The 61,838-nt window shown below is 47.2% G+C and overlaps 1 protein-coding gene across 1 annotated transcript; it reads right to left on the bottom strand.

Moving 5' to 3' along the window:
* Nucleotides 1-30,359: 30,359 nt before the first annotated feature.
* Nucleotides 30,360-58,309, bottom strand: CSF2RB (colony stimulating factor 2 receptor subunit beta). Its single transcript, XM_066358300.1, has 14 exons — nucleotides 58,055-58,309; nucleotides 50,065-50,308; nucleotides 49,098-49,221; nucleotides 46,068-46,258; nucleotides 43,902-44,053; nucleotides 43,648-43,816; nucleotides 42,974-43,109; nucleotides 42,649-42,806; nucleotides 41,230-41,372; nucleotides 38,656-38,815; nucleotides 35,403-35,493; nucleotides 35,162-35,219; nucleotides 34,183-34,286; nucleotides 30,360-33,493 (listed from the first exon to the last, which is right to left on the bottom strand). Exons 2-14 carry the CDS (start codon nucleotides 50,138-50,140, stop codon nucleotides 32,374-32,376), a joined length of 2,682 nt encoding a protein of 893 aa, XP_066214397.1. The 5' UTR covers nucleotides 50,141-50,308; nucleotides 58,055-58,309; the 3' UTR covers nucleotides 30,360-32,373.
* Nucleotides 58,310-61,838: the final 3,529 nt, after the last annotated feature.

Here is a 61,838-nt window from a genome sequence, read left to right as displayed (position 1 = left end):
CAGCAGAGTTCCTTTCTTCCTTTCAATAAAGCCTGTTACTCTGGTCTTTCGGACTCCCATGGATTCCAACGTTTATAAATTTTGGTTATTAACCTCTTACCAGATGTATTGTCGAATATGTTCTCCCATTGTGTAGTTTGTTTTTTATTCTGTTCTTATTGTCTTTAGCTGTGCAAAAACTTTTTAGTTTGATATAGTCCCATTTGTATATCCTGTCTTTTATTTCACTTGCCTGTGGAGATAAATCAGCAAATATATTATTGCTGCAAGAGATGTCAGAGAGCCTACTGTCTATGTTTTCTTCTAAGATGCTTATGGTTTCATGGCTTACATTTAAGTCTTTTATCCATTTTGAGTTTATTTTTGTGAATGGTGTAAGTTAGTGGTCTAGTTTCATTTTTTTGCAGGTAGCTGTCCAATTTTCCCAACACCATTTGTTGAAGAGGCTGTCTTTACTCCAATGTATGCTTTTACCTCCTTTGTCAAATATCAGTGTAAAGCCAGTAGCCACGGCCACCATCACAGCGCCTGGCCCATGCAGGTTTGCATTAGATTCGGACAGATGGTAATGAAACAATGGAGCCAAGAACTGGTGGGTCATTTGACCTTTAATCCTAGCTTGCACCCGGCGGGCAAGTGAAAATACACACTGGACTCCAAAACCCACTCATTCAGTGCTCACAAAACTACCGACTTATCCAAGTTTTCCTAGAATCAAAGGTTTCTAGCTCACCAGCCTTATTCACCTCTGTTTCCCATCTCCTTCTCTCTGCACAAACTCTGCACAAACTGGCTTCTCCTTTAGCATTCCGCCATCTTGGCTGCCTCTCCTCCCTGCTCTCTGCCCTCCTCCTAGAATGCAATCACTCTTCTCCCAGAACAACGTGATCTCTCTTCCTTTTAAAACCTTTTGGAGCGAAAGCCCTCCCCTAATACATATTAACATAATCACACCCATCCCAAACAATCACCTGGGCAGCACCATCTTTAACAAAGTGAGCATAATATATTTTATCTGCCCAACAATCAGTTGTCCATAGAGCTGTGGGTTTATTTCTGGGTTCTCTGTTCTGTTCCGTTGATCTATATGCCTGTTCTTATGCCAGTGCCAAGCTGTTTTGAGTACAATGGCCTTATAGTATAACTTGATATCAGGAAGTGTGATACCTCCCACTTTATTCTTCCTTTTCAAGATTACTGAGGCTATTCATGTTCTTTTTTGGTTCCATATAAATTTTTGGAATATGTGTTCTATATTTTTAAAGTATGTCATTGGTATTTTCATTGGTATTGCATTGAATTTACAAATTGCTTTGGGTAATATATACATTTTAATGATGTTTATTCTTCCTAACCATGAGCACGGTATATGCTTCCACTTGTTTGTATCTTCCTTGATTTCTTTTATCAATGTTTTATAATTTTCCAAGTACAAGTTTTTATCTCCTTGGTTAAATTTACTCCTAGGTACTGAGGAGCCCTGAGGAGCCACTGCGTCACCTCACCCACAGGTGTTATAAAGTACCAAAAGCTACAGAATCAATATTAATATTTTAAAAGGCTTGAAGAACATTTTATTAATTTGGGTTAAGGTGTGCAGAGAAATTTTGTGAATAATCTCTGTACTGTGTGATTGGCATAAAACCAGGATGGCCCTTGGCATTGTATTGTAAATGCAAAGGGAAGGAAAACATGGATTCCCTGACATTCCACCACACCTGTGGGGAAAGGGGTGAATGGCTAGCCAGGTACAGGAAGAGAAAAAGCCAAAATAAACCTTTTCTTATAGTAATGAGCCATTTGCGGGCATTTGTCCCCATGGAAACTACCTCTCCCATGTGAATGCATGTAGTTAATGTGTGTGACTCTGGACAAAGAGATGGCGGATAAACATTAGAAAATATAGGAATGCCTTTTAATAAGTAAAGAGACATCTTTCTACCATTGTGTTGACTTGTAAATTTTGTTTTCTCCAAAATGATGTATGGCTTACAAATTGAACATGGTCCTATCATGTTAAAGGGCATATGACTATAACCAATAGTGGTAAAGGACACCTAATTACAATTTTTGCTTCTGTACTTTCCACTTGCAAAACTATAAAAACTAGGTAAAACAAAGGGCCAGCACGCTCTCCCTCAGATTTCTGTCGGAGTTGCCGCCGCTTGGCCAAGATAGACAATAAAGCTTTGGCGTGGAATCCACGGATTTTGTTCGTGTCTTCAATGTTTCGAGTCCCTCCAGATTAGGCTTAACAAGTACTTTATATATAACAATTTGTTATGAGTTTATTTGAGCCAAACTGTCAACAGTTGCCGGAAGCAAAGTCTCAACGGATTGAGAAAGCACTCTGAAAAATGGCTTTTTCACTACTTATTTTATAATCAGAATCAAAGGGAAAGAGGTAAGGGGATCCGATGAAATTGACTGGTGACAGATCAGGAGGAGAGAGAAAGTAATGCGGGAGTGGGGTGAGGATCTCTGGGATTGGGTAAAAAAGTAAAAATGTATATGTTGAAACTTCTTGTACTTAGGCAGGAAGGAACAAGTCAGTTAACAGTTAATGATTCATATGGTAATAACAATGAGGGGGTTTGTTGGTTCCTGCTCTGGCGGCATGCCTTCCCTAAGGGGGCAGGAAAAGATGATTACACATTTTAAAGGCATGTTATCAGGTATGCTATCCTAGGTGCAAAATACAACAGACAGGCTTGAGTAAAAGTAAGCACTGGCATTTGTTTAGAGAGAAAATACTTCTGTAGGACAGCGTAAAGCCAGTAGGCAGAGCTACCATCACAGCCGCCTGGCCCATGCAGGTTCGCATTGGATTCGGACAGTCGGTAAAGAAACAACGGAGCCAAAAACTGATGAGCCATCTTCCTTAATCCTAGCTTGCACCGGCGGGCAAGTAAAAACACACACTGGGCTCCAAAACCCACTCACATTCAGTGCTCACAAAGCTACTGACTTCTCCGAGTTTCCTAGAATCAAAGGTTTCTAGCTCACCAGACTTATTCACCTCTGTTCCCCATCTCCTTCCTTCTCCCTGCACAAACTGCACAAACTGGCTTCTCACTCAACACTCCGCCATCTTGGCTGCTTCTCCTGGCCTCCTCCACATGGCCTTTCTCTGCTCTCTGCTCTCTAATGCTAATCTCAGGAACCAAGAGGGCAAGCTCTCATTCTGCCCCCATTTTATAGTGTAGATTCAAAACCTTTAATCCAATATACAAAATAGGGAAGTCTCTAATACAAAGTCACTTCTCTGAGGCATGATTGGATTGTACCATCCCACATCAAAAAGGGTGGGAAAGGCTTAATCCCAAAACCAAGCCCCAGGCTACAAACCCACACATTAATACCACCTGGGCAACGGCCTCCCCATGGGCAGCATCATCTTTAACAAAGTGAGCATAATACATTTTATCCGCCCAACAGACAGACATGATTACCCACCATGAACTGCTTTTAGTTAGAAAGGTTTTAATTTTAGATCATCCTGTGTGGTCACTTTAGGTCCCTGAGTTTGTAAGGCTACCATGCAGTCTTTCTCTGAGCTTATCAGGTTTAGTTTGCGGCCCCATCTTCTGTGTTTTATGGCCCACAGCTTTTATAGAGTTAGTGAGCAAGCCTTAACCAGGAGGTTAGTTTTGGCACAAAATTTTGGGGCAGGGTGGGAGGGTTGGCTCAAGGGGAGGTTGGATGGAGCATCACTTACTGAGGAAGTTGCCCCAGCGGGAGGTTGGGTGAGGGGATGCAGGATATCAGTCAGGTTTGCTCAGGTGGGGAGTTAGGGAACTGCCTGTCACTTAAAGTTTAACCTGGCTTAGTAGTTTTTTGGTAAGGGGACCTGGACCTGAGCTTAAAGACAGGGTTGTAGTCAGTCCTTGAGTTTAAAGGGCTACCAGGCTCAGGTGTGATAAGGGGGCAGATAGACAAGCATAATACAAGGGGGTGAGAGGGTCAGGAAAGGAGGGAAAGAGAGGCAGTGTGTGGGTGTGAGGATTTAGAAGCTGTGAAGCACCATCCCAGGCCACAGGGGATTCGGGTGAACAATGCTGGAGCCCTGGGGCAGGTCAGGGCCCTGGTGTGGACCAATGGAGTAGAACATTCCATACCCTAGGAAGGACATTGGTGAGGACTGCCATTTGGAGGCCTTCTGGTAATGAGTTCCACTTTACCCTGACATTGGCTCCCATGGCACTTGCCCTCAAGCCCTCATGGTTATAGGTTCTTCCTTGGATTTATCTTAACCTGTGACTCCTAAGGGAGTTCTTGTCGGTTTTCTTTTGCCTTCCATCAGGTCTGTTTACCCCTTTGCCCAGGTGCAGTAGCCGTGGCCGTCGGGCTGCCATTCACTTGTAGGTTCCTATTAGATTCGGACAGATGGTAATGAAACTGCGGAGCCAAAAACTGGTGGGATATACCTTTATTCTAGCCTTGCAGCCGGCCGGTGAGTAAAAACACACAGAAGGCAACAAAACCCACTCACATATTCTCTGGTTCTACAACCAGGAAGATCTTTTCCAGTTTTTCCCAGAATCAGAGGCCCCTACTTGTCTAAGTCACCTCTGGTTCCCCATCTGCCAACATGGCTTCTTACTCTCTGCACAGACTGGCTCCTTTCTCCTTCCCCTCCATCTTGGCTTCTTCCTCTTCTCCTTTTTTCTTCTTCACAAACTTTATTTGGCGTGAAAATCCCTCCTCTAGCACACATTAGCATAACAAAGCCCCTTCCCAAGCAGGAGGCAATTAGCAGTTTCACCTGGCAGCATACTTACCTGGACAGTGGCCATTTTTAACAATAAAAGTGAGCAAACATAATAATCACATTTTACAAACTTATTTGCCCAACACCAGGGTAACTCCCCACTCTCCAGGTTCCTTGTAAATGTTTGCCACAGAAAAGTTGAATCACTGTATAGTCTGTATTTCCTCAGACTGAAGCAATTTGGAACACAGGGAGAGCCTATTAAGAATAATAACTAGCAGTGATCAGAGCTGTACATGCATTAACTCAAACACAACACCTCTGAGAGATAAGTACCTGTATTGTCCTTATTTTACAGATCCAGACAAGGAAGCACAGAGATGTCCAGTAACTTGCCCAAGGTCACACAGCCAATAAGTGCCAGAGCTGAGATTTAAACTTCATAGTCTAACTCTGAAGTCCATGCTTTTAACCAGTGGGTTACATTGCTTTGAAGAAGTACAAACTATGATATTCTCAAGAATTAGTGTGGGGAGGGGGCAAGGCTTCTAGAATGTTTGTAATGAGGAAGGAAGGGCGGGCCCCCTCTTCCTTGAGAAAGAAGAAACAAAAAGAATACAAGGAAAAGAAGCCAGCAAGGACAACTGAATCAGCCAGTGATAAATGAACTACATCCCATAGTTCTCTAAACAGTTGCTTTGAGTTGCTTACAACACAAAGCAATAGAAGCAGGATCTGTATGTAGCTATGACCAGTGATCTGGAAAACACTTCCTCCTTGCTAACCCCACTGAAACTCCCCCTCCCCTCTCCTTGAGTCCTGGGAAACCTTAAACAAAGAAATCATGTGCCCATTGCTTAGATACTGTAAAGGTATATAACCTGTGAGACAATCTAATTTGGGTAGCACGTGTCTTTGGAGCTACTATCCTTACATGCTCTGCGGCTTTTAATAAATTCTCTTTCCTCTGATCAACTTATCTGAGTGTCTTATCCTCCACTAGGTCACTTCCTGCTACAATATTGTCCAGAGATGGATGTTCACACAGATATTTTTTGTTTACTGCTACTTCTTAAATTCTTCCTGGTAACAAAATACCAGTGGTCTTTTAAAGCTCATGAAGGAGGAGAACAGGCAGCAGAGCATCTAATCTGAGTAAGAGCAAGGCAGTGTCTGCAGGGAAAATTAACTCAGGTAATGTGTACAGGTGACCACATGTGGAGGGCATCTGGGACTGTGGACTCAAGGTCATTAGACCACATGCTACCTCCCTAAATAGGAAGACAAGGGCAAAAGCTGGAAGCTCTTTAGAGACCCCGAGTCCCCTTATTAACAAATGGGTAGAGGGTCGATGTTGGACATGGCCCTTCTACCTCCCCAGCCACATAGCATCATGGTCACAGATCCTGACCAGAGGCCATGAGATAAAGGGTAGTAAAACTGTAACTGTTTTACTAAGAACAGTGAAACCGAGTCACCAGATATGTATCAAGATGGAACAATACAAAACAGTGTGTGCCCTTCCCTCTATCCCCTGCTCACCTGCTTGCTTGCATGTAGACAAAAAGTTTCATTTGAGTAAATTTTCAGGGCTTAGTTATTTAAACCACTACCCTACCCAGCAGGGCATGAAACTTTCATTGACCAGCTGTCATTGGTGCTGCCCCTGTATGTAAATAATAAAGGCTATGTCCACTCCATCTGGTCCTCCTTGTGGTTTCTTTGGGATCTCACAACAACACCAGGTCCATTTTCTGGGTCTGGACCTCCTATGTTACAATGGGGAAACTGAGTCACACAATGGCAAGTGAAGTGGTGCCGCTCAGCAACTAACTCAGTTTGCAGGGGCAGAATTGAGTTGAACTCAGGTCTCAGGATTTTCCCTGTGGATGCTGCTCAGCTGCCAATCACCTGTCAGATCCCAGTGGGGGCGGGGGTTCCTGAGAGGAGAGATGGAAGACATCCATAGGATCAGAAATCAGACCCCAGGGTGACCCCTCCTGGAGGCTGGGCAAGGCTGTGCCTTCTGGAGACAGGTAAACACATCACCCACTCCCCAGCTGCCTTGTCCACGGTCAGCTGGCTGAGCAGAGAGAAATTTAAAAACAGTACCTCAAGTCAGTCCCTGAGGGCAGAGCACTGATGACTGGTTCTGAACCTTAGGGGCAGCCTGGGGGTTTGGCTTTCCTAGAAGCAGACCTGGGCAAGGATCTCAGGCAAGGATTTAGTAGATGACAGTTGGGGAAGGGAAAAGTGAGAGAGAAGAAAGGGAGCAAGTAAAATGCACATTGTTAGGTAAATTACCACTTAGACAACTGGAAGGAACTTAATTCCCCCAAGGAATGCTGGGAATCAATGTGGGCCCTGGGCCCCAGGATTGTCCCACCCAAGGGGGCTGGGGTGAGGGCTGCTCCCGCGGTGCCCACTCCCTGGTAACTGCAGCCTTTGGCAAGCTCTGTTCCAGCAGCTGGCGGGTGTCCCTGCCAGGGAGGTCGTGCAGGCGTTGGCCAGCAGACGCCAGGTTCAAAGCCCTGGAACCTTAAAGGTGGCAGGGGTGTGGTGTCAAAGGTAACAAAGCCAGATACAGTTAAAGTGGTGAAAACAGATTTCATTAGGTAACTTCTGAGAGCAGGAGTAGGAGCCAAGTTCATTTCACCTGGGCAGAGGTGACTAGATGTTTTAAAGGGAGAATGAGGGGCCCTGGCCATGTGGCTCAGTGAACAGAGCGTTGTCCCAACACACTGAGGTCGCAGGTTTGATCCCTGGTCAGGGCAAGTACAAGAAGCAATCATTGAGTGCTCAACTAAGTGGAACAATGAGTCAATGCCACTCTCTCTCTCTCTCTCCCTTTCTCTCTCAAAGTCAATGGGAGAAAAATAAAAGATACAATATTGGGCTTCTTCCATTTTTAATATTTGTTAAAATAATTAAGTAAAAAATAAAGGAAGAATGAGGGTGTGAGGAGAAGGAAGTGGGGCTGTAGTGAACACTTCCCAAGCTTTTTGGTCAGTGTGGCTGTGATGAGGACAGCGGTGTTCACTGGCACAGAGCCCTGTCCCTCCTGATGGTGGCATTTCAAAGGAATGGCTTTTATTCAGGTCCTTGAGAAAAATACTCTGTTTTCAGAGGACATTCTGAGAAAGGGAGGGCACAGATCTGTCACCATGTGGTGGCTAGGACAAACGGGAAACTGTCCTGGCAGTTCAAGCATTCTCAGCCCTGCATTCCAGCGGGGGCCTGGGGCGTCCTAGGGACGCAGTCTTATGCCAGAGAGGCTGTGAGTTTGGTCAAGTCTCTGAGGGTGGGGGTTTGGACAGAGTCCTTATGTGCTGAGAACTAGCAGTTTCAGTGGGCAGGGCCTGACAGCACCTGGTGCAGGGCGTGTTGGCAAAGCCTACTGCTCTGCTATTACCCCGGGGCCTCCGTCAGAGACCTGGGGCTCACCTGTCCTGGAACATAGAAACCTGCTCTCTCTCTCTCTTTCACACACACACACACACACACACACACACACACACACACACACACACTCACGCACGCACACAAATACACTGTAGATGGACATACACATAGTCACCTAAGCAAACGTGTATTCACGTCGGCACAGCAGGTGCACAGCCACACTGCATACTCACAGACATACATGTTAGCACGTGCACACACACAAACACGATATACAGAAGCATCGCTAACATGCACACATCCAAATACAAGTACGCAGGGTCCTGGATGTGCAGCCCACACAGCTGCACAGGCTCACACGTGGAAAGCCCCACGCTTGGTTTAATGCTCTACTGTCATGGTTTTGAAATGCTTAATAATTTTTGACCCAATGCACACACACAGTTTTTCTCTATCTCATTAGGTCGTGATCCTGTCTTGTCTTCATACCAGATGTTCCCACGAAACTCTGCCCTTTGCCCTGAAAGGTGAAAACTGAAAATGAAAACTGCAAACGGCAGCTGGAGGGGATGTCTCAACAGAGGGGATGAGGTAATGTAGGTAATGTCTGCTTCCGACCTCTAGGTGGCAGCACCAAGCCGAGCCATGCCTCAGCAGGGGACCGGAAGGGGGACCGGAAGGGGTGGCGGGTGGAGGGAAGGGGTGTCACCAAGTCATCCCTGGAATCTACCTTTTTCCAGAAGGCATGGAGATTTCCCAAAGCAACAGCCTCCAAGGGATTATCTAGTCCATTCTTCTGTGTGTATATTTTCATCCAATTCAGTTTTTCCATTTTTTGTTAATATTTTTCTTTTTCCAGTTCTTAAATTTTTCTGATTACAAATGCAACACGTTTGATTATGGAAAATAGAACACACAAAAAAGTAAAAATCATTCATAACCTGACACTTTTTGGTTATTATTTTTTTTAAGGCTGTAAAAGGAAGTGACAGTATCTCCTCTCTCCTCCAAGGACTTTGCATGTACCTATTAGACATCTTTCTCTGCTTAAGCACCTACACATTGATTAATTGATTCATTGATTGATTGATTGACTGATTTTAGAGAAAGACATGGGAGAGAAAGAAACAGAAACATCGATCTGTTTCTGTATGTGCCCTGATCAGGGACCGAACTGGCAACGTTTTTATATCAGTACGATGTTCTACCAACCAAGCTATCCAGCCAGAGTGACATTTCTTCTGCACATATAAATACACATATGAGTATTTTATTTTCTCCCTAAATAGAGTCATAGTCTACACACATTCTACAACTTACTTTTTCACTTAATACGCCCTAGTTTTGTTTTCAAGTTGGTGTGTATAGATCTGCCTCAGCTTTTCAATATTCTGGGTCTAATTTTCCAAAGCAGGCTTTAGCATAACCTTGGTAGTCAGCTTACCAAACAGTCTGGACTCAGTGGGCGCAAACATGAGGTAGTTTTATTTTCTGCCACTGTGGCATTTTCACGGGGCTATGTGAACTCTCCCCATTCACCTCCCTAATGACATCTTGGGCAAGTTTCCTAGTTTGCTGACCACTGTCAGTATGTTAAAAGTTCATCCCATTCAGTCCATTCTTCCTGCCCCTATGACTTGATCCGTAGCTGAGGGAACCAGAGCGGGGACTCTTGGGCGCTTGGTCCTTCTCACCCCTTTCTCATGATGTGTTCGGATGGGAGAGCTGGAGAAGGTGTACCTCTTTGCAGGGGCCTTTGTGGTCAGCCTACATATTGTTGTTGCTTCTCTGGCCGGCTCTGACTGGGGTCTTCTCTTGGAGAAGGGGCGCATGCTCCTGGGGACAGCTCTGCTGCACAGTGCCCTGATGAGGGCGATGCGAGGAGCTCAGCTGCTCCCATCCCTCCTCCGGTCCTGCCCCTCCTCATGCAACATCCCATTGCCTCTGCCTGGTGGGGTGTCCTCAACCCCACGGCCTGCCCTCTTGCATGGGCTCCTGCGGCCATTCAAGCTTTGTTACCTTCCCCAGGTCCAGTGGAACTTTGGGAAGCTCCCTGTGCTTGTGCCATCAGGTGGGAGGAGTACAGGCAGCCCTACTTCCCTCACCTCTCCACCCATCATCTCTCTCCAATTCTCTTCCTCCCTGATCAGAGGTTTGGAAGGCAAAGCAGGTGGAGCAGCAAGTCCCCTGCAGGCAGTCACCAAACCAGGGAATGAAGTGTCAGTCTTCCTTTCCTGCAGCCACCACTGGCCTCCACTAGAGGTTCTCCTGAAGGCACAAGACCTGGCCTGGGGGCGGGGGTGCAGCCACCCAGACTCAGGGGAGGGAGGAGAGGAGCACAGCTTTTCCTACCTGGCCACGCACTCACCTCTCTGACAGTCCTTTTTTTTAATCCTTTTAAATTTTTCAATTACAGTTGACATGCAATATTATATTAGTGTACAGCCCAGTGATTGTCATTATATAACTTACTTAGTGATCATCCCAATAAATCTAGTACCTATCTGACACCGTACATAGTTACTACAAAAGTATCGACGATATTCCCTATGCTGTACCTTACAGCCCCATGACTATTTTGTTCCTATCAATTTGTACTTAATCCCTGCACCTTTTTTACACATCTCTCCATCTTCTGAAATTCCCAGCCCCAACCCTCTTCCACTCTGGCAACCATCAGTTCTCTGTCTATGAGTCTGTTTCAATTGTATTTATTTATTTTGTTAATTAGATTCCACATATAACTGAAATTATAGGGCATTTGCTTTTCTCTGACTGACTTATTTCACTGAGCACAATGCCCTCTAGTTTGGCAGTCTTTTGTCTCCCACGCTTCAGGACTGGAGGAAGAGGGTGGGGCAGAGTGTGTTACAGGTGATTCGGGGTTGCCAGGCCCAGAGACGGCATCTGACCCCCCGTGCTTGTGATTCTTTTCAGATGTGGCATCCTTGATTCCTCTTTGTCTAAATTTGGAAGAAATTGGATCCTTATCATATACCATACACAACAATTAATTAACTTGGAATGATTTAAGGACTTAAACGTAAGACTTGAAGTTGTACAACTTTAGAAGAAAATGTAAAGAAAAAGCACCTTGACATTTTTCTTGGCAAAGATTTCTTGAATACGACACCAAAGCACAAGAAACAAACAAATAGCCTGACTGAAAAGTGGGTAAAGGACCTGAATAGACATTTTTTTCCAAAAAAGACAAACAGAAGGCCAACTAATACCTGAAAAAATGCTCAACATTGCTAATCTCCAGGGAAATGAAAATCAAAACCACAATGATAACCGCATACCTGTTAGAATGGCTATTATTAAAGAGATAAGAGCTAGCAAATGTTGGCAAGGGTGAGGAGAAAAGGGAACCTTTGTGCACTCTTGGTAGGAATATAAATTGGTCCAGCCACTATGGAAATCTGTATAAAGCTTCCTCAAAAAAATAAAAAATAGAACTATTATATGATTCAACAATCCCACTTCTGAGTATACATCTAAAGGAAATAAAATAAGTATCTCAAAGAGATAATTACATTCCCATATTCATTGCAGCATTATTCACAATAGCAAAGACATGGAAACAACCTAAGTGTTCATAAGTGAAAGAATGGATAATGAAAATGATATAATAGCCTGACCTGTGGTGGCACAATGGATAAGGTGTCCACCTGGAATGCTGAGGTCTCCAGTTTGAAACCCTGGGTTTCCTGGTCAAGGCACATATGGGAGTTCATGCCTCCTGCTCCTCTCCCTTCTCTCTTCTCTCTCTGCCCCTCCTCTCTAAAATGAATAAATAAAATCTTAAAAAAAAAAGAAAATTATATACTATATACTTCTGTATATATATAGACATATGCATCAACGTGTGTGTATATATGTGAATTATATATAACAAAATATTATCTAGCCATATAAAAAAGGAAATCCTGACATTTGTGACAACATGGACGGACCTGGAGGATGATGCTAAGTGAAATAAGCCAGACACCTAAAATCCATTTTGCATCTTAATTCCACGTTAACATACTAACATTTGCCGTATTCCTCTAATTCTGCCCTGCTTGACATTTTCACTTGAATTTTAATGAACCTGAAGTTTAATAATTTGCAGAGTACATATACCATTAAAGTTGTAATTTGAATGGAGATATTTAGATATCTATATATATATTTGGTACTGCATTCTGGACACTGTATTAAATACTTTACAAAGATGATATACAATAATGGGTAAAAGTATCAACTTAATACCAGCCAACAGATTTAAATCCCAGCTTGGACACTTTATTAGCTTTGTAATTTAGGCAAATTAATATTTAATAGACCTTTCATTTTCTACTTATAAAGTAGAAATACTGCTGGTAACTACTCCAGGACTATTTTGAGAATAAAATGAGATATTGCATGTAAAACTCTTACTGACAATCTGGCACTTAATAAACAAGAAGTTCAGCACGAAAAAAATAAATAAAACAAACTGGTGGTGGCGCAGTGGATAAAGCGTTGACCTGGAACACTGAGGTCACCAGTTAGAAATCCTGGGCTTACCTGCTCAAGGCACATACAGGAGACAACTACTATGAGTTGATGCTTCCTGATTCTCCCCCGTCTTTCTCTCTTTTCCTCTCATTCTCTCTCTCCTTTCTCTAAAAATCAATAAGTAAAATCTAAAAATAAAAATAAAATAAACTGTTAAAAAAAAGAAAAAGAAATAAGCCAGACCCAGAAGACAAATGTTGAATGATGTCACTTATATATGGAATCTAAAAAATTCAGATTCACAGAAACAGAGTAGAATGGTGGTTGTTACAAGCTGGGGCGGGAGAAATGGGGCAATGCTGGTCAAAGCGTATGAACTTTCATTGTAAGATGAGTAAGTTCTGGGAATCTAATGTGTAGTATGGGGACCAATACTCTATTGCATACTTGAAATGTGCTAAGAGAGTAGGCCTCAAGTGATCTCAGCACACAAAGAGAGTAACCATGTGAGGTGAGGATATGTTACTTAACTGGATAGTGGTGATCATTTCACAATGTGTACTTACATGAAATTACAATGTAGCATACCTTAAAAAGTCACATTATACAACCTAAATATATGGCATTTTAATTTGTCAATCGTCCCTCAATAAAGCTGGAGAAAAATACAAATGATTTGGTGTGAGGAGACAAGGAGCCACACCACAGTGCAGATGGAGGCAGGAATCTTACCCAGCAAACAGGCAGCGTGTCTGCTCAGAGTGAATCATTGTCAGAACCAGTTCCTAAGAGGATGTGATCTGGGATGATGGGCAAGCCCACGGTGGCTGACAAAGCTGGTTGGGTCTTCCAGGGGTCCTCTCCCTGCTCCTGCAGCCTCAGCAGGAACACGCGGGGAAGGTGTCATTTACTGTCAGAAGAGAAGAAAAGAGAAGCAAAAACGCTTGACTGAGGAGCCATCGCTGTAACTCTTTATTCTCTTTGGTTTATATGTATCATTTGATTATATGTATCATTTTCTAGCAAATATGCCACAGAAACCTTTGGAAGGGTGGTAATTCCTGCTTCAGTGGCTAGAGCAGCTCCAGCCTCCTTGGAAGGCTCTGTAGAGTTTTTTCTTTTTTTTCTTTTTTTTTTTTTTTGTATTTTTCTGAAGCTGGAAACGGGGAGAGACAGTCAGACAGACTCCCGCATGCGCCCGACCGGGATCCACCCGGCACGCCCACCAGGAGCGATGCTCTGCCCACCAAGGGGCGATGCTCTGCCCCTCCGGGGCATCGCTCTGCAGCGACCAGAGCCACTCTAGCGCCTGGGGCAGAGGCCAAGGAGCCATCCCCAGTGCCCGGGCCATCTTTGCTCCAATGGAGCCTTGGCTGCGGGAGGGGAAGAGAGAGACAGAGAGGAGGGGGGGGGGTGGAGAAGCAAATGGGCGCGTCTCCTATGTGCCCTGGCCGGGAATCGAACCCAGGTCCCCCGCACGCCAGGCCGACACTCTACCGCTGAGCCAACCGGCCAGGGCCTGTAGAGTTTTTTCTTTGCAGACTAGGGACAATTGGATACCACCTTTGGAATGGGCTCCCTCAGTTCAGTGAGGGCGTGATGGGATCCAGGTAGAGCGGAGGCCAAATGAAAGAACTGCAAAGGTGGGTGTGGTTAGCCTAATGGGAAGCAGAGGCGGAACAGGCAGAGTACAGTCTAATCCAGGGGTCCCCAAACTACGGCCCATGAGCTGCATGCGGCCCCCTGAGGCCATTTATCCGGCCCCCGCCGCACTTCCGGAAGGGGCACCTCTTTTATTGGTGGTCAGTGAGAGGAGCATAGTTCCCATTGAAATACTGGTCAGTTTGTTGATTTAAATTTACTTGTTCTTTATTTTAAATATTGTATTTGTTCCCGTTTTGTTTTTTTTACTTTAAAATAAGATATGTGCAGTGTGCATAGGGATTTGTTCATAGTTTTTTTATAGTCCAGCCCTCCAACGGTCTGAAGGACAGTGAACTGACCCCCTATGTAAAAAGTTTGGGGACCCCTGGTCTAATCCAAGAGGTGTTCAACAAAAGTGGATTGGTCAGACAGGGTTGGACAGCCTATTCAAGTTTTCATCTATACAAGTGAAAAAACTCTCAGTGAGCAGAGATATGATGTGAGTCACCTCACTATGGATTAGGGTCCCCTTGTTTAATTCCTAGAACCAAGACAGCTCAGCTACCCAGAGGCCCTTGAGCCCATGGTCCCAAGAAGGTACTATGCTATACTGCCGAGAATGTATATGGTGTTTCTTCTCTCTTTCTCCAAAGAGACTGTGCACTGGATAAAAAGAAGTGCTCAGACTTTTTGAAGATTACTGCCCAGGAACAAGGCTAGAACTGAGACTGGCCTTTCTTTTTCTTTTTTTTTTTTTTAATTATTTTTTATTTATTTATTTATTTTAGAGGGACAGAGAGAGAGTCAGATAGAGGGATAGAGAGGGGCAGACAGACAGGAACGGAGAGAGATGAGAAGCATCAATCATCAGTTTTTTGTTGCGAAACCATAGTTGTTCATTGATTGCTTTCTCATATGTGCCTTGACCGCGTCCCTTCAGCAGACTGAGTAACCCCCCGCTCGAGCCCGTGACCTTGGGTCCAAGCTGGTGAGCTTTTTTGCTCAAGCCAGATGAGCCCATGCTCAAGCTAGTTATCCTGGGGTCTCGAACCTGGGTCCTTCCGCATCCCAGTTCGACACTCTATCCACTGCGCCACCGCCTGGTCAGGCATGAGACTGGCCTTTCTTAATGGCCCACTAGCAAAAATATTGTTCCATTCTACCTCTGGTTCTCTTAGGCCACCTAAAATCAGTCATAGTGGGCTCTCCCCCTCCTCCCACTCTTCCTGTCAGTATCGTCTGTTAGGACTTTTGGGTTTCATTCCTTCAGTCATTATTCAACAACTCGTGTTTAAACACCTACAACATGCCAGATACAGTTCCTAGCTATGGGACTTCAACAATAACAAAGCCGGACAGAGTCCCTTCTCTCCTGAACTAGTACCTTATCATGTTTAGAAAGACAGTCCCATCTGAAGATTACAAAAACAATTGCCTGTCTTTTTTTTCTAGTACATTCATGGCATTATATCATTTTATTTTTAGATTTTAACCAATTTGGAAATTATTTTTGTAAATGGTGTGAGGTAGAGATCCTCATTTCCACATGGAAGCTAATTACTGCAACAGTTTTTGTGTGTATGTGTGATCCATCCTTTCACCTTGGTTTGAAATGATATCCTTGTCTTACAAAAAATTCCCATGTGTACCTGGTTTTATTTTAGACTCTTGGGGTAGGTGGCCTTCTAAAATGGTTCCCAGTGACACTTGCCTCCTGGTATCCATGACCTTGTGTAATGCTCTGCCCCGGAGAGTGGGCTAGACTTAGCGACTCGCCAACCAACAGAATAGTGCATGAGTGATAGGATGTGACCTCGAGATGAGGTCATAAAAGGGTGTGACTTACTCCTATGGCACTCTCTGTTCCCTCCCACTTGCTGACTTTGGTGACGCCAGCTGCCATGTTGTGAACCGCCTGACAGAATGGCTCACTTATTGAGAAACTGAGGGTGGTCGGGCTCTGGCTAAGTGTTCCGGAAGGAACGGAGGTTCTGAGTCCAGCAGTCCATGAGGAACTGAATCCCACCAACACTGACAGAGTGAGCTTACAAGCAAATTGTGGCTTTGAGATGACTGTGGCCCTTGGCTGTGGCCTTACCAGAGACCTTGAGCTGGAAGATACAGCTGAGCACATCTGGCCTGAGCCAGAGACCAGATAATTAGTGCTGTTTCAAATGAGGCACAACCTAGCACTGTTTCCACTCCTCTGCTTGAAGGTGGGGTTCCGCAACCGCTGGGCCATCTTGGAGTCTGACTTTGTAGCTAATTCTCCTGTGGATGTGGCAACACCAGTGGGATTGGCCCCGGGCCCAAGAGACTCCCTGTGACAGCCAGATAGAGAAGTTGCCAGACTCCATATGACATCCGAGCACAAGTTTATCTCACATGGGATAATGAAGCAAACACTTTCATTTTTAGAGACGCACATACACATATAAACAGCAAGCAAGCAGAATTACAACCACAGAGGTTCGGTTTTTTTATAAATATAGTTTTGAGAAGGGAACTTAGAACAAAGAATTTGCAGACATGTGCAATTCCTTTTTGTTAGGGATAAGCAAGCTTTCCTCGAAAGGGACATGAAGCCCTTGGCATAGCTCCTTAAGAAAACCAGACAGCAGTTTACAAGAAAGAAAGGAGGACTAATTTCCCTCTTCGCACCCAAAGAAGCAAGTGCCGGTGCTGTGCTGTCCGTGAGGTCCGAGGCTCCGTGCGGAGGGTGTTCCCAGGAGAACCCCAGAAGGACTTACCAGGTAGAATGTTGGTGCCAGTGAAGTTACAACTAGGACTGCTTCCAGATTAGAAAACATTTTGCGTTGAGGGTATTAACGATTTTATCTATTCTACATATATTATATTCTATATATATTATATCAGCAATTTTATCCTGAGTGTTATAGAAGCCTTCATGCTGCCCTTGCCTTCATCAAATTTTAAAAAAGAAAACAAAAATGTTTGATGTACAAATGAAAATGTAGATACTGTCATAGACATAGAAAAAATTAATAGATTATAAGGAACACTACATGCAAGTTTATGCCAATAATGTGGAAAATCTAGACGAAACGCACAATCATTATGTAAACACAATGTTCCAAAATAACCTGAAAAAGAAGTAGAAATGCCAATGTAAAAGAACTAAGATGAGAATCTTTTTGATCTTGGCTTTAATCTGATGTTCAATTTAATAATATGCCACAGCATATAAAATTAATAATGTGTCACCGAAGACCCGCTCAGCTCCAGGGAGGGGCTTTTGTTTGGACACAGACCCTTGAGAGGTGAGAGTTAGCTGTCATGCAAAAAAAGAGTATTTCTCAGAAACCAACAAGTCTCCTTTTAAATGGTAAAATACTAAAAAACAGGATACTCATAGAAAACAGTGGGAAATCATATTTAATAATTACCACTTATAACTGCATCAGGCCCAGACAGTTTCACGGGCGAGTGCTTTCAAGTTTTTAAAATATTTTTATTTATTGATTTTAGTGAGAGAGGAAGAGGGAGAGAGGGAGAGAGGGAGAGAGGGAGAGAGAGAGAGAGAGAGAGAGAGAGAGGAACATTGAGCTGTTCCTGTATGCGCCCTGACCAGGGAATGCACCGACAACCTCTGTGCTCCGGAAGGATGCTCTAACCAACCGAGCTATCCAGCTTGGGCTCATTTAAGTTTTTAGGTTCTTTTAAGGCAAATTACTTTTAAGCAACAGATAATTGCCATGTTACTTGAATGCTCCCAGAGGAAAGGTAATGATGGAAGGCAAGCTTCCCAATTAGTTCAGTGCTGTTATCCCATTCTTCAAACGTGGGCGAGCTCACAGAAGCCCCTCTTTAGAAAGAAAACCAAAGATCAGAAAGATGAAGATCTTTTTTTTTTTTTCTGAATGGGCTTGCAGGCTGGAGTTTAAAACTTAAGGAAAAAGCCTCAAAGACAAATACATTTTTGCTTTACCTGAACTCAAGCTGCTGTCTCCTAGAAAAAAATGAGTTCTTCTGATGCTGACAAACGTGTTCATTTTCTCTTTATTACACCTGTGGAGACTCAGAATAATTTGGTTGTTTCAAATGCTTGTGAAGTATTGCCCAAGCTAAATTATGTAATTCATGAAAATTGATGATGGCTCAGAAAACGATGTCAGTTTACATAAATGATTAGAGAGCAAGCTTAGCAAATTTCCTAAAGAAGTGTGATGTTGAGAGAGGATGAAGCCTCAGTGGCTGATTGCGCACAAAGAGAGACATTCCTCTCTTTCTACTGTAAGAGAATTTCTAGATATGTGATAACTGACAGCTTTTCAATCAGGAAATACAAATGTACAGCAATGGGTTTTTAATGATCTATTTTTAACTGTTTCTTCCATGTTCCCCAAATCTGATAAAGCTAGCACAAAAAGAGCTCTATAAAGTAAACTTACTTATACGTGCAGACACAAAATCGTAAATAAAATATTGGCACATCAAATCCAGCAGTGCTTTAAAAGAACATCTTTCTGAGTAGAATTTATTCCAACAATGCACTCACAGTGTTGGCTTAGGAAATCACTCAGCACTATTAATTAAAGGAGAGACCCTTTCAAGTAAACCCTATGATGTTAGAAGTCTCCCCATAACCCTGAACAGTTATTTCCCTGGTGGGTTTGGGGTTCCAAGGGAGTGTTCCACCAGTGTGGCTTCCATGTTGCCAAGCTGGGAATTACCAGAGCAAAACTTGTACCAGGAAAAGTTAGAAAGACTAGAAAGACTTTATTCAAGATTATTGCAAGGGGGGTGAGAGACTAGAACCAAGTCTGAGCTCAACTCTGTTGGAACAAACATGTGGACGGGTTTACAAGTGCTGGTGTGAGAGGGAGATCATGGGCCATATGTGTTTGGTAATTGGCTTTACCCAAAGGAAAAGGAAACTTGCCCTTGTCTATGACAGAAGGGAACTTTGCAGCTTGGAGCAGGCACCCACTGAAGTTAGGCTCCTTCCCGGCGACAGAGACCGGGAGACAGACACACTATCTTCCTTGGTAATTACACTGCAAAGGGATGGCTCCCAGGGTTTCGAGAAAAACAGTTATGGATTGTAAAGCTGGAAATAGGCTTTAATAAAAGATCTTTATATATCTCAAAGAGGCAGAGAAAGAATTTACAAATTGGCTAAAGAAAAGGGGAATAGAGCCTAAAGTAAAAAAGAAGACAGTAAGGTTTAGTTGAGAATGTTAAAGGTATCTTGGTCACTCTCTATCACCTGCCTGGTATCCCAACAGGAGCCTTCTGGTGTAGTCTTAATCTGACACTCTTTTTATTAAAATGTTTCACATGGCTATTTGGTAATGGGGACAGGGACATCTCCTTGGACACAGCTCTCGAGACACAAACGCCCACATTCATGTGTGAAATATTTTTAGGGCCTCCTTCACAAACAGAATGAAGAGTATACTTCAGAAGCAATATTAGCCACTTGTTGAAGCGTGAATCATCCCTGACCTCACTGATGATGGGCACAGGCACTAGTCATCATTGTTTTGAGCTTTCTAGCTAATACAACCAGACAGGAACTGTAAGTAAAACAGTATTAAAAATGAGATTGACTATTATAATTTGAGGAAGTTATGATTGTATGTGTAGAAAATCTGTAAGATTTCAAAAAGAATTAGTCAACAAATAAGACTCAAGAAGGGACTGGGTATAAACTCATACAAATATCAATAGTTTTTCTTTGTATTAATAATAATCAATCAAAATAAAATGAGTTGGGGAGATATTAGCCACAAAATAGAAAAGAAAAAAGAGAGAGAGAAAGAAAGATAGAAAGAAAGAAAGAAAGAAAGAAAGAAAGAAAGAAAGAAAGAAAGAAAGAAAGAAGAAAGAAGAGAAAGAAAGAAGGAAAGGAAGAAGAAAAAAGAGAGAAAGGGAGGAAGGAAGGAAAGCTGACCCTGAAATAACTTAAAAAGCTGGAGATGACTCTAACAAGAACAAAGGAAGAAAACTTAGAATTTGCTGAAGTAAAATTCCCAAATAAATGAAGCTCCATAGACCCCAGATAGAAAGATCCAATATTACAAAGTTGTCAAAAGCTCTCAGGGCTTTCCAAATTTAGAATTAAATTGAATGCAATTCCAATAAAAATTTCCAAAGTGCATTTTTTATGGTTTGATTATAAAGATAATCTGGAAGAATAGAAGCATGATAATATCCAAGAATATATCCAGTGTTCAAAAGAAAGAGTAATGGGTGAGGATACCAAGTATCAAAGCACACCACCACTAGTTCAGTGGGGTAGAAGAAAATTGTCTCAGTTATCTATGGCTACACATGGAACTAAGACATCATGATACCAAAGCATCAGTCAGGACTTTCTTCTTCTGGTGGGAAGAAAGGAATTCTTTTGTCTTGTTTTCCTTCCTTCCTCCTTTCCTTTCTTCCTTCCTTCCTCCTTTCCTTTCTTCCTTCCTCCCTCCCTCCCTCCCTCCCTCCCTCCCTCCCTCCCTTCCTCTCTCTTTCTCTTTCTTTTTTTCCTTCTTTCTTTCTCTCCTTGTTTTCCGCTGTTTTTCTAAAGCAGGTCATGCCCAGGGCTCCATGTCACTTCCAGGAAAGCTAGCTTATCTCTAACATGAAGGAATTATACTTGTCTACAACTTTTTTGTTTAAAGTTGCCTTCTCAAGTTTTTGTGTGTGTGTGTTTTTTTAAACCCTCTGGAGTTGTGATTCTGCTTGCTTGCTTGCTTGCTTGCAGTTATATGTGTACACTCTTCTCTTAAAAATTAAAGTGATTGCATTGTTATCCCAGGTGAAATAAAAGGAACTTGTGTTTGGATGTTTCACGAGCCCTGGCAACTTCTCTACCTGGCTGTCACAGGGGGTCTTTTGGGCCCGGGGCAAATCCACTGGTGTTGCCACGCCCACAGGAGAACTGGTACAAAGCCAGAATCTAAGGTGGCCCAGAGGTTGCGCAACCCCACCTTCAAGCAGAAGACTGGCAATAGTGGGCTGTGCCTGGCAGTGCAACAAATAGGGAATAAAGAGGGATATTCTTTGACTCATCTCAGTCTCTTTGTGTTGGGTAACTGCTGTCATTTCATGGGGATCAAAAAGAATCAGATTCCAGAGAGGGCAGGTGTGTATGTCTGCCCAGCCTCGGCCAGCTCTCGGCTCGCAGGCAGCAGAGGCTGTCTCCCTTGGTCTCTAGCCCTTTCTGGGAAACGACGTCCTGGCCCACAGGTGTGCTCCGCCTGCCTCTGGTGACAGTGTAACTGGCCCGTGTCTCCATCAGAGGCTGATGCCATGTCACACCTGGCTGTCCAGCCCCTCCCTTGGAGGTGGCGGCATCCGGCGGTTCTCACGGGCCTGCCCGGCAGGGTTCCCCGCAGACTGCATGTGTGCCAGACAGGCCGGCTCAGCTCTCTGTCCAGTTCACCGGCTGGATTGCTCATGACAAACGATCACGTATCTGTGGGGTTTGTAAATTTGATCTGGGGACTAGTCAGCTCTGGGATCCTGGAAACAGATGTTCTGGGCCTGGGCAGCTAGAGGCCAGATGTGGATCATGCCTGGGAAGTCACCCAGATAAATGCCTCCCTGTAAAATCTCTTGGTAACAACACTAACTGCTTCTATTTGTCACTGGCTTAATCTGGTCAGCCCAGAAGACAGAACATTGTGGCCAACGCAGGTCCCCAAAGTCACTGTGGAGACTAGAATTGGTTCAGAATGACCTCTGTTTTCATTGTCCTTTGGTGGAATAAGAGACCCAGAGAAAATGGGGGAAACAAAAGTGGCCCCCTGCCTTCTTTTGAAAGGGAGCATCCTGTCATCTAAAAGTAGAATTCTTTCTACTTCCTTTGTATTAAAATATCCTTTTTAAAAATACAAAATAATGTTGACAGTAAATGTAGTTTCTTTTAAATTACTCTTGATTTAAAAAGAAAAAGCTGGTATTCTCCTTTTCCTGTTTTTCTTTTTTCTTTTTTTAAATCTTATCAGTATCAATAAGAACCCAAAGTCTGGAAACCACACATGCAAGGGTTGGAAGCGAGAGGAAGGCAGCAATAATATAGGAAAAATATGTCCCCAATCTTTAATCGGAGGTGCTGAGAGGGGTGTCCAGTAGCAAGGGGGTCTCTCTCTTGAGTCTTTTAGGACAGAGACTCTGGCATGGGGCAGAAGGCAGGAATTCAGGCGTCAGAGGCTGGCACAAGGGGGCCACAGCTCTCAGGAATAAGGTCAAGGATGAGAGCAGAGGCTCATGGAGGTTGGGAACTACTCAGGCTTTGAGCACCCACCCCACCTTGGCTCAGGGCTGCTCCTAAGGCTGAGAATGGATCTCAGTCTCCAGCTAGGCAGTGGAGGAGGGGCACAAGTGCAGTGAAGGGGAGAGGAGGATCCAGGAGCAGGAGGTAGACAGGTCACCATTGAGCACAAGAGTCCGGGACAGACAAATTCTGTGAGTGGCTCAAGGCATGGAGCTGCCTCTAAGGGAGGGTCAATGGGCAGAGTTGCCAGTGCAGCAGCTAAAAGGGGTGGGTGTGGGGGCTGGGCTCAGAGAGGGGCCCTGTGGAGCCATGGGAGCCTGTGATATTGGCCTTGGTTGAGGAGCTGGCAGAGAGGTGGGAGGGAGCTCAGGCCAGCAAAGTCTCCTTCTCCAACCTGGGAACCCTCCCGATCACCGCCACTGGCAAGGACCTGCCCCGTTCCATGGGGTGCCAGGCTGTACGCACTAGGTTCCTAGCTTCAAACACACAGACTTCGGGGCCAGTGTGAGAGCCCACCTTTCCCTGGACTGTAATTAGTCCAGAACTTTTGATTTCTCCCTCTTCCTTGCATAATTTGATTCTTTTGAATTAATAGTGCCACACGAGGCAGAGGAGGAGTCAAGCACGTGCCTTGAGAGATTAAGATAGAAGTTACTTAAATACGGGGCTGACCACACCCGAAGGGGCCCAAGGACATAGGGGTTAGGGTTTCGTAGGAACGTGGATGGGTGAATAGATCCAGGCTGCAGGGGACCACCAGGTCCTAAGGTCCCACATTGACAGGGCTGACCCATCACCACAATCAAGGTAATGAACATACCCCTCACCCCATTTGTTTCTTTCTTGTTGGAAGAGCCGTAAGTAACTGACTCCCCCCCAGGTTTCCTCCAGGCTCCACTGGGAGGACGGGGTCTCCGGGTTGGGGGCTGTGGCTGGCATGCTGGACCCTCAGTCATGGTAATAGCCAGTCACTCTGACTCTGGGACCACTTCCCTAGGCAGGATCCACTTTGCTTTGATGCCACAGATCAAATCACTTTATTTCAATGACTGTTCCTCCATTGAATAATGATAGATCTGAAAAGAGGATAGAAGCATGCAGATACAAAATGAATACCTGTTAAAGATATCATTTAAGTCATTATTAATGAGGGAACCAAGCAAGTGCTACCCCAGTTCAAGGGAGAGTACGAACAATCACACTTCTGTGTACAGATTAAGAATATTGAAATGAACTGCATGTATGTGGCTGGGGTGGTGTAAAGCCAGGAGGCAAGGCCAGGGCCACCATCAGAGCAGCCCGGCCCATGCAGGTTCGCATTGGATTCGGACAGTCGGTAAAGAAACAGCGGAGCCAAAAACTGATGGGCCATAGTCTTTAATTCTACCTTGCACCCGGCGGGCAAGTAAAAACATACACTGGGCTCCAAAACCCAGTCACACTCAGTGCTCACAAAGCCACTGACTTATCCGAGTTTCCTAGAATCAAAGGTTTCTAGCTCACCAGCCTTCTTCTCCTCAGTTCCCCATCTCCTTCCTTATCCCAGATACAAACTCTACACAAACTGGCATCTCACTCAGCACTCCGCCATCTTGGCTGCTTCTCCTGGCCTCCTCCACGTGGCCTCCTTTAGCTGCTGGCTCTACTCTCTCCGCTCTCTCATGCTAACCTCAGGAACCAAGAGCCAAGTCCCGTTCTGCCCCCATTTTATAGTGTAGCTTCACAACCTTTAATCCAATATACAAAATAGGGTAGTCTCTAATACAAAGTCACTTCTCTGAGGCATGATTGGATTGTACCGCCCTACAGCAAAAAGGGTGGGAAAGGCTTAATCCCAAAACCAAGCCCCAGGTTACAACGATCTCCAACACACATTAATATCACCTGGGCGACTGCCTCCTCGTGTTATCTTTAACAAAGTGAGCATAATACATTTTATCCGCCCAACAGGTGGGGTTGTCCCTTCGCTGAACAGAATTGGTTTGCATGCTTGTCGACAAAGGTTATTTCGCATCGCTATTAATCAGGTACGATTTACAGAGTCGTGAAACAGCTCAAAGGCAACAAAAGGCTAGACTTGGATCTCGCCTCCCCCCACTGAGGTGTGGCCCAGGTGTGGCCATCTTTTTTGCTTACTCCAATTTCTCTTAAGCTTTAAAGAGGAATTTTAAAGTCTCTGGTTAAAGCAATGTGAGGTTTGCAGCAAGCCAGGGCAAGAAATTAATTGTATTACATCCATTATTCATAAGCCAGATGTGCCACAGATGGGCTCTCACTCTGTCTCATGGGCTGCCTTTATCTGTTACTTTACTGGGAAAGATGAAGGAACTTACTCAGAATCAACGTCCACGTGACCACAAAGCAAATCTAGTCCTGAGTTTCTTGGCTGAGATTGCCCACTGAGGGGTTTTCATAAGCAGCACTAACCATTGCCCAGGAAAGGCTGCGTGCTTCTCAGCACCAGGCTCTTGCCTCTGTGCTCACGTGGGGGCAGCTTCTTATCTGTCTGTGGGTAGAAGAAATGCTGCTGAGGTCTCCTTTTCTTGTGACCACAGTTCTGGGAATCTCCTTTGCCTCCTAGACCCACCCTTGATAAAACACATGTGGCTTGGGAGGAGGGGTGTCGGGCATCATTGCTAGTTCCCATTTTGGCTAAGCCCTATCCTAACCCTGCCTATTGATAGCCATGTGTTGTTCAGCACTTCTCTGGCCTTAGCAGGACTGTGGCCCGGGGCAAGGCCATTTATAAAAGGAGAAGTAGCTGGGAGCTGAGGGGTCATGGTTAGCAGAGGCAGATTTAACAGCGGGCGCACTGAGCACGTGCCCTGGGCCTCGACTTCTGAAGGGTCCCACAAAACCCCAACTTTACACTTTTTTCTAATGTAAAAGGCTCAATATTTTCTTCTGTGCCTGGGGCCTCAATTGACCTTAATCTGCCTCTAATGGCTAGATTGAATTTGAGGCATCTCTGGAATATCTAAGGGGAGGTGTCCTGTATGTAGTTAGCTCTCAGATTTGGAGGACAGAACTGACCTAGAGAAACACACAGGGAGAAACTTGAGGGAGCTGGAGACCCTGAAGGCGAGCCCAAAACACATGGTCATTCAGGCAGAGTGGGGTGAGAAACGAGCACTAGACCCCTGGGGATGCTAGACCCCGGTGCTGAAGGTGGAGGCTGAGGAGCCCAAGGTGGGGCAGGGACAGAGAAGGGACAGTCAGAGACTGTGGTGGAAGGTATAAAAAAGGAGAGATGGTTCAGGCATCAGAGTGGCAACAGTGTTGGCTGCTGTGTCAAAGTGGAGGCGTCCATCGAGTCCCTCTGACAGGTAATATGAAGCTCTGAGGGGTCACTGGGGAGAAACAGTTCTGGGGTGTGGTGGCACAGAAGCCAGGCTGTAGTGATAATGTGAGAAATGAAGACAGCTCTTTGGAGAAGCTTGGCTGGAAAGGGAGATCAGAGGTGGCATGCGAGCTTAATGTGGACACTCAGTTTGGGGGAAGGGCCAGGGTATTTTTTAAAGATGAAAGAGAGTTGCTTATTTTTTCAGGTCTGAGGAATATACCCAAATTTTATGAGATACAAGATAAAGAGGGGACCAATTGATGGGAGTGAGGGACATGGAAGGGTGGACTCAGGTCATACCTGGCACAGTACACGGTAAAGGGAGATGACAGTGACCAGGGAAAGTTGGTCCTGGGAAGGCCAAATGGCCATGTGCCTGCCTTCAGAGGCATCCCTGGCATTGCATCTGTGTGACCAGCTGTGTGATCTCAGATTACACTGAGTCTACCAGCAAGCCAATGTCCCCCTGAAGAACAAACTGTAACAAACCACAACAACCTTGGTGGCTGAAAACAACAAGCACTTATTAGGTGTCACCATTCTGTGGTTGGCTGGGCTTAGCTGGGTGGTTCTTCTGCTCCTCGAAGCAGGAAGCATCAGCCAAAGGGCAGCACTTAGCTGGGAGCTTGGCTAGGGCTGGAGGGATGGGCTCACAGGCATCCTCTTATCCCCCAGGCCTTCTTTGTCCATGAAGGCCCTACAGCCAGAGAGCCTAGGCTACCTTACCTGCTGGCTAACTTCTGAGAGAGCCAAAGGGACTGAAATGTCTTAGAAGGCCTCGTCCCAGAGGTCATGCAAGTTCACTCCCATTGCATTCCCACTGTGTCTGGCTAACATATATCCCCAGATGGCTCAGCTCTAAGGAAAGGAGAATTGGATTCCACCTGTTACGAGGAAGAGCTAAAAAGCCACAGCACAGAAGGTCCTGGGCGGTGGCAGGGACCGTTTTGCCATCTTTGGAAACAACTCAGCACAGGCCATTTTAGGACTCTATGTCACAACTGAACATTCACTTTAAAACATAGGCAAGCATGTGAGATATAATGAGATATAATTTGCAGCGAAAATATCCTACATGATGTTTCGCCAAAAGGAAAAATGGAAGCGACCTGACCTCTCATTCCCTGAAGAAAGTGCACAAGCATGTATAACACTGCAGAGTTTTGGACTGACAATTCAACCTGCAATACCGTTAGCCAGAAACTCCTTTTCTGACCATTAAAATTCTTTAAAATCTATACTTGCCAAGAAAAACAAAAGATATATTGCCTTTCCTGAATAATCATTGCAAATTGTTCAGTGGAACCTGAGATTTTATTGGAACAGAGAGGGATGTTAAGTGTAGACCTAATTTTTGGAGTCTGCTATATACCTGGAGGATGCTAGGCTCCCACTCTCAAGCTGCTTACTGTAGACTAAGAGAGACAAACAAATGAAAAGAGAATTTCAATTGATTGTAGGAGGAGCCACAGCAGAGGATGCAGGAAGGCCTCTGCACTCCAAGCACCCCATAGGAAGGGGCGTCAGACAGCACACGGGAGGAGGGATAGACCAAGTTTCTCACATGTATGGTGATCCTGAGTGGAGGGCTGAAACACAACAGGAGTGCACCAGGGCCTGAAGAAAAGGAGTGAATCATGAGCAATGTATAAATGTATAAACGGAGGGCCTTTGATGTAATTTATCATATTCCAAGTTTTTGTTTTTCTTATTTCCAGATTGAAATTTTTTAAAAAACTGTTCTATCGTTCAACACAAGTACCCCAAATCACACAAAACATATTTAGCCAAAGCCATTATAAATGACTATCCTTGTACTTCCCTCCCCAGGACCAGAGAAAAAAGCTAGCCAGCCACCCAGAGCCCTTCACATGCCCACTGCTCACAGACAGACCTCCGAGCTCCCCTGGGCTCGTGTCCTGCCTTCTACAGCAGCAGCTACCACTCTCCTTTCTTTACTGTTTAGTCACCCACCACTCTCTTTTCTTTACTGTTTGGTCACCCAGTGCGCCTCTCTGAACACTATTCCATTGTTTTACCGTTTTTATCCTAGAAGTACCTACCTCCTGCTCTTTTTATTCCTTGCAATGTGCTTGCTGATGTACTTTTCATGCTGAAATTGAATCAGTCAGTGGAAATGTAAACACCATTTATTATTTCAAGAGTAAAATGCCACACTTATGAATGATCATGAAAGCTGTTAATTTTATGAAGAAAAGCAATAATTAAGAGTTTAAACAGGTGAATCAGGACATAGATTGATGGTTAATATAAATATTAAGAGAGTGTCTTTGCTGATAATTTCAGGAAGACTGTAGATAGTGGGGGCTTCTAAAACTTAAATAACATTAAAAGGCAGAAAATAGAGATTTAGTTATGTCATCATTCTAATCTCTATAGATTTAGAGTATGAGTATTCCTTACATGGAACAGAATCCCTGTCAGAATTCTAATTCATTTTTTAGAGGTCTAATTCCTTTTAGGTGATAGATTCTTAAAATAAATAAATACATAAATAAATAAATAATCTTGTCGAGAACTGTTTGCATCTTGTGAGAATAAATTAGAAGCAAAATGTCCATTTTGCCATGTCCAACTTTCACAAAGAGAAAAATGTTAAAAATTAGTTCAAGAGCCATGTTAAACTATGTTTGAGGTGATGTAATGGAGAGAATTAAGAAAGGTGAGTTTGCTCCAGATCTCTCTAGGCTGGCAGGTGTTTCGCCAGGTCTGGAAGGTCTGAGGGCTCCTCCTGCCCATCTTTGCCCTGTCCCCTTTGTCCTCATTCCCAGCATGTCCTCTGCATGTCTCCCTCCATCTCAGGGATAGCTTCCTGGAGGTCTCCAGCTGTGACAATTCCTTAATCAACACCTGCTACATTCACAGCTCTGGGCTGGGTTATGGAGGGTGGGGGCAGACAGGTGGGTGAGACTTGGTCCTGGGACTTCCATGCATGAGAACTTGAACCATTATTATTTAGCTCCTGGAGAAATACAAACATTTTTCATGGACACCTCTGTCTCCATCTGCCCCTTGCGCCGAATCAGCTTGGTTGATGGATTTTTCTGCCTTGCCAAGCAACATGAATTACCTTGCATCTGTGAGTGGATCATCAGGTGAGAGATCTTGTTTTTGAGGGCAGGCTCTGAACCACTGGGCCAGAATTCAAATCCTGATTCAGCCAGCTACGGCTAGTAGGCCTGAGCTAAATTATATAATCTCTCTGTGCCTTAGTTTCCTCACTTACAAAAAAGGAAGCATAAAGACAGTATCTGCCTCAGCCGCTTGTAGAGATTAAAGGAGCTGATCCCACTAAACCAATGGGGCAGCGCCTTCTGGAAATGCACTCTCAATAATTTTCAGCTATTTTTATGGGGAACTCAGTTTCTTACTTAGTTCTTCCCTCTCATTAGAGAGCAAAGAGAGGATACCCAGTTAAATCTAAATTTCAGGAAACAATGAATAATTTTTTTTTTAGCATGAATATGCTCTTTATACCACACCCCCTCTGTCTTCTTCTTCTGACTGCCCCCTGGCTTGTCCCGGACATTCCACCTGCCCCTCACTCTGGAAGGCACCTCATTTCTGTCCTCACTTAAGCTGTCCCCAAACTCACTGCCATGAGTCAAAGACCAAAGATCCTCCTGTTTAACCAAATTCATCCTTCTTCTTCTTCTTCTTCTTTTATTTTTTTGTATTTTTCTGAAGTGAGAAGCGGGGAGGCAGAGAGACAGATTCCCACATGTGCCCAACTGGGATCCACCCAGCAAGCCCCCTAGGGGGCAATGCTCTGCCCATCTGGGGTGTTGCTCTGTTGCAACTGGAGCCATTCTAGCACCTGAGGCAGAGGCTATGGAGCCATTTCAGCACAGGGGCCAACTTTTGCTCCAACAGAGCCTTGGCTGCAGGAGGGCAAGAGAGAGATAAAGAGAAAAGAGAAGGCCCTGGCCAGGTGCCTCAGTGGTAGAGTGTCGGCCTGGAGTGCAGAAGTCCCGGGTTTGATTCCCGGCCAGGGCACACAGGAGAAGTGCCCAGCTGCTTCTCCACCCCTCCCCCTCTCCTTCCTTTCTGTCTCTCTCTTCCCCTCCCACAGCCAAGGCTCCATTGGAGCAAAAGATGGCCCGAGCGCTGGGGATGGCTCCATGGCCTCTGCCCCAGGTGCTAGAGTGGCTCTGGTCGCAGCAGAGTGATGCCCTGGATGGGCAGAGCATCGCCCCTGGTGGGCATGCCAGGTGGATCCCGGTCGGGCGCATGCAGGAGTCTGTCTGACTGCCTCCCCGTTTCCAGCTACAGAAAAATACAAAAAAAAAAAAAAAAAGAAAAGAAAAGAAAAGAGAGGGTTAGGGGTGGAGAAGCAGATGGACATTTCTCCTGTGTGACCTGGCCAGAATCGAACCCGGGACCTCCACACGCCAGGCCAAGGCTCTACCACTGAGCCAACTGGCCAGGGCCCTGAATTCATCCTTCTTAAAGCAGCCGAGGTATCAAATAGCCCCCTCCCCAACTACTCCAACACAGTGACATAAGTTTAACATTGGTTTGGTTTTATAATAAAATATATTTTATTGCAAAAATTTTTTTCAGTCAACAATGTCGGAACATTTTGGAATTAATATCTTGGACTTTTTTCTAATATATGTCGGTCCACCTCACTCATTTTAAACATAGGTTTCTACTTTAGAATGTACAAAAAGAAAGTGATTTTAGTATTGGTGAATATTTAAGTTGTTTATATAATTTTCTTCAGCCATAAACATTGCTGCGATGAACAGGAATTAATGAACAAAAGTAACAAAACCATCTGCTCTGCCACATATGAGAACATATTATAAAGCTATAAAGGACAACGGAAACAACACGGAGAGAACAACATTATAATATTGAAAGCCTAGTAACTAAGTACATACAGGGACTTTCTCTATCATAAAAGGGGCATTTCAGACACCCGGAGGAGTAACAGGTGACCCATCAGATAATGCAAAACACCTGGGCCACTCTTCGGGGGACAGCATAAGGTGAGCTCTCCAGCGCACATGCGTCCATTCCCAAACCATTAACATTTGACATGAAAAGCTTGAAACAGAAAAAGAACTAGAGAAAAATTAGGACGAGGGCACTTTCGGAGTGGGGAAGGCCTTTGTAAATTTGACACTAACATTGGAGTCACGTGGGGGTCTATGTGACAGGAAACTCTGCTTTGCTACCTCCACGAGCCTCATACACACGATTAAAAGGAAAACCACAACCGAGGGGAAGATGTCGGCACCAGGCGTGAAAGGTCATACAAAAATAGTTTTAAAAACTTCATCAGAAAAAGATGAATACCTGACAGAACCAAGTTCTTAAAAGGTTTAGCCCAGTAAAAACAAAACAAAACAAAAAAACACAAAAACCAAGGCCCACACAATATATAAATACATGCAAACTTGAAAGTTATCAAATAATGCAAATTAATACAATTTAATGCCATTATTTCTGTATATCAGGAGGGCAAAGATTTAAAAGAACCAGAATCCCCTCATAGGCCTAGACTTAGGCCAAAAGCCCCTCATACTCGGCTGGCGGCAGCTGGAGTTGTAGGTCTTTCTGGAAAAAGGGCCCCCAGGCAATTTTGACCATAAGCCCTAAAGTACAGGCCTTTTCACCATTCTCTTATGTTGAGCAGCTCTTTGCAACTTTTCTACAGGGGACTTGGGTACTTTCCCTTCTCCTCCTGAATTTTCCAGGCTCCACCAGCCTGGGCGTAGAGAACCAGGTCAGCCAGGAACCAGCATTGCACACTACTCAGACCAGTGCCCTGCCCGTGATGCAGGTCCTGCGCCCCGACACTCCCCAGTCACCTTCGTGGGACCGGCAGGGCCTCCCATGAGCTCGAACAGCTCTACCCTCGCACACCTCCTTGCCACGCCCCTTTCTTGGAGTGACAGTTGAGATTGGTGCTTGGTCTCCGAGTCTGGGGCTGCAGTACCTGACAAAGGCAGGTCCAGTCCTGCGCTGTTCTGTTAAGCTTTCAACCCTCAAGGCCCCGCCCGGAGCCCCTGCCTCCCGAACCTGGGCTGGAATCTCGAGTTCCTGCCTGGACAGGCTTTGACTCGGGTCCTCCTACACAACCAGACATGGCAGCCTCCGAGTAGGCTCTGATGAAGACAGGACAGCTAGAACAGGCTTAGCATAGACCTCATACTCACTCTAATCATCAATCAAGAAAAAGAGAAAGAAGAAAAGAGCAAAAGCAAGGAGATGTGGTAATGAAGAAAATGAGGGCAAGTGCAACGAGTTTGGATGGAACATTCTAAGATTTCAGAACCCAAAAATCTGTGCACTTGGAAGAAAAGTGTGTGTGTGTGTGTGTGTGTGTGAGAGAGAGAGAGAGAGAGAAGCTTGACCTTGCTAAAAGTCAAGAGAGAAGATGGAGGATTCGCTCATTTTCCTGGTCTCTCCTTGGCTTTGTAGAAATGAGTGTGGAAAATACCAGAGGCTGGTGGGAGAAAGGCCGGGCAATAGGGAAGGCAGATAGATCCCTTCCTTCCACGTGTCTCCCCCAGGGTCTGCAGGGTCTCAGCACACCTCCCCAGGCCTGCTGACATCCCAGGGGGGCAGCGACAGGTAGTCCTGCTGCTTCAGGGCTTTGAAGAGCTGAATGGCTGGCACCTGGGGAATGGCCTGGCACGGGCGTTTCTTGGCCTGGAACACCTGGTCCAGGTCCCTGGTCTCAGGACACAGTCCAGGAGAGGAGGACTTACTCTGGGGTGAGAGAGGGCCAGCTCCCACGCCAGGGAGGAAGCAATAGTCACCCACCTGCTGCAGAACCAGGAGCCCCTCGGGGTGTGGAGAGCCCGGGGTCACACTGACCCGGGGCTCCCTGGGGCTCAGGATGTGGCTGCTGGCTACAGGTGGGGCATGACTGCCCAGAGCGGACTTAGGTGACTGGCCCATGGTTGAAGGGAGCTCCACGTAGCTATCAAACACTAACTTCACGGGGGCTGGAACTTCAGGGGGCCCACCTGCCAGTCTGGGACAGAGGCTGTGGCTGTGGTTTGAGGGCAGGCCCAGAGGAGGAGCCGAGGAGGCAGGCGGCGCCCCTGTGGATAGGCTGAGTGCCAGGTCCGCAGTGCTGACATAACCAGAGGCCATGGCCCCGTCCTTAGGGCCCCCAGACATAGTAGACAGAGCTGTGGGGCTGTCCTTCGTGCCCTGACCACCCACCATCAGCCCAGGTAAAGAAGGGGTAGGACCTGCTCCCTGAGAGGGGCTCCCCTCGGCCCCCAGGGAGGGCCTCCTCTCCACCCTGCTGGCCTGGCCCTGTCCCATCACCTGGGCCAGCGGGACCAGCTGGACCTGCTCCCCTTTGGGCAGGCACAGGTACTCCAGGGACCCTGGGGGCAGCAGCTCTAGGCTCACACCCGTCTGTGGGAGCCCCTCCTGGCCCACAAGGTCAGGCAAGGAGAGGCTGTGGGGTGACCCCAGGTAGGGCCCATTGAAGTCGAAGCCGGAAACCTGGCTGTCAGGCCTGCTTGAGGGGGCTGAGAGGCAGGGCAGAGGACTTGGGGGCAGCTCCGTGGGCAGGTCTGAGGTGGCCGGAGTCATGTCAGGCTCAGGTGGTGAGTCATCGATATTTTTAGGGTCTTCTATGGTGAGAGGTGACACCTTGCTGTATATGCAGTCTACAGGGGACACACTGTGGGGAGAATGGGTACAGAAGTTTGCGACCACATTGGGCAGACATCTCAGCTCATGCCAGGGAGCCTGTGGGTGGCAGGACTTTGAAAGGCCTGGACCAGCAGGACTCACTGAGAGCACAGAGCAGGGTGAGGGGCTGTGTGTGTGTATGGGGGGGAGGAGCATGCAGAGCAGGAAGCAGACATTCCTCCATCTGCCTGTGGATCTGGCCCTCCAGCCTCCATGCTTCTGTTCAAGGTCCTCCCCTCCCAGGTGCGTCCCTCTCACCAGCTCCCTGACACGCCCCAGCCTCGGGGCCGGGCCAATGCCCAGCCTGTGCACACTCAGGCATTCCCTCCTTCCTCATCCCTCAGCATGCAGTGCCCTCTCCTGGGTGAGGAGCTGGCAGTGCAGGTGCTGACCATGACGGTTTGCAGCTCCTTGGCCACCCATGAGGCTGAGGCAATGTGGGGTGTCCCTGGGAAGCAGGGCACAGAGAGGCTATCTCTAACCTGGCTATGGCTCTTGCTAACCTGGGAATCAGGAGGTTCCTCCAGCCATCCAACTGAGATGCCCCTTGCTTTTGGGCAAGGTATCTCTACGGACCTCTTCCCTGAGCCACACGCCAGAGGCCACCTCCTCTGAGCCTCTGATGTGCACAATGGGACCACCCACCCACCTCCCAGGGATCTGGGCCCAGACACTCACCCCTCCAGGCCAGAGAAGTGGCTGCTCCATGGCCCCTTGTGTGAGGGGCTCTTGGTGGTGACAGTCGACTTGCTGTCTGGGAGCCAGAGCCCCGCCTTCCCGTTCTACAAGAGAAGGACGTGTGTGCCTGTGGGTGTGGGGCCTCGAGATGGTGACAGTGTGGGGAGGGCTGTGGGGTGACAGGGAACTCAGCGAGTCCCCAGACATGGGAGAAATCTGAACATGGTCAGGACCAAACGTGGCCTTCTGACACTAGGAGGGGAGGCCAGGGAGGGGCTGGGACTTCACTGGGGTCCTCCACTCCAGCAGCGAAGGACAGGGGCCGTGTTCCAGTAAGGCTACTCATCTGGGTGTTGCTGCCTCCATGTTCACCCCATTGTCGTCCCGCACTGGCCTTGAAGGCCCTCCACACGCAGTGCTGGCTCTGCCTGACCAGAGGGCTCTTTAGCTCTGCGGCCGTCTCAACCTCCTGTGATGTGGCCCCAGCCGCACTGCCCACCCATCTCAGTCCTTCATGAAGCGGTCTTGTTCCATCCCCCACACGCCTTCTACCTGCAGTGACCTTGGCCCCTGCACCACCCAGACCCTTCAAAGCTCAGCTCTGCCATCTGTCCTCAGGGAGCCTTTCTGCCTCCCACCAGCCCACCTGCCCTCAGTAGAATGAACCACTTCCTGAGCCTACTCTGCATTCCTGGCATCCCCATCCTCAGCTCTCCTGCTCCACGTGGACCCTGAAGGGCAGGTGCAGTGCTCCAGGGCACCCTGTGCATCGGTGGGGCTCAGAGTTCTGCAGGGATGAACGTGCAGGTGCTGGCTTTGCTCTTAGAGCTCCCCCCACCCCGGCCACCCATGTCCCACTCTCAAAACTCCAAGGAAGGGAAGGAAGACATGGACACAGGGACATGGGCACGAACAGGGACATGGGCACAGGCGCAGAGGAGCCCTCACCACCGCAACTGCCCTCACAGCCAGACCCTACCTGGAACAGGTGGCTCTTGCCGGGGTTGGGGATTTTCTCCTTCCACTTCTGGTTCATCCTGGGAAGACAGCAGGGAGGTGGCAGCCATCAGGGAACTCAGGGCAGCTGCCCATGCTCGTATATAGAGGGGAAACTGAGGCCCAGGGAGAGGGTGAGATTTGTCCAAGAACCCCCAGGGAGTGAGTGACAGAGCAAGGATCTCTGGGTACCCCTACCCTCAGCCATCATGGAGTCCCCTTACCTGTACCCGTAAATGCCACAGAAGCGCAGGACCAGGAGGAAGACGAGGGTGGTGAAGACCAGGATGAGGGCCAGGCCCCATGTGGGCAATGCTTCCAGGCAGCCAGGAAAAGAAAAGAAGCATTAGCATCTGGGAGGGGGAAGCAGGAGGCTCAGGAGGCAGGGGCAGGTGGGGCCCGATTCTTACCGGTACAGTGTTCCAGAAGCTCACTGAGGGTTTGAGGGGAGAGGGGAGGGAGGTAGACACAGGCCAAGGAGAAGAGGGCATTGTTCTACACACACACACACACACACACACACAGTTCCAGTGCTGGAGAAGACAGAGGGGTACAGTTTTTCCACACACACACACACACACACACACACACACACACACACACACAGTTCCAGTGCTGGAGAAGACAGAGGGGTACAGTTTTTCCAGTAGCAGGAAGTGCTAGGATGGGAGCGGTGACTATAGCCCATGGAAACTATGGGGGACTCCCGGAGAAGGTAGTATCTGGGCACACCTTGGCATGCATTGCAGATTTGGTTTCAGACCATTGCAATAAAGCAAATTTCACAATAAACTAAGTCACATGAATATTTTGGTTTCCCAAGGACATAAAAATGTCATGTTTACTCTATATTGCAGGCCATTATGTGTGCAACAGCATATGTCTAAAAAAATGTACAAATATAAAATACCTAGTAATAAATTTAACCAAGGAGGTAAAAGTTCTGTATTTGGAAAAGAATAAGCCATTAAAGAAAGAAATAGAAGATACAGATAAATAGGAGCTTAGACTGTGCTCATGAATAGGAAGAATGAACACTGTTAAACTGTCCATACTACCCAAAGCAATGGGTAGATTCAACACAATTCCTATCAAAATACCAAAGGCATTTTTTTTCACAAAACGACAAAAGACCCTGAATAGCCACAACACTCTTGAGAAAGAACAATAAAGTTAGAGGTATCACCCTACTTGATATCAAGTTACACTACAAAGCCATAGTAATCAGAATAGTATGGTACTGGCAAAACCAAAAACAAAACACATAGATCAATGAAACAGAAAACAGAGCCCAGAAGTAAATCCATACCTACAGCTCAATTAATATATGACAAAGGAGGCAAGAACATGCGACAGGGTAAAGACAGTCTATTCAATAAATGGTGCCGGGAAAACTGGACAGATACATGCAAAAAAAGGAAACTAGACTACCTTCTTACACCATATACAGGAATAAACTCAAAATGGATTAAAGACTTGAATGTAGGCCTTGGGACCATAAAACTCCTAGAAGCAAACATAGGAGGTAAAATCTCACACATTTCTCTTAGTAATATTTTTTTCTAATACATCTCCTCAGACAAGGGAAACAAAAGAAAAATTAAACAAATGGAACAACTTCAAACTAAAATGTTTAAGGAAACCATCAACAAAGTGAAAAGACAGCCTACTAACTGGGAGAACATATTTGCCAATGATAAATCCCAAAAGGGGTTAGTATCCAAAATTTATAAAGAACTCAAAACCAGAAAAAAAAATCAAACAATCCCATTAAAAAGTGGAGAGAGGACCTGAATAAAAACTTCTCCAAAAAGGACATACAGATGGCCAATAGACAGACTATGAAAAGATGCTCAATATTACTAATTATCAGAGAAACACAAATTAAAATCACAATGAGGTAACACCTCACATCTGTCAGAATGGCTATCATCAATAAATCAACAAACAACAAGTGCTGGTGAGGGTGTGGAGAAAAGGGAGCCCTCAGGCACGGTTGCTGGGAATGCAGACTGGTGCAGCCACTGTGGAGAACAGTATGCAATTTCCTTTAAAAATTAAGAATGGTACTCCCTTATGACCCAGTGATTCCACTTTGGGTTTATATCCAAACAAACCCAAAACACTAATTTGAAAGAACATATGCACCCCTATGTTCATTGCAGCATTATTTACAATAGCCAAGATCTGGAAGCAGCCTAAGTGTCCATCAGTAAATAAGTGGATAGAGACAAAGTATTATGGAGTATTACTCAGCCTCAAAAAGAGTGAAATGTTACCATTTGCACGTGCACAGATGGACCTAAAGTATACTATGCTAAGGAAAATAAGACAGAGAATGACAAATACCATATGATTTCACTTATCTGAAGAACATAAATGAACGAATGAAATAAAAACAGACTCACAGATACAGAGTAGATTGATGGTTCCCAAAAGGAATGGGGTTGGGGGCTGGGTAAAAAAGGTGAAGGGATTAAGAAGTATTAATTGGTAGTTACAGAATCATGACAGGGATGTAAAGTACAGCATAGGGGATACAGTCAATAATATTGTAATAACTCTGGTGCCAGGTGGGTACTCGAAATATCAGCGGGATCACTTTGTAAAGTACATGACTGTCTAACCACTACCCTGTACACCTGAAATTAATACAAAATGATATTGAATGTAAACAGTGATTGAAAAGTAAAATTAAAAATAAAAAGACAATATCTATAGTTTAATAAAAAAAACCACTTTATTGCTAAACATTGCTAACCATTACCTGAGCCCTCAGCAAGTCATAATGTTCTTGCTGATGGAGGGGCTGCCTCAAGGTAGATAAAAATAGACTATCTGCAAAGCGCAATGAAGGGAAGTGCCCTACAAGGAGGCTGCGCCTGGAGGGCGAGGCTGGAGATGGAGGTGGGCAGAGCTGTGCTGGTGGAGGGACCAACAGTGGCAAAGGCCCCTCAGGGCCCCGCTTCTCCTGCTCGGCATCCTCCAGCTCTGAGGTGCTGGGCCCCTCCAGGACATCACCCTTCTCCCTCCCCTGGGAATCTTGCACTTGTTTCCTGGTGACCACTATGGTAAAAAGGGAGGGACAAATACAAGTAGCAAGTGCAGGGAAATGGGGAAGATAAGAAATCAGACCCTCTCTGACCTCTGTCTGCAGGTCCTGGCATGTGCTGGAATTTCGGGCTCAGTGGTCACGGGGTAGAGGCTGCCACAAAGGCTAATGAAGCCGTGAGTGAGTCGTTTGAATAGAGGGCTAAGGTCCTGTGTGAGGGAGGAGTGAGGATGAGAACTGCTCTTCTCTGCTCTAGTAAGACCTCACCTGCAGTCTGGGTTGCTCACCTGGTGTCACCTTCCAATGACTAGTGACAAGGGGAAGAAAGGTTGTTTGGGTGGGTCACATCTCTGTGTGCACATGGCCCCTGTCCAATGCCCAGCGGAGCTATGGCAGGAGGGGCAGGTGGGGGCGGGGAGACATACCCCACTCAGTGTCCCATGAGCACTCCTCACTCCACTCGCTCCACATCCCGTTGTAGCCGCCGTAGGGCTTGACCCTCACTCTCGCCTGGTACCTGGTGGAGGCCTCCAGAGGCGGCAGCGACATGACGTGGGTGTTCTGAAGGAACTCTGTCTTGCTCTCCTGTGGGTGCAAGTGTGTCAGCAGGTACGCAGAGGCTGAGGCAACTTTCCAGGCTCATGTGGGCACACCTGCACAACGCCCCACCGCAGCTCCAGGGGTGGGGTTCAGCCGGTTCGCAACAGTTCGGCAGAACCAATACCCAGTATTTTTTTGTTGAGTTTGGCGAACCGGTTGTTAGAATGGCACTTGTAATCAGGGTTCTCTCTAAGGTGGGCACCTGGGCAGCTGCCCAATGTGGAAATCACAGATTTACATTCCTTAGTCTTTTTATTTTATTTTATTTATTTATTTATTTATTTATTTTTTTTGCATTTTTCTGAAGCTGGAAACAGGGAGAGACAGTCAGACAGACTCCCGCATGCGCCCGACCGGGATCCACCCGGCACGCCCACCAGGGGCGACGCTCTGCCCACCAGGGGGCGATGCTCTGCCCATCCTGGGTGTCGCCATGTTGCGACCAGAGCCACTCTAGCGCCTGGGGCAGAGGCCACAGAGCCATCCCCAGCGCCTGGGCCATCTTTGCTCCAATGGAGCCTCGGCTGCGGGAGGGGAAGAGAGAGACAGAGAGGAAAGCGCGGCGGAGGGGTGGAGAAGCAAATGGGCGCTTCTCCTGTGTGCCCTGGCCGAGAATCGAACCAGGGTCCTCCGCACGCTAGGCCGACGCTCTACCGCTGAGCCAACCGGCCAGGGCTCCTTAGTCTTTTTAAACGTTCATCTGTGCAACAGCGTGGTCTAAGCCCCTTAGTAATGTTCATTCCATCCACAGGTGAAAAAAATTTGATGGAATTATGCCTGTAATATTTATTTATTCACTTCATAAAACTCATTGTATCTTTGATAAAATACTACATTTTAATTCCCTCACGTTTGTTACTTCAGTAAACAAACATATAACGTAAAGAGAAAAAGTGCCAAACAACCAGGGGGTGACAAGCTGTCATTGGAGATATCTTAAATAACAGTTGTATTGTTTTTTGTCAGGTATTATTTAATATTTTTTTATTAATGTTTTAAAACTCTGCCTGACCAGGCAGTGGTGCAGTGGATAGATAATCGGACTGGGACGCGGAGGACCCAGGTTCGAAATCCCGAGGTCGCCAGCTTGAGCATGGGCTCATCTGGTTTGAGCAAAGCTTTCCAGCTTCAGCCCCAGGTCGCTGACTTGAACAAGGAGTCACTCACTCTGCTGGAGACCCCCGGTCAAGGCACATATGAGAAAGCCATCAATGCACAGCTAAGGAGCTGCAACAAAGAATTGATGCTTCTCATCTCTCTCCATTCCCACCTGTCTGTCCCTATCTGTCCCTCTCTCTGTCCCCCTCTCTCTCTCTGTCTGTCACAAAAAGAATAAAAATAAAAAAATAAAAATTTTAGACTCTTTTTTATAACATAATCTGTTTTGTGTACCTCTTTTATTGTTCTTATTTAAGTATTAAATGCATGAAATAATAAATTACCTTTCAGTATATTGGTTTTTTATACTTAAAACGGTCATTAGGACAGAGAACTGGTTGTTAAATTATTTGCATTATTTACTGAGCAGGCCACCACTGCTCAGCACCTCAGGTCTCTGGAACCAGTCAGCCCCCAGCTGTGGTCACAGTCCCTGGGTGTGAGGCCCCACAGAGAGCACTCCACATGGGACCAGGGACCACACCTCTTACAATGATCCTATGACATGTGACAGCACCAAGGCCCAGAGACCCTAAGGGGTCATTCCGTCTCATCCTTACTTGAGACTCCTCAATTTCCCAGTTCATCAGGGGCAGTCTGAACCCCAGTTATGGCCTTCCCAGGAATGCAGTGTAGGGCGATTGGACTCTGGTCTCTGAGACAGGGTCCCAGGGCCTAATCCCAGGTCCATCACTGACCCACCCATTCCTGGCCTCAGTCTCTCCATTTCCAGCCTGCATGTCTGGGGCTGGCTCCGATGTTTCTGGTCTGGCTTCTGTGGGGCCGCAGGCTCTGCACATGGACCAAGGGCTGCAGGTGGGGGGGGGGGGTGGACCAAGCCTGGGTGGGGCTCTGCCTGCTTCCTCAGGAGGGGCTCTTCCCTGAGCAGCTGCACGTTTGCACTCTGCATGAGAGTCCTCTGAAGAAACGTCCCCTTTATGACTTCTGAAAACCAGCATCTCTCACCCCTTCCCGCCCTGACATCTATGCTCCCTTTGACATTCAGGGTCACCTGTGTTAATTTTAGCCAAGTCGTGCCATGTCTCTGAGCCTCAGTTCCTTCTCAAGGGATGGAATAGTGACCTGCTGACTACCCAAGATTGTGACCACCAAGTCCCAGTGGCTTCTTCTGACTGGTCACCTGCTGGAGCCAGGCCTCTGGCAGGTGGTGCTTCCCGGGTGTTGTCTCACATGCCCCCCGCCCACACAGAGTCCCCTCCCCCCAGGGCACAGGTCCTCACCTTCCACGAGGGTGCCTCGCCTTTCTGATACTGGACCTCAAAGGTGTGTTCTATGTGATCATAGGTCATTTTCTTCACTTCCCAGCGTAAAATGTAGCTGTCTCCGCCCTTGGTCACCGTGAGTGTCGGGGCAGCCATCTGGACTGGAGGGAGGGAACTTTTAGGGAACACTGTTGCCAACATTCCTCCCATGGAACATTCTTTGCGTTCCATGCTGGTCACAGGTACTGTCTCCAGTGACCCAGGACCCCAGGTCCTGCTCATCTCAGCGTCCTTGCACCCCTCACTTCACCATATGATCCGTTTTGACCTGAGCAGCCCTGCTCTTGGGTGATGCTGAGTTTCACTTGTTTTGCAGAGCATGGGTTACTCACAGCATTTAAGTAAAAAATAAAATCACTATTATTGGTTTTGTTCTAGGCTCTGTGAAAATGTTCAATCTGTATGAATTATTTCACTCAGTTCTAACAACAGCTCTGTGGGATAGGTACTATTAACCTGTTGCATTTTGCCTAATCTGTGGTGGTGCAGTGGATAGAGCATCAACCTGGATAGCTAAGGTTGCCAGTTTGAAACTTTGGGCTTGCCCGGTCAAGGCACAGACAAATGCTCGCTCTCTCTCTCTCGTTCGCTCTTGTTCTCTCCCTTCTAAAAATCAATCAATAAGTAGAATCTTTAACTTGTCACATTTTGAAGACAGAGAAACTGAGCCCCAGAACAATTAGTCACTTGTCGAGGACAGGCAGCTAGCAAAGGTAAGGGGTAGACTCTAACCCAGGTGACTAAGACAGACAGGCTGCTGCCTGCAACACACCCTGTAGAACGGGAAGGAAGAGCGTGGTCATCTTGAAAGAACGCAGGGCCTCCTCTGCACAGGCCCTTGCACATAACAGGAACCAGGGATATTAACCGGCAAAGGGCGCTAGCTCACTCCCCCCCCCCCAACCTGGCCCCCCATCTGAAGAAGTAAATCATAGGTTGGTTATTTTGAAGACTGAAAGGATCCATCAGGGGAGGACTTCAGAAACCTGAAAGTGAAGCACCCAATCAGAAAATGAAAGTTTGGTGGGCGGAACCAGGAGGCACGTCTGAGAGCAGGAAATTTGGCACAGCTGCGGAGTTGGAGAGGCAGGCAGAGCTAGTGGAGCAAACGGCGTTAAAGAGGTATTCCCAGGGAATCTCATTGGAATCTTCCTACATGTTCTTTGACAGTGGCACTGTTCTATTAATGCTTCTTGAGAACTTTAAGAGAAGAGAATATTCTAATTACATTTATTCACTTTGCTCACCAGACTGTTTCTTGGAAGTAACAAACGTGAAGACAGGGACATGGGAACCCTGAGTTTACATGGGTTACACAATAAAATACAGCTGTCCCAAGACCTCCTTCCCCCCATAGGAGGCTGGGGGCATACTCACTGTTCTCTGAGTTCTTTATAAGTTTCTCTTCCTTCTTTGGCCGAACAGAGATGATGTACCGGCTGTGGTTCCTGGGATCGACCACGGGCACCTGGCACCGGTGCCGGATGTGGGGGCCGCTGGCCTCTTCCTTCAGCACTGGGGAACATTCTTCCTCCCTGAGTGTCACAACAGAGGTGAGGGCAGGAGGAGACAGGGACTATGGCAGAGATGTGACCTCAGGATGGGCTGTGGCTACTGCTGGGCACCCAGTGGCCGGAGGAGGCCTGGAGCAGGGCCAAGGCCGAGAGGGGAGGAAGGGACAAAGGCAGTGAGGGACACTCACTGTGCGCTGGAGCTGGACTTGTAGAAGAGGGTGAAGGAGACGGAGCTGGTCACCTCGGACCTTACTTCCCAGGAGCAGCTGAGCAGGGTGTCCCCGTCAAAGACGCACTGGAGGTTCTGGGGCTGGGCCTCGTCCCCTAGGAGAAGACGTCTCTCCCTCATTCCCTCCTTCATTCGTTCCCTGTTGTCAGTTGGCTTCCCACTAAGAGATTCATCACAGACGGATCTTGGGCTTTGGGGTCCCAAAAACCAGGGGTTCAATTTTAACCTGAACCAGCCAGCTGTGTGACAACGGGCCAGAGTGAATTGTGTGAACCTCTGTATTTCCCTGAGGAAATGGGGACAGTGTCTAGTTCCAGGGTTTTGGGATTTAACACAAGAATTGTGGTTTGTCCACACATGGTACAGCTCTCATGAAACACAGCTGCGCAGAACGCCATGGGGATTACCATCGTAATGACTACTGGGCAGGGAGTGTGCAGACAGTGGGGCCCAGGAGAGCACGATGCTGGCCTGCCTCGGCAGAGTCACGTGGGGCAGGAGGGCCCAGGGAGGCGACTCTAAATACATGGCACAGAAGGTAGTGTCCGCACTGAGGACCCTGGACTCCTGTCCGGGAGCTGTAATGAGCCACCCTCCCCACAGAGGGGCATCACCCCTGCTCGGCTCCCTTACCTGGCTGGGAGTCCCAGTGAACCTCCGGGCTCCACTGGCTGGGCCGCCCTGAGAGCCCCGAGCCCAGGCCCAGCCGAGTACGCACGCGGGCCACGTAGGTGCTGCTGGGAATGAGGTGGCACAGACTCAGGCCAGCCTGCTGCGAGGCGGAGTGGAGGGTGGAGGCATCCTGGCGGGAGAGAGGTATTGTTGGAGCAGGTGCTGGCTGGCCCGGTTACCTGTGGGCTTGTGGTTGAGCTGGCAGAGCTCCCTACCTCCCAGGAGTCCTGAAGCCGTCTGTAGGTCACCTCAAACTCCAGGTTTGACAGCCACTGGCTCTGGGAACCCCCGAGGGCCACAGTCCAGGTCAGCAGGAAACAGTCCCCAGCAGCACTAATGTGGAGGTCCTTGGGTGCGGGGGGCTGCACTGGAGGGCGAGGAAGTCAAGAGAGCCTGTGAGAGGCTGGGTGACTGCGGGGTGCTAAAGGGCCTGAGGGTCTTTGTGTAGGCAGCCTGGGGGTCCAGGAGGAGTGCTGCCCCATCAGCTGACTGACCATGGACAAGACCCCAGTCCTCTATGGCAGTGGTCCCCAACCCCCGGAACGCGGACCATTACCGGTCTATGGGCCATTTGGTACTGGTCCACAGAGAAAGAATAAATAACTTACATTATTTCCGTTTTATTTATATTTAAGTCTGAACGATGTTTTATTTTTAAAAAATGACCAGATTCCCTCTGTTATATTCCTCTAAGACTCACTCCTGACGCTTGTCTCAGTCATGTGATACATTTATCTGTCCCACCCTAAAGGCCGGTCCATGAAAATATTTTCTGACATTAAACCGGTCCATGGCCCAAAAAAGGTTGGGGACCACTGCTCTGTGGGACCTTCAGGCCCTTCATCTACCAAATTGTGGAGACTCAACATGACTGTGAATGAAGGCTGTACAGATAGTTGTGCATATATAACATAAGCTTGATAAAAGGTTCTGGCAATTAAAATCCAAACACAGCCTCCCTTTGTCCTCAGGTTTCCAATGTCCAGCATGCAGCCTGTGTGGCACCCCCAGCCCAGCAGAGGGCACTGTGGCTCATGTTACTCCCTCTGTGCGGTCCACTGGCCTTCCCCTTTCCACCTGTCCAATGTCCTGAACCTCTCAGTGCCCAGCATAAAAGTGTCCTCTTCTGGAACCTTCTTGGATCCCCTCTCCCCAGGCAAACTCTGCCCCTTTTCCACTCCCACCATAGCCAGTTGTATGGCCCTTACCCTGGTGGGTTTAAATGTTTCTACATCTGCCTCTCCAAGTGATAGAGGAACTTGTGGGATGGCAGGTTTGGATCTGAGTCCCTTCCCTCTCCCCCGGGCCTGAGATGTAGTGGTTCAGTGAATTTGGAGGACAAATTAAATGAGGAAATGAATGAAGACACGTAGGTAACCTTCAGAGACTTTTCATGAAATCATTTCATCAACCAACAGCAAGCATACCTCTCTCTGTTGGGACCTACAGGGCTAGGCAAGCAGATTCATTGATGAATAGAATGGCTCCTGCCCTCCTAAAGCTTCTGTGTCTGAATGCCCAGGGATGACTTTCAAACACAAAAAATTCAATAAGAGCTCAAACAAGATGTAAATATTCTCTGCTGGACACGGAACATAGCATGCTAGAGTATGTCCGAGCTGGAGCCTTCAGAACATCTTCAGCCCAGAATAACAGAGACAGGGCACCCCCTTCCCACCCACTGCCACATCAGACATCACTAATCAGCTGTTGCACTTCTAGCCCCTGAGCCTGTCATGGAGCGGGAGTCCTTCTCATTATGGAGCTCTAGGAAGCTACTACCAACTGAACCAATGGGGTACCCAGCGGAAAACCTATTTATCCAACCTGAGAGATTTTGGTCCATCAGCCCATTTCACCATGGAGAAGCCAACTAAGGAAGTGAAACTCCAGATCTCCAAATATCTCTAAGGCAGCAATCTGACCAATCACTGTCACTTCTGCTCAGTGGTAGCACTTTGGAAAAGTTATGAAACCTCTCTGGGTCTCAGCGGCCTCATCTGAAAGATGGGCTGTTGCAGATATTGGTTGAGAGCCAAAGATGAAAGAGTTTTATAAACTGTTAAGTCTTTATGTGCATCATGGAATGGCTCTTCTAGAAAGGAAGCCTTTAGTGCTGGAAGGCAATGGCTTAGCAGATGCTGGAGCTGCCGGGCCAGGAGGTACCTGTAGCCAGGGCCTCTTCAGGCTGTGCCTGCTCCAACATCTGCATCATGAGGACACTGTATCCTTTTCCCTCAAGAGACCAAACGCAACCCCAAGCCAGTGTCTCCATCCCCTGAAGAGTCTTACTCCCTGGCCCACCCTCTTCAGTCTGGCCACCCCCTGAGGCCCAGTATCCACACTGGGGACCACCCCCATCCAGGGACCCTAGGCCTCACCATGCTGGGTCAGAATAACGGTGAGCTGGGTGCCCAAAGGCCTGTCTGGTTGAAATGAGAAGTAGTCCCAGTCGGCAGTGACAGGAACCTTGTGGGGAATGACGCATCTTCTGGGCACACAGGGGGGAGAAGGGCAGTCTGACCAGGGCATGCTGTCACTAAAATTACAGGAAACAGGCTGTGGGGGCGACCTGCCAGGAGAGGACATGGGTTAGTCCAGAGTGCAGGAGAAGCATTCATTCACAACATTATTGTATGGTTTCCATGTATGAACCTTGCCCAGGGCCAAGAGGCCTGGCAGTGAACAAAACACATACAAATCCCTGCCCATGGAGCCGACATTCTGCTGGACACACATGAAATAGCTGAATAAAATATGTCGTATGTCAAATAGAGAAAACTTTATGTAGATAACTGTAGCAGGAAAGGGTGGTGAGGCCAGAAGGACTGGGGTGAGGGATGCAATTTGAAATAGGGGAGACAGGGAAGGCCTCTTGGAGAAGGCGATATTTGAGTAGAAACTTCATTGAAGGAGGTCAGGGAGGAGCCATGCAAATTATGGAGAAAGGGGATTTCAGGTAATTATCATAGTATGTGCAAAGGCCCTGGGACAGGCTCTGGTTTGTAGTGTTGTATTACTAGGCAGTTAAATATTGTGCTTATATTAGAATATGTGAGTTTGGGAGGTCTAGGAGTCTAATTGGGTGAGGGGACAGAAGCTTAACACTTAAATGTAATTTGGATTGCACTATAAGTGGGAAAAATTAGAGTTATGAACAAAGGACTGACATATGCTTTAAAAGGATTCTGCTGGCTGCCGGGTTGTAGCCAGATTGGTTTGAGGGGGGATGGCAATATTGGAAGCAGAAAAAGTTAGGATGCTTCTAGAATATTCCAAGTGACAGGAAATGGTTTGAACCAGGGTGGTGCTGTTAACATTGGTCAGATTCATGTTCTAGTTGAAGATAAAGCTGACATTTTGCTGGTGGATTAGATGCTCCAATGGGGAAGGCAAGGTGTAAAGTGATTAAAACAACAAAACTGTCCTGAGTGTTTGACTTGGGCCATGAGGAGCCCCCATCCAGAGAAGTGAAATGCCAAGACTGGAGCAGGGTCTTCTGGGTGCAGAGCAGGAATTTGGTTCAGGCCTGCTCAGGCGGTGGCAAGGTGGATAGAGTGTCAGACTGGGACACGGAGGACCCAGGTTCAAAACCCCGACATCACTGACTTGAGCACGGGCTCATCTGGTTTGAGCACAGCTCACCAGCTTGAGCCCAAGATCACTGGCTTGAGCAAGGGGTCACTCACTCTGCTGTAGCCCCCCGGTCAAGGCATATATGAGAAAGCAATCAATGAACAACTAAGGTGCCGCAACAAAGAATTGATGCTTCTCATCTCTCTCCCTTCCTGTCTGTCTATCCCTATCTGTCCTTCTCTCTTTGTCACACACACACAAAAAGAATTTGGTTCAGGACGTTTGGGGTGGAAGACTCCTATTTTTCTAAGGGATGATATGGAGAGGCAGGTGCCCCTCTTGGATTGCAGCATAGGAGGAGGTCTAGGCTGGAGAGCAGTGAGAGGCCCAGAGTCTGAGGCTGGATCTCCGCCATTGGGATAAGATATGAGAGCGAAGGACTGAGCCCTGGGGAATCTCACCCTTCAAGTTCAAAACCAAAGAAGGGAATTGGACAAGGAGACAGAAAAGGATGGGCCAGGGAGACACAAGGACAACAGGTGAGTGTGGTGGCCCGAAGTCAGGAGAGGAAAGTGCTTCAGGAGGACACTGCGGTTAGTCCAAGTCAGGTGCGCCCCCGAGTCAAGGAGGGAGAAGGCTTGGACTGACCCTTAGGCCTAGCCAATAAAGGCTTCACTGATTTCAGCAGGGGTGTTTTGGGTCGCCTGGGGGGAGTGCTGCAGAACCCTGGGGGATTTGGTTCAGGAGACAACTGGAAAGACCCTGGGTATGCTGGGTCTGGATAACTCTTTAAAGGAGTGTGGTTGCAAAGGGAGGCAGAGGGTGGGCCCTGGATGGAGGAGATGGGGTCAGGAGGCGCCCAGCAGCTGCTCCCCTTCTTGGCTTCTATAGGTGGGGTTGGCTGCATTGGCTCAGTAATTGTGAATGATCCCAGGAGAGGCCCGTCCATGGCACAGGAAAGCATGGAGACCATGGTGGCAGCATTTCCTTGAGCAGCAAGACTGGGTGGGACCCCGGCTGCAAAATCATTGCAGGTGGATCCAGGGGGGCGGCAGGTGTGTGGCCCGGCAATGAGAGCGTGGACGGTGCTGGGGGCTTCTTTTCTTGGTCACCTGGTGACTCAGTGCAGGAGGAAGCAGGTCACAGCCAAGGTTAAGGAGGTAAGGAGGGAGTTGCTGTAATGAGGCGGGTGGAGAAAGACAGAAGTTCCCAGGAAAGCATGGAAGACAGCAGAATGACCATGCTGTGTGTGTGACAGTGGCTCCTTCCCAGGGTGACCCCCTCCAGGGGCTCCATCAACCCTGTGACACCAGCTCTTTCATTATTTCTATTACTTTGAGTTAGACTCTTACCAAATCCCAGCATGGTTGCAAGCACCTCTCCAAATGGCATGTATTGCAGAGACCATGCGAGGAGAAAGGACAAACCCCTCAGTGTGGAGATTTCAGGCCCTCGGGGGCATATGGGGCCCGCCCCTGCAGGCCAAACACAGGATGCTGGCCACCATGTGGTGGGGTGAGGGACCTCAGCTCCACAGCCTGTCTCCTTATCTATGAACTGGGCACTGTATCTCCACCATGCCTACCTCTAAAATAGAACGTGTGCATGGCAATTTTGGTAAATTTTGATGAAATAAGAGATTATCACCATCATCAGCAACATTAACAGATGCTCTTCCCAGAAACCCTGGCATCAGACAGCAGCACCTGGCGACCACCTGACAGGGCAGGAGCTCCTGGTCAGGGAACTCCCCTCCTCTGTCCTCTGTCCATCCCCTATCTGGCACAACCACACAACCCCCTGCCCTTTGGCCCCTGGGCCCGAGTGTCACTCACTTATTTAACCTGTGGTGGAGAGTCACATTGATGAGCCGATGGGCATCCTGGGTGTCCGCCCAACTGCAGATGGTGCGGCTGGCGTAGTTGTTATAGCATCGCAGGGTCTGCAGCGGGACAGTCTCTGACCCGGGAAAGGCAAGAAGGTGATCATACCTTGCCCTTCCAGGTGTCCCTTGTCACCACCCCTCCCAGCCCAACCTCAAAACCCAGCAGTGGGGAAGGGTCTCCCAGGATCCTGTAGAGGGTCCTGGCTGCCAGACAGAGGGCCCCAGGGGCCCTAGGCAGGGCCGGGAGCTGTGTGAGTCTGAGGGTGTTGATTGTGCCGCCCCAGGACAGGGACGTGCAGCAGGCCTAGGCCCGGCCCCTGGAGCCCTCTCCACATGTGGGAGGAGAGGCATAAACCCAGACCCGAGAAGTGGCAGACAGAGTCCTGCTCTGGGACCTCCTCCCACGTCCCCAGTCAGCTGGCAGGCCTGGTGGTTGGAAAACGGAATGTGGTTCCCATGGTTATATCAGAGATGCCAAGTTCTCTGGGAACCCTTGGGGAGAGGGTTAGTGAGCCCCAGGGGCATCCCGGCTGGGCCTCCAAGCTGGAGGAAGTTGCTAGAGCCGGAGCAGGGAGAGATCTCTGGGCTAGGGCCCCAGGGAGGTGGGCGTCAGCCAAGGCCACTGTCAGAGGACCGGATCGGGGGAGAGAGGCCTTGAATGCCACACTGAGAAATGGGGACAGAGAAAGGACACAAGCAGAGACGGGCTTTACAGGAGGCCTGGGAACAATGAGCAGGATTGTGAGAGGCAGGAGGATTCACCAGAGAAACCAGGGAGAGAAAAGAAATGTGGGGAGGAAGGGAAGGCCTGGAAGCTTCCTGGGGGATGTGGGGGGGACAGCTTCCCCCAAAGGGCCCAGCAGTGAGGAGGGGGAACTGGGAAGGGGAGAGAATGGAAAGGGCGAAGTCGGGCTCACCTTGGGCCCCTGCCACGCTGGGTAACTGACACAGAGCCAGCAGGGTGATGGGGAGTGGCCACTGGGTCAGCGGCATCTCTGGTCAGCTCTGGGTGGCAGGGCTGGCACAGGTGGGTGGAGGTCTAGGCAGGGTCCGGCTCCTCACTGGCCTAGAATCATGTGTCCCTCCCCATTTGGGGGCCAGGCCAAACCCTCATCATCTGCTTTTGTGAATCCTCTTTCCAGAGCTCTGTCTTCTCTGGGCCTGTGGGGGAAACGTCACCTGGGAGATGCCCCTCTTAGTCCTGCGTCCCCAGGGACCTGGCTCACGTTTGCGGTGAACCTCTGAGTGGCCCTGATGCGTGGGCTCTAGCCCCCACGGCTGCCTCAGCCTGGCACCTGGGACAGCCTGGCACCTGGGACAGCCTGGCACCTTCTCCCTAGCCTCGGGGTCCGCGGGTGACTGTGAGGGAGATGCACCGACGGCCTGTGAAGAAGTGGGTTCCCACGGGGTTACGAGCACCCCTGTGCAGTGCCCTGGTGGGGAAAGCTGACAGGGAGGCCTGGCACCTGGGACAGCCTGGCACCTGGGACAGCCTGGCACCTTCTCCCTAGCCTCGGGGTCCGCGGGTATGACTGTGAGGGAGATGCACCGACGGCCTGTGAAGAAGTGGGTTCCCATGGGGTCACGAGCACCCCTGTGCAGTGCCCTGGTGGGGAAAGCTGACAGGGAGGCCTGGCACTTGACTTACCCTGAGCCCCCCATGGGCTATTGACCTACATCTGCTTTGGGGAGTCACTGGGCATGAATCCTCTTTCCAGAGCTCTTTTGTGAATCCTCTTTCCAGAGCTCTGTCTTCTCTGGGCCTGTGATGGAGGCCACAGCGTCATCCCCAGGTGTGGTCACAGGCACACTCACACCCTCAGGAACTGGTGCTCTCCCCACCTCTGCCCCATTTCCTGGCATTCCTCCCACACCACTCTGAATTCCAGTTCCCTTTTCTCAGCAGAAGGCTGGGGATTTCCTCTTTGTACCCCTAGGAAGATAGTCTGAAACATCACTGAACTTGTAGGAGTACACACACACACACACACACACACACACACACACACACACACACCAGCAGCTGTCTGGCTGGGGTATGGCTCTGTTCTCTGCCAACCTGACCTTCAACACAGGCTCTGCCCCACTCTTGCGGGGCCTGGACTGACTCACGCATGCTTCTTGAACCTCACTCTCTGCATCTGTACAGTGTCCACAAGTGTCCATGTCTCACATGGTTGTCGTGATGAGAACCCAGTGTGACGCCGTGTATAGAGTGGGTGGTCTGGCAAGTGCACAAGAAGGAAGAGCAGTTTAGTTGGGAGCTGGGGGAGAGTGTCCACTCTAGCTCCCACAGATGGAGCACCGCCCTGGCGTGGGTGAGTGTGAGGCTGTGTGTGGCTTGGTCTGCTCACAGTGTTAGCCTGAAATTGCAGAGCCCCCCGGGGGCTTATCGCGGTAGAAAGACAAGTGTAAAAAGAGCAATTCACCCCAAAATAAGTAAGAGGTTTAACATGATTTTTTTTTAAATTTTTTTATTTATTCATTTTAGAGAGGAGAGAGAGAGAGAGAGAGAAGGGGGGAGGAGCAGGAAGCATCAACTCCCATATGTGCCTTGACCAGGCAAGCCCAGGGTTTCAAACCAGCAACCTCAGCATTTCCAGGTCGATGCTTTATCCACTGCGCCACCACAGGTCAGGCTAACATGATTTTTATAAAAATCTAAGATTTGTTTTGCAAGAACTCAGAAGAAAAAAATATATACATATATATGGGGAAAGTTAATGAGGCAGTTAAAGATAAGGAGGCTCTACCCAATAGCAAAATGTATTAGAAAGATCTGACAAAGAAAGAAGTATGTTGTTGTCACACACACACACACACACACACACACACACACATGACAAACTGTTTTAGACAGGAATTGCTATGTGGTGAAGGAGGAATCATGAATCAACGTGCAGAGATGGAATAAGTAAATGTGCAAAGATAATTGAATAACAACATAGACCAGATCAGCCTAAGTCCTTACCTCACAACATTCTCCAAACATCAGGCTACTTTAAAGTTTAAATGGAAGATGTCAACACATATTAAACTTGCAAACCATAGAAGTGAATACCTTTAAGCCATTCAAGCTTAAAAACAGTAGAAGAAGTCAGAGAGACAAAGGCTGACAGAAATATTTATAAGCAAAATCACAGATTTTATAAATCTGTGTTTTATAAAAACAACCAGACCATAAAGCAAAGGACAAAGTGAAAAAAGGAAATGTTCACAGCAAAATTATGGAGAACAGATTACTATCTTTGCATTGTGAATGGTTAAAATGAATTCATGTCATCAAAGAACACAAGCATAACATTCACATGCACACAGAAAACTCCTATTAGTGGCTAACAGTGATACAACGCTGTCTGTCAACTGGGCAGTTCAAAGGTCTTCACAGATATGGATACATCCACGTGTAGGTTACTATTAGAATCCCTACTTTATAGGTGAAGAAACAGGTAGTCGGTCCACAATCACACAGCTAGTAAAGGACAGGCTGGGACTGAAGACCACAGCAGATGGACGCTGGAGTTTTCCTCTTAACCACTAGACCAATAGTCATATTTCCCAATTGTTATAGGATCCATAGAAGCAATAGCAATTAATGCCTTCTGATATTATGTTGTTACTAAGCTATCTTGCAGGTGCACTCCATGTATCTCTAAGTAAAAGTTACACTTGATGTTATGCCAATTTCTCAGTAAACAAACTTTTTGAAGTCTTGTGAATAAAATTAGGGCACAGCGTGAACTCAGGGCCATTTTGCCTGAGCGAGCAGTGGTCCTTTGCTAGTCCTTGATGATTTTGTCTGCTGATCTCTCTCTCTGTGCCCCCGACTCACAACAACACCCAATCATTGGTGTCATACATATCTATTATGATGTATACCGACCCAAAAGACATTTCTACAGACATGCATAAATGCAGTCACAACAAAAATCTTTAAAACATCTTAATGAGCATCCTCAGGGAGATTTGAGAAATCATAGCCATTTAAAAGGACAGACTGTTATACAAAGAACAAATAAACAGAGATCTTGGAATTTGATGGTAAAAAAAAATCCATAATTAAAAAAGAACAAAACAAAAACCCCAGTAATGACCCAGATTACAGAATGAACATGACAATCATGTTAGGGTGGAACATAACAAGGACAGAGCAAATGCGAGGAGGGAGAAAGTCTTAGAGAAAAGCTGAGACCCGGAAAAGAAATCCAGGAGTTCCAATATCTAGAAGCAGGGGACAGTGAGAATTGAGGGCAGTTGTGGAGACACTGTCAGCCAACTAGCTGTCCCCTTCCTCCTTGGTGAGAAGTTTAAGTTCTATCTGGACCTTTTGCTGCACAGAATAAAAGACTGTATTTCCTACAGTCTCCTTTTGTTAGGTGTGGTTATGTGACTAAATATTGTCCAAGGAGCTATGAGTGGAAACCTTGGATGTGCTATCCTAAAAGTCTGTTTAAAGGGATTTGGCTCAGGTAGGAGAGTTCTACCTTTGTCCTCCTACCTTTTCCCCTTTCTTCCAGCCTGCAGTTGGGAAGTGATGGCTGGAGCTCCGGGAGCTATTCTGGACCATAAGTTTACCTTGCAAATGAAAGCCATATGCAACTGAAAGAGAGAAACTTGGAGTCCTCTTTTCACCATGGATCAACCATCCCAGCCTGAGACACCTACTTTTAGACATCTTTTATGTGGGGGAAAAAGAAAACTTCTGTATTGTTAAATACCACTGTTGTTTGGGGGATTTTCCATGTGCACCCAAACAGATACAATTTGAAATAAAAGTTCACAGGGCTTTGAAGGAAGCAGGAGTTCACTAAGTGAAAAGCAAGATTAATTTTTAATGGTAGCATACTCAGTCACCTACTAGTGAACTTTCAGTCATCCAAGGATAAAGGGTAATCCGACAAGCTTCCAGAAGGAAAGAAACAACAGGTCATTTTACAGACAGAGTGAAGGATAGACAGGGAGATGAGAAGCATCAATCATTAGTTTTTTGTTGCGCATTGTGACACCTTAGTTGTTCATTGATTGCTTTCTCATATGTGCCTTGACCATAGGCCTTCAGCAGACCAGTAACCCCCTTGCTCAAGCCAGCGACCTTGAGTCCAAGCTGGTGAATTTTTGCTCAAACCAGATGAGCCCACGCTCAAGCCGGCAACCTCGGGGTCTCAAACCTGGGTCCTTCCACATCCCAGTCTGACGCTCTATCCACTGCGTCACCGCCTGGTCACAACAGGTCATTTTAAATGCATTAAGGGATTAGGTTGGCAAGATCTTCTCAAGAAGTTAGTGACCACCCTGAACTCTAAATAGACAGCAATATCTTGAAACTATGGCGAGAAAATATATTTAAAACTAGAATCATAATAAGTCAGGCTTACTTGGAAGTTCAAGGAGAAATAAAAATTACAACATTTTGGAATAGTTAAGACACAAAAAAGCTTTTTAGATCTTTTCTGAAAAAATTACTCTAAAACGTTATTTCAGAAAGAAAAAAAAAGTCTAAGAAAGAAAGAGAGAAAGGAAGGAAGGAGGGAGGGAAGGAAGGAAGGAAGGGAGGGATGGACAGAGGGAGGAGGGAGGGAGGGATGGACAGAGAGAGGAGGGAGGGAGGGAAGGAAGGAGGGAGGGAGGGAGGGAGGGAGGGAGGGAGGGAAGGAGGGAGGGAGGGAGGGAAAGAAAAAAAGCAGAATCAGTGGTGAGAAAATAAACCAAGAAGACTTAGAGTTAAGTAAAGAAGAACTTTACTGTATCGAGTGAAAATAAATAAATACATATAAGATCACAATATTAAATTCAAAAATCAGATGACTTTAACTAGAGAGTGGGCTGTGAAGTTGGGGTGGATGCAGAGGAGTGAAAGCTTGCTGAGGGTCTTGTCTTGTTTTGGAAGAGCATACATATGTTAATTAAACCCAACCTCTGATGGAAAACAGAGGTTAAATATGTGTGTGAAAGACTAAGAGTGAGAGGTAACCACAGGGGCAACAGGATGACAGAGGGAAAGGAGAAGGTGGGAGAGGGAGAACAGAGAAGAGAAAAACCAAACACCTTCTCACTCAAAATAAACATGCACAGCAAAATCCCCAGACTCGTGAAGAAATGTAATGGGAGAAATAAAAACTGGAAATGAAAACAAAACAACCCAATTCACTGTGGACAAAAACAATTTCAGAGGACGATTTGACAGAGAGCCATGAAGAAAGCTATTCATGAGTAAAAGAAGCAGGTGAACAGATTAAAGGGGGGGGGGGGAAGGGTGAGTTTATTTTGACAGATGCTCCTAAACATATATTCAATAGTACAAAAGCTATTCCTGCTTAAACAAATAATGAACCTCAGCAAATGAAGAGATGAAGAAGTTGGCATGTCTGGTATCTGCTAGAAGCCTGTGCCAACATGAGAGGTCAAGAGAACGTTGCTGCCTACATAATGCCCGCACAGACATTTAGTTTTATATCAGAGGTATAAAGTAGAAGCTGCCCACCATTGTCAGTCCTCTCCCAAACAATTGCTAAATTCAATGCAATCTTAATCAAAATTCAAGAAAAGTTTCAAAAGGATTTTTCATAGACTTGACGAACTGATTCTAAATGATGACAAACCAAAGATGAGAGACTTGCTCAATTAGCTATAAAAAGAATAAGGAATATAATTATGGAGAGATAGAACAGAATACAGAACGCAGGAAAATAAACAAGTAGGGATTTGGGAAGTAATAGTGGCATTTCAAAACACCGAGGCAAAAATGGGCTGCACACACATAATTAATGATATCTCTGTTATTAGCTGATAATTTTAAAGTTATTATCGCTTTACATATTACCCATTCCTCTAATTCTCGGTGGATTAAAGATCTAAAAATTGAAACTAAAATGATAAAAAGCATCACAAATATTTCTTGAATCCTAGGAGTTGAATAAGACATCAAATCCAGAAAGCATTAAGTAAAAAATAATGACAGGTTTGACTTAGAAGCGATAAACACCTTTTTATACAAAACAGGTGTCTGAAACATGGCGAAGGAAATAAGTGATAATCTGGAAGACTAGGTTTTCAACATCCACGAATAAACTGAAAATACACACAATGAATGATTCACTCTTAAAGTGAAGATGCAAAGAACCCATCAGAAAATGGACAAAAGAGTTTCCATGTCCACCATCAGAGGGGGCCATTCGATAAAGATGCACAACATCACCCATAATCAGAGGGAAAAACATTCCAAGGAACCACCAGATAATTTTCATCCATTACATTGGATACAATGAAAAGATCCTTGCCTAAAGAGAAACCAGCCTTTTTATGCATGGCCATGTGCGTATATACATAATTTGGCTACTTTGAGGATGATTTGAAAGTACCTATATAAAATTTTTTTAAACACGCAATCTCTTGCCCCTCAACTCTGCTTCTAGGAATCTGGGCTGTGGAAACACTTTCCTACATTTGGGAAAATCGTGAAAAAGCTAAATGTCTATCAGTAAGGGAACTGGGTAAATTGTGGCGTGTCCATGCTAATAAATGTTACATACTTCTTAGGGCTCATAAATGAGTTAAACCTATCTGTATTATTGTGGAAAGACACTAAAACATAATATTAGGGGAGAAAATAAATCATAGGACAATATGTAATAATCCCATCTATATACAAAGAAAAACTGTATACTTGCATTCTGCTTAGAAAATATTTTGGAAGGATACATGGGGTGAAGAGGGCAGGATGTGGGTCTAGGGGATAGAGATGATTGGGACTTTTATGCTGCATAATTCTGGATTATTCTAGTTTTTCACAGAGCAGATATCCATGCATTTGCTTGTCTAATATTAAATACGCTCATTACCTCACAAACTCATGAATATAGCACAATATGAGCAAAACTGATGAATACAAAAAGAGTGACCTAAAGTTACTAGAAAAGTTTTTACCTGTCATAAAACTATTAATAGAAAGGATGCAAAGTAGAGAAAATCAGAATCTGGCTACACAAAATGTAACAGGGTCTCGGAAGAGGAAAATTCACACAGAGGCAACTTGTTATCAAAGGCTGCCTGGCAAGGCCCCACAGGCTCGCTCCCCAGTTCAGATCCCGAGAAATACCTACCCTCCCATCCACAGGGTGAATGCACACACCTGCACATCCATGCAGACACCCCTGGACACCCACCCACCCACCCAGACACACTTAGGGACAGGACACCTGGGGTCCCAACCCCTAAGTGCCAGCAGGTCAAGGCAAGTGTGATAGCAAAATTGTTCTCTGAAGGAGAAGAATGCGTCCGTGGGTCAGAGACCAGGCTTTCCAAAGTGAGCTGCCCAAGCTGCACCCAGCCCCAGGCCTGAGCTTAGCAAGGCTCCAGTTTCCCCTTCCCTTCCAGTCTCCCACATCCCCACATCCCTGTGGACACCAAGCGCTCTCTCTCTCTCTCTCTCTTTTTCTGTCTCTCTGTCTCTGTCTCTTTCTGATGTCAGGGGCTATCGGCTCTCTTCCCATTCTAGAGATGAGGACACAGAAGCCCAGAGCAGGGAGCTTATGTTCTCACTGCCTCCAACACCTAGTGACACCTTAGTAATCAAAGCAAAGGGGGACAGGACGCAGTGTCTGGCTCCCAGGCCCACTCTCCACCACCCCGGGTGTAACTCCCTGCTTCCAGGACAGCTGGACCCCACCCAAGCCCTCCACACAGCCCCCAAAGCAGGTCAGCTCTCCACTTGACTCCTCACCCACCAGCTGCCGCAGGACTCTGGGCTCAGGTCTCTCAAAGAGGCCAAGCCCTACCCTCCCCAAGTCCCCAGAGCACACCTGCCCACTCAACACCCCCAGGTTCTTCCTGTCCCTTCCATCCCGGTCTCCCCACATGCCCCTGCTCCGCAGCCCACCCATCAGCCTGCCCCCCACTGCCGGGCCATACCTCTTCGTGCTGGGGCAGGCTAGCCTTCTGCTGGAGCCTCCAGGCGGCGGCCAGGCTCTCACGTTTCCTATTTATGCTGACGTCGTTAGGAAATGGAGAAGCAGAAAGAGGAAGCGATGCCCAGGCCTGTTTCTTCATAAGATTACCAAGATTCTTAGAATTGTGAACACCAGGCTATCAATTCTCATTCTAAGTCTTACTGATTTTGCAAATGCTCCTTCTTTCAGGACTTCTACCCCACTTTGTCTCCCTGCAAACTCCTACACACCCTCTGTCAGCTCAATGCAAATCCCTCCGCGCAGCGCCACCCCCATGCAGGGGGATGCAGGCGGAGGTGGCTGCTATGCCCAAACCAGGTGACCACAGCCCAGAGCCACGTGGACCTGGACCCGACTCCCACCTCCACTGCTGCTCAGAATGTGATCTTGTGCCAATTCCCTGCATGTGACTTTAACAGGTCCCAGGACCTCCACCTGTTACTTAAAAGCATCTGAGACATCAAAGGGCCATTGAGAGAAGTAAATAAGACGCTGCCTGGCAAAACCTGAGCTCAGCCTCGCCACAACAATCCCCAAAGGTTGGCCAATATTATTTTGATCCCTCCAGTGTCCTTTTGTTCTTGGATCTCCCACACTGTCCCACAAGCCTCAGTGTTCATTACTGTTTTTCCCTGACACCGTCTTTTGTGTACCCCTTTCTCTCCCCAGCACCTGGCTCATGCCATAGCAGAGAGGAGGCCCTTAGTGACTGGAGGCAGAAGAAAGAAAGAAAGAAAGAGAGAAAGAGAGAAAGAGAGAAAGAGAGAAAGAGAGAAAGAGAGAGAGAGAGAGAGAGAGAAAGAGAGAAAGAGAGAAAGAGAGAAAGAGAGAGAGAGAGAGAGAGAAAGAGAGAAAGAGAGAGAGAGAGAGAGAGAAAGAGAGAGAAAGAGAGAGAAAAAAAAGAAAGAAAGAAAGAAAGAAAGAAAGAGAGGGAAGGAGGGAGGAAGGAAGGAAGGGGAGAGAGAAAGAGAGAGAGAGAGAGAGAGAAAGAAAGAACGAACGAACGAGCTGGGGTTAAGGCAAACTGAGTGAGGTACCTCCTCCTTGGGTACCAAATTTAAGAGGGCTCTCAAACAGTCATCAAGATACCTAACTTTTTTTTTATTCAGTGAGAAGAGGGGAGGCAGAGACAGACTCCTGCATGCAGCCCAACCAGGATCCACCCAGCAAGCCCATTAGGGGGTGATGCTCTGCCCATCTGGGGTGTTGCTCTGTTGCTTAGCAACCAAGCTCTTCTTAGTGCCTGAGGCAGAGGCCATGGAGCCATCCTCAGCACTGGGGCCAACTTGCTCCAATTAAGCCATGGCTGCAAGAGGGGAAGAGAGAGAAAGTGAGAGAGAGAAATGAGAGAGGGAGAGTTGGAGAAGCAGATGGGCACTTCTCCTGTGTGCCCTGACTGGGAATCAAACTTGGGACGTCCACATGCCGGGCTAACACTCTACCACCGAGCCAACCTGCCAAGGCCCAAGATATATAACGTTTTAATGCAATATTGTAAAAAGTCAAAATTCATGCAAAAAATTCACGATAAAATATGAGATTTTAAATAAAAACGAACTCAATAACAGGGCCATGCCAAGTCAGTTGGAGTCGGAGGCAGAAGGAAAAAGCAGAGACAGAGTAAATGAAGAGGAGGAGGCCTTGCTGGAAAGAGGGGATAGTGGCAGGGACGGGACAAGGGACAAGAAGGTCCAGGAGCCTGTAACAAAGCCACTGGATTTTTGGCCTTCTCCTGTCAGGAGGGGCAAGCCTGGCCAAGAGTGGCTTGAACTCTCCTCCCAGGCGGAGGGAACCCAGGCTGGGGGCAAAGTGGTGGCTGCAGGGCCCACGTGTTCTTGGGACTTTTGCTCATGTGAAATCTCTCCTGGTGTGGAGAGGTCATGCAGGGGTCTGTCCAGGGCTGGAGAGGAGGGACATGAAGTAATGTCCAGGGTTCACCTTCTCTCCTGGGGGTTTCCACCCAGTCCATCCTCCCTACACTCCTCTGTGTGCTAGCCAGGCTGAGGGCTGGGGACCCCTGAAGGGGTCACATTCAGGCCTGGTCACCAACAGGCCAGCTTGGGGGAAAGAGGTCCTTCCGGAGGTCAGGTAGGTGGTGGCCTCTCATTGTCTACTTGGTCCAACACTGGCCCAGAGAACCGGGGCCTGAGAAGACCAGCAGCGGCTCTGGGCTCTCCAAGCAACCAGGGATTTCTTGGAAAGCTCCATCTTGTTGCTCTGAGGGGAGGTCTAACTCCCACTGCCCACCAAGAGAGGGTAAGAGACCCACACTGTGAGGAACCCAGCTGCCAGCTGTGTTCCTGTATGTGATTCTCAGGCTGACTCCAGGCAGTTACAGAGCTTCCCCTGCAGGCTCCGCAGGCTGCTGCCCTGCGCACTCCTGCACTGAGTCTGGGCTGGTCTCGGAGGGGCTTGCAGTCCAGGACTCAGGCACCTGGCAAGTCGGGCTGTCACCTAGTCTCATGCCATCTTCATTTGCCTCTAAGGAGGCCTCCTTTCCAGGGAAGAAGGGGGAAAACACCTCTTCCCCACTGACTCAGCATCCAGTCAGTACCTTCCACTCTGAGCCCTCTCCTCTGCCTTCCCCTGACCCCAGAAAGCCTCTTGTTCTGTTCCCTCAACACTGACAGCTGCCACCTGACCCTCCACGGGCACTTAAGGGAGACGTGGGGATTGGAGCTTTCTGGGGTTTTACACCCTTGCTTCTACCATCTCAGTGAGCAATCAAGGCTAGCTCTTTCCTTTTGGGACTTGCTGCTTTGCCTGGCTACTCCCACGCCTGGCAGCTTGGCTCCCTCTCCCAGCACAGGTGAGCCCCTGCCTATGGGTCAGATTCCTCCCCCAGGTGGGCTCAGCGGGAGGTGGCCTGAAGATAGAATATCAGAATTTAACATCGTTCAACTTTGAAAAATAAAATCGCTAATGGTACAAAATCCAGCAAAGAAGCAGCAGCAATAAGTCAAGCACAGATAAAAGAAGGAAAGCTTAATCATGCTCACAAGGGTGCCTTTGATGTGGGTGTGAGATCCCACAGGGGAAATGGGGCTGTGGTTACTCACTGTGGCCTTGACGGGGGGCGGGGCCTGCGTGGGCCCCTCCCGCTCACAGGCTGCTTTTCTCAGCTCTGGGATTCCTGGCCAGTCCGCGGAGCCTAGCTCCTCTCTGCCTGGGACTTACGAAGTTCTGCTCATGAAATTGTTAAAATAGTTTTCTACTGTATTTGCATTTAATTTTTCTTTAAATTTCCATACTCTGACGTGTACAGATCTAAAGTGTACAGATCTTAAGTGTACAGTGCAGTGAATATTTAAAATCTATACATCCATGTAACCACAACTAGAACAAATATAGAACATTCCAGACTCCAGGAGCCTCTTTTGCTCCCCCTTCCTGTCACTATCTCTCAAAGGTAACCACCACTCTGATTTTTCTCACTGTAAATTAGTTGTGCCTGTTTTTCTTTCTTTCTTTCTTTCTTTCTTTCTTTCTTTCTTTCTTTCTTTCTTTCTTCCTTTCTCTCTTTTTAAATAAAATTTAATGGGGTGACATTGGTCAATAAAAACACATAGGTTTCAGGTGAACATCTCTATAGCATTTGAACTGTTGATTGCGTTGTGTGTCTATCACCCAAATTATTCCATCCATCACCTGTTTTTCTAATTGTGGTAAAATATGCACAACATAAAATTTATCATTTTTATCATTTTTAAGTGTACAGTTAGTGGCATTAAGCACATTCGCATTGC

Source organism: Saccopteryx leptura, chromosome 1, assembly GCF_036850995.1.
Source record: "Saccopteryx leptura isolate mSacLep1 chromosome 1, mSacLep1_pri_phased_curated, whole genome shotgun sequence".
Lineage (NCBI taxonomy): Eukaryota > Metazoa > Chordata > Mammalia > Chiroptera > Emballonuridae > Saccopteryx > Saccopteryx leptura.
This window is presented reverse-complemented; position numbering and strand designations above follow the sequence as displayed.

Coding starts and splice junctions, on each gene's coding strand:
- CSF2RB (XM_066358300.1), bottom strand. CDS start 50,140: ATGCCGCTGACCCAGTGGCCACTCCCCATCACCCTGCTGGCTCTGTGT. Junction 49,222..50,064: donor CAGCGTGGCAGGGGCCCAAG/GTGAGCCCGACT, acceptor TTCCCGGGTCAG/AGACTGTCCCGCTGCAGACC. Junction 35,220..35,402: donor TGTGGCATTTACGGGTACAG/GTAAGGGGACTC, acceptor CTGTCTTCCCAG/GATGAACCAGAAGTGGAAGG.